This window comes from Periplaneta americana, chromosome 12, assembly GCF_040183065.1.
Source record: "Periplaneta americana isolate PAMFEO1 chromosome 12, P.americana_PAMFEO1_priV1, whole genome shotgun sequence".
Classification (NCBI taxonomy): Eukaryota; Metazoa; Arthropoda; class Insecta; order Blattodea; family Blattidae; genus Periplaneta; species Periplaneta americana.
In genome coordinates this window covers 39,951,916-40,024,004 of record NC_091128.1, presented here as the reverse complement: position 1 = coordinate 40,024,004, position 72,089 = coordinate 39,951,916, and positions in this window count along the sequence as shown.

Genomic DNA, 72,089 nt, shown 5'->3' with positions numbered 1-72,089 from the left:
CGTCAAATCGTACAAAATTATACAAATTTTGACCTTCATATTTCTGATTGCGTTTATATTTTTTTTTGCCACTCTATGGGTCTCATAAACCAACAAGTGTATTTTTATTTCCTCCTAAGTCCACATGTTTTTAAAATATTACATGTTAAAATTCGTTAAAAATGTCGCACAATGCAACATTTAAAGCGTCATATTTCTGACGATATTGATGTTAAATTTTTTTTGAAAATGCATTTAAAAGCTTAAAGTACTGTCTTTTATTAAATATTTACTAACTAATTTTAATATAATTATTTCAAATATTTTTTTTTATAATTCAATTTTTAAAACATATACATCAATGTGAAATAGCCCTATTAAAAGTCTAAAAAAAATGCCTACTAGGTGCACTGAAGTATTCTTAATAATTCCAGAAAAAATCAGAATGGGATCTCCAATAGTTTAATGGAAATTTAATTACTTATGACAGAATGTGTAGCGGTCGGCGCAGCAGCAGTGGACGGGAAGCGTTAAAGCGCGCTAAGAGGTTTATCGGCGCTGGATAATGGACTGAACGTTGCAACATTACACCCAGTACGATCAAGTTACTCGAGGAAACACTGCTAATTTACTTATTATGATATCTTCAAATAATTGTACATTATGCTTTTCAAATGTTTCTTTTCATTCACATTTTAAATTTTCATTCGCCTACCTTCCTTCTTGAAAGAAAATTGTTTTACTAAATCTTCAGCTTTTGACAACGGAATGAAAGAATATAATTTTAATGTACCATTTATTGGTTTTAGATTATGGTATCTGGCCTGCAAATTTTCAGTGTGGTTTTTGTACTTATTAAATGGACAAAATATAAATGACACGTTAGACATGTTTTTTGTGACTAATCAAACAGTTTTTTTTTGTGTTGTTATAGGATCTTGTATAGGCTAACTCTCGTGGCAAGTCTTTTAACAGTATCTCCAATGCCAACACATGGACCTTTACCATGCGACATTGCTAAGAAGTGTCATTCAGCACTAATTCCATAATCGTCTTCATGTAAGCAATTATTTTTAATTTTTTTTTTTTTTGTGAACTTGATCCTTTGGAAAAGTAGACGATTTTTTTCATATCGTTGAATTCTTGCTTTAAGAAATTGATTGCTTCGGATTGAAAAAAGTGAAAGGGATCGGTGTCATGTTTCATGGTTTCTGAGATGACATTACTTTTGTAACGAATTTCTGTATCTCCTTTGAAATATACTACGAAAGGATTTATTTATTTATTTATTTATTTATTTATTTATTTATTTATTTATTTATTTATTTATTTATTTATTTATTTATTTATTTATTTATTTATTTATTTATTTATTTATTTATTTATTTATTTATTTATTTATTTATTTATTTAAATATACAGAATAAAGAATATAATTACAAATAAGAGAAATAGAAATAAAATAATACAATCAATATAAAAAAAAGGAGATGCAGTAGTACTAACAAAATTTGAGACCGAATGAGCAGCGCTCGTGTTCGGTCACAGTTAAGATATAATATTAATAGGCCTATAAGAGAATATAAAGTAAAATAAAGTAGGAAGTAAAATTAAAATTGTACTGTATTGTGGCTTGGCATATGTTCCAATGCACACCTTGTATTGAATCTTGTATACAAATGAATAATTTTCAGAAAAGACTGCAATAACTATGTAATTTTCAGGTTGTACTTTCTTTGCATTCCGTCAAAAATAAAATATGGCTGACTTTTGAATAGATGATGATGCATCTTCTACATGAAAAACTTAACATGCTAGGGAGCCTTTTACTTTTGAAACTTTTCACGGGGGTATCGTTTTGTTGTATCTTTCTTTTCTTGATAGGGATTCTATTGAAACAAAACTCTTGTTTATTTCCTCAATATTACTGATTTCTAGCACTGTATCCATAGAACTGCTAGAAGAAATACTGGGATAATCACTTTCTCTGTCCGCACTTTCATTTGATTCATGTTTATTAATATCACAATAACTACCGGCTTCACACATAATTTCACCTGACCTATGCGGAAATTGATTGATTTTTACGGAACAAATCACATATTTGCACACTCAAAGACTCCTTTAATTTGAGCTTTATCAATAAATCGCGACTTACGCGTCTTAGTGTACTTTTCTTTTTAAAAGCGTGATTAGGAAGGTAAATGGATTTAAACACTTGTTATATATTACGCGATCTTTACCATCACTGATGTTGTATAGAAGTCACGTCACTGCGCGAAATTCAAACCCAAACTGATTATTTTTCTCTCATGTCATCTGTTTACTGCCATAAAGTTTACTGCCTTACCCAGTCTTGCTATCATCAAACACTTGGCTATATTACAGTATACACTGTGAAGGGCTTCCCCCTGAGCTGACAATAATAAAATAATTTTAGATAAGATATTTACTGTTCTTTAAGGTATTAATCATTTGATGATTAGTATGGTGACATCAGATGCAACGGGAAATTTCCACGGGCAGCCTTCTAGCCTATGGCTGCAAGCAGTTCATTAGCTGGGCATCGCGAGCGCGTGCATGCCTCCGGAAAATAAATTGTTACAAATGTATGGGTGCCGATCCCATATTTATAAATGCAGTAGTTTACAGACAATACATCAGCGAACTAGTCTATATTTTTTTTTTTCAGATTTTTAACTTGGCTATTTAATACAGTAATTTTGCTTTGAAAAAGAAATTATTAAAAAAATAGGCCAAATTTTAAATTTATTTGTGATAGGCCTAAAGTAATAAAACGTGTTGTATTTCGTCTTTCAAATGCGCCAAACCGCAAATCTCAATTATATGTAGACACAAAGTTCCAAGCGAGTTTATGTAACAGGGCGCGCATAATTTGCGTAACTTCAAATATTCATAACTACACAAATAATTAATAATTGTGAAAATAAAAAAAATACGGGTCTCCTTATTTGATGTCTGGAATTCATGAAAAAAAATTCGACCATTTCCGAGAAGGTCGTGTTTTATTGCTGTGCGATTTGACGTGGAATGACTCGTCTCAAGTTCCCAATCTCAGAATGCTCTGTAGAACATCCCCTATTTCCTGTTTGATTTTTGCACGCTTTCACTCAATTACTTTGTATACTTTAGTTTTGTTTTTTCATGATTACTTACATTTATATTGAAAGCAATACCAAACGAATAATGAAAATAATATTTATTTCTAACTTTATAGTAATTCATACAACAAATTAATGAACAAAACTAACCAATCATATAATACAATCGCTTCAAAAGTTGCTCAGACATACCAACTTCTGCAGTGAACATCTCACATACCAACTTCTGCAGTGAACATCTCACTTCTCTCAGTGAATTTCCCACACAGTACAGCTTGATTAAAACAATATTTTCTGTGTGGTATATTAATCTAGTCCTTCTCATGCTTTAGAATGATAAAAGTGGAAAATGCTCTTTTAGTGTAATTAAGGATGGCTATAATGGTGAGATATTCTATTGTTTTCCTAAGTCTATTAGTTTCATAAAAATATGACTCACGACACCTTTAAAATAATAATTTATATAGGCTATATAGATTTTAAATGCCAATATTAAAACCGGTGTAGCTCAGGCGGTAGCTCGTTTGCTTGCTGGTCCGGAGCGTCGCTCGGGCATGGGTTCGATTCCCTCTTAGGCTGATTACCTAGTTGGGTTTTTTCCTAGATTTTCCCAACTTTAAGACAAATGTTGGTAATCCCTTGGTGAACTCTTGGTCTCAAGGAGAATAGGCCTAAGATAAACAAGGAAACATAATTATGAAAGCAAGTTGAAGGTCAGGGGAACGTGGGGGAAGACAAGGAGCATAAGGAGAACACAAAGAGAATAAGGGGAATACAAGAGAACAAGACGAAGACAAGGAGAATAGAGAGAAGACAAAGAGAACAAAGAAGAGCAAGGGGAATAGAAAGAGAACTAAGGGACAAGGAGAACAAGATGAAAACGAACAAGAGAAAGACAAAGAGAGCAAGGAGAATACAAGGAAACTAGTGAGGAGATATGTGATAGTATTGTGACAGCCACGTGAGATTCGATTTCGCGACCGACAGAAGGAGGGCGCGCGTGGAAGGATCGGGCGACGCGGCAAATGAAGTTGCGCACGACTCTACTTCCTAGGGCATGTGCTGTGCGAGGAAAAGGGGGGAGCTGGAAGCCAGGCGAACTGATTGTTGTAACGACGAGAATGATCCCGAAATCGTGGTTTCTGGAAAGTATGGCTTAACTTATAAAAAGCGAGCAGCCTTCGAAGAGAGCAGTTGATGTTGCAGTCGTTGCCAGTTTTGGACAGCAAGCAGTGTGTAGCAGTGAAGCCAGCTTCGAGACCGGAATTCGACTTGAGTGTGTCCGCAGCTGTGTGAGCGTCCTGGCCATTGGACTGTCGCCGGAAGTCCCGAATTCGAGTGTAATGGACCGCAATTGGGGGACCTGAGTTGGAAGTTCTGGACTGTCTCTGAAGGTCTTGGGTTCGAGATACTGTGAACTTGAGTGACTGAGCTAGAAGAACTAGCCAAGGCAAATGAACTGTGAACTGAGAACTGACAGTTTTGTGTTGTAAATAGTGCTCTGTGAACATTAGTTAAGATTAGCAGTACATTGTTGTTCTCAATAATCCAAGTAAATTGTCATTGTCGTCTGTGGAGTGCAATAACGAATACTGTGTTACTGTGTGGAGTGGAAATCCCATTGTTGACTGGAGTGTTTACATTAAATTATAGAAAGTGATTATTGTTGTAACAATAAAGATACATTATTGTTTGAATAAAAAGTTACAATATGCAAAATAGATGAATGCGTACAGAAGGAGGTAAAAAAACTAGAGGCTAATAACTCATTATTAGGCCTATCCATTCACTGTAAGAGTGCCGTTCAAAAAAGAGTGAGTCTGTCTTTATTTAGGACTGAGAAATAAAAGACGACTTTTTCATGCAGACCGACGTCTTGTCCATTCATACATTCCATTCTGAGCTAGTAGAACGGTTTCGTAGATCCTAGCGTGTTTCTTTAGGTCGAAATTAGCAGCTGGAAACTGAACAATAATTTGAGTGTACGTGTGGTGAGGTGCAGACGTATTCCATGAAGATGTCTGGTACTTGTAACCCTACACTCTGTTAGGCAATGTTAACAAACCGCTTCACGCACGTCACTCCGTCCCAGTGATTCCACAATCACGAGGGCCGGTAGCACTGCTTCAGGTGCCCTGTATCAGAGACCCTCAAACATCTGAGCTGTGGCCCTCTGAAGAGAAAACAAACTTAATATTGTTTCCTGCAATTAAAACGTCGAATTTAATTATGGGTGTGGTGGTAACTCTATCCCCCTGCCTTCGGGTCGCACCGTCAGCTTCCGGGACAGAAATGAATGTGCGTAGAGTTCCATTCTCTTTATGGAACAAGCGTCATCAGAAAACTGGGGGCGTGAGTGTGCTTGGATCAAACCATCACATCTCATCTTTTTGTGTACTACAGTATTGTTATTGTTATTATTATTATTATTATTATTATTATTATTATTATTCACAAAATATCCGGTAGAAGGCACATTGAACTTCGTCAGCAGACACATCCAGAGAGTGTGGCTTTGTTGTTGAACATTTATGGAGGTTTTCCACTTGAGCAACTTTCAACTGCAAATTGGATCGAAATTAAGTTGAAGTTGCAGCTTAGTTGCGCTGAAGATTCATGTTTGTTTGGACCCGAGCAACTTTTAGTTTACTGACCCAAATTCACTTTTAGCTTGTGCATACGTCACTTTGTACATAATGTTGCTTAGTTTCCTCGTCCTTTAATTTCAGAATATTGAATCTACTAATATCAACTTGTTGCTCTACTCGCTTGGCTATTCATAGTATTTCTCTTAATTCTCCAATTACCAAATAATGGTCAGAATTACAGTTTGCCCCCCTGAAAGTTCGAACGTCTACTATTCTAGTATGTCTCCGTTTTTCTATCAAGATGTGATCTATTTGGTGGTGTGTTATTTCGTCTGGAGAAGTCCAAGTATATTTATGTAACGTATATCCTTATGGGGGAATATTGTACTTTTGACAATTACATTTTTTGATGTCGCAAAGTTGACTAACCTAACTCCATTGTCACTACTAGTTACGTGTCGGCTCTCTTTTCCAATAGTTGGTTTAAAAATATCCTCCCGTCCTACCTTAGCGTTGAAATCTCCCATTAAAATTTTCATGTGATATCTAGATAAATGATCAAAAGTGTGTTCCAATTCCTCATAGAAGCTATGCTTTATATTGTCGTCTTTCTCTTCCGTAGGGGCGTGAGCATTCATAACTATGATATCGCACCATCTACTATTAAGTACTAAATACGATAACCTGTCACTAATAAATTCGAACTTTTTACTGCTGATATTATTCTTTTATGAACAAAGAATCCTGTTCCTAATTGGTGATTATTGTTTCCTCCCCCATAATACAACAAGTTATCTCCTATCTGTGATATGCCATTCCCATCTAACCTAACCTCCTGTACTCCCACAAAGTCCATTCTATATCTAGCTAGTTCTTTTGCTACTAATGTTACCCCTCCTGTACTATAAAGACTAGTTACGTTTCCACGTACCAAATCTCATAACCTTATTTCTTTCCTTTGGTCGTGCCAAAGAATCAGTCCCATTTCGAGGCTTATTGTATGGCTTCGTAACAAACTGTTTTTTACGGTGATGGGTTGTTAGCCCTTCGCCCAACCCCCAAGCTGGAGGACCACCCCTTTTTGTTCACGACTGCTTAGTCAATATATTCGCGGCTACCCTCCATATCTGGAGGCTGTCTCCTCTATCCTCAACATGAGGACGCGCCATGCCGTGGTGATAGGGACCCAAAATACATGGACCCACAAATATGTAGCAAAAATAATTACAGGTTATTTAATTACTACTGTATTAGTAATATAGCAAGCCAATAGCTCTCATTATACCTATATTACACTTCAAATGATAAGAATGTTGCATATCCAGATTCAGCGTTTCAAGTGTGGTAGAATATTAGTACTGTGACACTGTATACCTGAACGATGCAAACATATTATTGATATTCTGTATTAAATAATATAAAGTAACATCACAAATAATTTCGTTTTGCCTAAATTACATTGGAACAATTCAAATTTGCTATCCTTAGCAGCCACATTACAAAGACCAGTGTCCTTACACTTTTAAGCTCTGGTAGAATTCTCTATACTGAGGTTCCAAATAGTCACCCATGACCATCAGATCAGCCTTTTAGTGATTGGAAGAATATCTTCTTCTGCAGGACGGAGTTGCTCGGCTGAAACGATTTGGAGTTCATATGTAGGATATCACCTTTCCCCCTTTACATTTAATTGTATCAAACACACTCCAGTGTTCTAGTACGTTGAGTCCCTTTCGTAGTCGAAAGGACAATAGGGTTATATGTAGATATCTGGAGCCATATTCCTGATGTAATTTTGCAATCTGCATTTTTCTTCAGATTTTGCTCCAGAAACGAAAAATCTAGAAAATGTGTTCCACCCATTTCCTTATTAACAAATGGCTTACCTTGGCTTGCTGACTCGATAACATGTTTTCAATGTTGAGGAACATATACAGGGCATACTTTCTATCTTTTTTTAATCAGTGCGAAATTTCTGTCACGTGGCAGGAAAATAGAACACTTATTTTTAAAACAAACACCCCACAATGCCAGAAGACACATTAGATATTCAAAGTTACGAAAGGTAATGAAAACAAGTCAACAATTAATAAAATTGCATAACTTATAAAATACCATGTTGTATATGCAACATTTATACACTTGCTTCATTCAAAGGCTTCTTCTCAGGTACTATAATGTTATTTCCTGTTTTATGTTCCTTCCCAATGTTCCTCAGTATTTTGATTTCACATCCCTCCACTTCTGTACGTTTACCGTCCGACATTTTCCTTTATTAAAACGATTTAATGAGCTGCTCGGTAGAGAAATTCTGTTTACGCGCGCCATGTTTCTCATCATATGCAACATTATTTTATGGACTGCCAATTTCAAACCCTTATAATATCTTCCACAATTAATAATTCAGTATTCTAACAGGGATAAAATATGCAACATTTTTTATCTTTAACTCATATTCGTTAAAAATGGATTATGCAACATTACTTACCTTTTGATAGACCTTAATGAATGAAAGACTCATTATTAAAAGTCATTCATTTATTCATTTATTCATAGTTTTCTGCCCATGAGTAAGTAATTCACTGTAAATCCAGCGTTCTCCAATCATCCCTATATTCCGCCTTCCTCTCTGTCTCCGTATATGATCCATATATCTTAATAGGCCTACTGTCTATCATCTGATACCTTCTTCCGCCCCGAACTTTTCTCCCGTTCACCATTCCTTCCAGTGCATCCTTCAGTAGGGAGTTTCTTCTTAACCAGTGACTCAGCCAATTTTCCTTTCCCTTTCTGATCAGTTTCAGCATTATTCCTCCTTCATCCACTCTCTCGTATAGCTTCATTGCTTATTATTTCTGTCTATTTCACACGCTCCATTCTTTATCGTATCCACATTTGAAATGCTTTTAGTCGCTTTTCTTCACTTCGTCGTAATGTCCATGTTTCTGTCTTACACAAAGTACGTCACTAGTCTCTTCCTTAGTTATTTTTCCAGAGATCCGCAGAAGATGCTCCTTTTCTATTAAAAGCTTCCTTGCTGCATTGACTTCGTGGTAGCAGCTCATGTTACTGCTTATACAGGGACATCATTTTATTTTTACTAACATTTTTAATATTAACCTGGCTATACCTTTCTATTAACGATTGAAACAGAAAACACCGTTTGTTACCACTTCCACGACTGGAGTTCGATGATACTGGCGTAAAATACAAATCACTTTACTAGGTATAGGAGGGAAGAAAAGTAGTTCATCCATTTATGTAAACTAGGAAATATCTCAATTTTGAGTTCGATAATTTTCATTAGGTTTTTGTTTAATCAAAATACAGTACTGTATTAACACTTACTGTTTTTACTCACGAATTGAGCTATCCATATCCATTCGGACGTATTAATTATGCAGTGTGTATTGTACTGTTACAGTATATTAGCGTACAATATAGAGAATGAAGTTAAATTGAAAAATAATCATAATATGGATATTTAAACACATTTTTGAAAATGGTGGCCGTTCATTTCGATACAGGCTTCAGTTCTTTTGTGCATATTATCGCACTATAGACTATTGTACCTAATTCCAATTACCAGTTTCGTCCTTCGTACGAGTAACTCATGTTGAAATAAATTCTGTACCTATTCTATAAAAGAGTACCTTACGTACTGTAAATTCAATCTTCACTTCTGCCCGATCCGAAAAGATAAAATTACTCAGAAATGCTATCTACTGTCCGTTGAAGTGGTTTTGTCGCAGGGTCGTAGAAAGGGGGGGGGGATCACGTGACAGTTAATTACTTAACGAGGCCATTTTATTTAAGTTATTTTAAACACTTGTATTATATTACGTAGACGTCCAATTCCTAACAGAAATTAATGTTTTCAGAAAAGAGCTAAGATAGCCCAGCTACTAGACTTAACAGAGCGGCGAACAGAAGCAGGTGGGGGAAACCGGGATGCGACGTAGGCAAATGGACGACAGTACCTGTACGAAAATATGAGTCAATATTTAAAGCTCTTTCGTCACTGGAAAACGCGAACATATTTCTGCAACGTACTATACTCACAAACTCAGTACTGCTTACGCGCCCTCGGCTCTGTGTCGTGAACGGTTGGAAGTTTACTAGTAGAAAGGATGGGAGTGAAGTACATTCCAAAACTCAGGTACAATAAAAATTGAAGTAAAAATAAAATGATGTCCCTGTAGTACACTGCAAGTAGCCTATTGGAAGATGTCGCCTTGTTCTGCGGCATCATTTCGGATTCGTACATTTACTTACTTACTTACAAATGGCTTTTAAGGAACCCGAAGGTTCATTGCCGCCCTCACATAAGCCCGCCATCGGTCCTTATCCTGTGCAAGATTAATCCCGTCTCTATCAACATATCCCACCTCCCTCAAATCCATTTTAATATTATCCTCCCATCTACGTCTCGGCCTCCCCAAAGGTCTTTTTCCCTCCGGTCTCCCAACTAACACTCTTCTTTTATGAACAAAGAATCCTGTTCCTAATTGGTGATTATTGTTTCCTTCCCCATAATACAACAAGTAATCTCCTATTTGTGATATGCCATTCCCATCTAACCTAACCTCTTGTACTCCCACGAAATCTATTCTATATCTAGCTAGTTCTTTAGCTACTAATGTTACCCCTCCTGTTCTATAAAGACTAGTTACGTTCCACGTGCCAAATCTCAAAACCTTATTCCTTTGCTGTGGCCGTGCCAGAGAATCAGTCCTATTCCGAGGCTTATTGTAGGGATTCGTAACAAGCTGTTTTTTTTACGGTGATGGGTTGTTAGCCCTTCGCCCAACCCCCAAGCTGGAGGACCACCCCTTATCGGCTGTCCACGACTGCTTATTCAATATGGGTATATTCGCAGCTACCCTCCATATCTGGAGGCCGTCTCCTCTATCCGCAACCTGAAGACGCGTCATGCCGTGGTGATAGGGACCCACCATACATTTACTTTCTTTATTTTCTTTTTCGCGAAACCCATGGTCTTCGTCTTGTTTGCATTTATCTTCATCCCATATTACTCACACCTATCATTTAACTCCAGTAGCAGGACTAAAAAAATATGGTTTTGTTGTCGCATTCTGCATAAACTGCTTCTGATTTAAGGAAGGAATTAGCATCCATTGTAGTACGGAGTACGGAATATCTTCCAGCGCATAGTTGTGGAGACCCTAGTGTAAAGATATCCGGTATAGTGTACTGTTTGTTGACATTACGGCACTGGCGTATCGTGGGAAGTGTGCTGCCACACACGTAAACTCGTGCTTTGAAATGATACTCAAATCCCAACAGGAGTATAATATGATTCGTGACAAGTGACAAGCAACTTGCAGTTCTGTCACGAAATGTACTTATATGCCTACAGGAATCCCGCGTACATGTCACAATCAAGTACACAGACCTAGCATGACCCCATGCATCATGCAAGTGCTAGTCATCACACAACGAGGGCTACGAAGCTTAGGAAATACCATTGGGATATAGGCGGACTTCCCTCCTCTCTGCCATACAACTAAAATAAGTTATTTACGTAGGCCTACTTCCTAACGTGCCTATAAAAATAACAGAAGTAAACCTAAATGCATTAAGGGATTTGAGAATAAGGTTCTTAGGAAAATATTTGGGGCTAAGAGGGATGAAGTGACAGGAGAATGGAGAAAGTTACACAACGGAGAGCTTCACGCGTTGTATTCTTCACCTGACATAATTAGGAACATAAAATCCAGACGTTTGAGATGGGCAGGACATGTAGCACGTATGGGCGAATCCAGAAATGCATATAGAATGTTAGTTGGGAGGCCGGAGGGAAAAAGACCTTTGGGGAGGCCGAGACGTAGGTGAGAAGATAATATTAAAATGGTGGGATATGATGGTAGAGACTGGGTTAATCTTGCTCAGGATAGGGACCAATGGCGGGCTTATGTGAGGGCAGCAATGAACCTCCGGGTTCCTTAAAAGCCAGTAAGTTAGTAAGTAAACCTAAATGCTGTAACTAAACATTATTTCAAATATAAATGCTTTACAACACTGGTTCTCAAAGTGGGGTCCACGGACCTCCGGGCGTCCCCGAAACTCGTAGGCCTATTAGGAGTCCTCGAATATTCTAGATAGGAATTTTTTTTTCTCCTTCAAAAGAATTTTTTTTTATGTGGCAATAATGTCAGAAGTACATTGGCCTTTGTTATTGTTGGTACTAACTTACTAATAGCACAGTCTACTATATACAGTCGCGAAGCTCAATATGTAGTAAAAATGCAAACATGGGTAGTTGCCCACCACTAGGATGGCTACTATCGCCTCATCATCGCAGATCTCTCTCCTATAGCAGACGACAAAATATGTTACACTTTCGTTGTCGTGTTCTTTTGGAAAAATTAACACCTTCCTTCCATTATTGAAATATTAAATGCATAAAGTTAATTTATTATTTCAATGAAGTATATTAAATTCCACCATAAACTCGAAGATACCTGCATGAAATAAGTTAATATAATTTTTGTTTGTGCAAAACGAACTGAAATTTACTATAATAGCTTCACTCATTCAAGATTATAGCGATAATTAACTATGAAACGAATAAATATTAATTTGCATTTCCCTTTACAACAATAATAATGGAAATAGGAATTAATGGAGTAACTTAGTATACCGGTACTTGTAGTGTAGGCTTACGTAGTTAACAAAGTGGGATGACGTGAATTGGAAATAAAACGTGATCAATAAATTTTCTTGTAACAGACTTTTTCTACGTAACTAGTAAAGTAACAAATAAAAATAACAACAAAATTAACAGCTATAATTAAAAACATGTCCTTTGAAAAAAAAATAGGCCTAAGCAATAATAATCCCACCAGAATTGAAAATAAAACGTGATCAATACATTTCATTAAAACAAACTTAATTTTTCTACGTCTTTAGTAAAATAACACATAAAAATAATAACAAAATTAATAGCTACAATTAAAAATATATCCTCTGAAAAAAAAGTAGACCTAACCTTTATTTCTCTGGAAATTTAGCAGCCTAAGTGACAGAACTTTAACCGGTATCTAATGTCCTTTCGGTTAGACTGAAACATTTCATTGTGAAATTTAAGGATATAATGTATTCTAACAGTCACAAGGAACTTCAAAATTAAGAGTTTTGTTTCTGCATAGCATTCTTGTGGAAACCCAGGAACCTTTCTGAATCTTTCGGAAATCGGAAAAAGGATAACTCTGGCCTCTTTCTCTTACTGATGCTACAATTTATAGCACTACAAACGTCTCCTCCTTGTCCATATTATTATTCAAATTATTATATTTTAGCCATTCACATTTTCATTACAACCAATAACGAACATTTCACAAGCATCAATGTGAAATACGCAACGAGTTAGCACTCGATAGAAATACGACACAGTCCAAAGTCGACCATGGACAGTCTATTGTTTCTAGTTTCTAACCTCTTGGAGCGCTTTATCACGAGATTTGCAAAAAAACACCTCAAGCTTCGCAACTGTATATAGTAGACTGTGCTAATAGATTCGTTAAATTGATGTGACAGCCTTCGTATTTTTTTTTCTGGCTGTTATTTATACTCGCTTTAACATCTCTGGTCATATCGCGAGTTAATCTTTGGTTCAAACCCGAAGGTCTGTGTACTATTGTTGAGGCTGGTTCTATTGTTGTGAATTGGATGATGCCTGTATAATATATGTATTACTGATTTGTTATGAATATGATTTTGGTGATGAATGAGGCCGGTGATATTCAGGGATGTTTTGGCCCGAATTTCTTAGCATTTGCCTTACGGTTGAGGAAAAGGTAATTGTGAATTACAGGAACGCCACTTTTTATATTTTTCAAAATCGCTGAAATAAACTATAAAATGAAAGTACTGATTAGTACAAATAGATGTGATCACTTGGAGAGCTGTGGGCCCACCCAACCCGCCCTAAATAGGTACTTTACTTACATACAAAAGTTATAGTCTGTGAATGAAGAATGCAGCCATATTTCGTTAATTTCATAGTGGGTTTCAGTGTCGCCAACATAATAATAATAATAATAATAATAATAATAATAATAATAATAATAATAATAATAATAATAATAATAATACACACCTAATAAAACCTAACCTAACCTTCCACCTGTAGCAACATTCTTCACGTTTGGTATCATTTCGTTTGCATGTATTGGCAACCAGCTACTCGTGTCGGGGAACCATCTAGTGGAAGTAGATCGTACTGCCAGGAAGAAGAACAGTCTCCAATATTCGTTCAGTGGCCAGTAATAATATACTCCATCTTGGCGTGCCCAAGCTTCACAATTAATGAGGAAAAACCCTGAAAACCTCAACCAGGAAATTCAACCCGACCGGGAATCGAACCCGGGCCCTCTGCGTAAGAGACCAGCATGCTGACCCCTCCACCACAGAGGTGGTCAAGTATGTTATTAAAGTTATTAAACACTGTAAGACTGTATAAATTTAAACACAATAATCACAAACATGTTATAGCCTAAGTTTTGTCTATAATGGATCCTTGGCTTAAACGTCATCATAATTTGGATGAACTCAGATATTACTTTTCGGTTCCCAATTCTAACATTATGTGGATTCATATTCCCTTTATCAGTATGGAGACTCACAATCTCACCGAAAAGAAGAAAGATCAGCTTGTTGAGTTATAGAAGAGCCATCTTCAGTTTTAGCCGAAACATTGCTACGTTTGGCAACGGCGGAAGTGAGGTAGAGCACAAGGTTTGACATTATAGTGCTTTGGTTTCGTTGTCACGTAGCCTATACATTTTCCACATTAATTGATATACAAGAAAGTGGATTATGATCAAGATTCAGAGTATTGATGTAATTTATTACGGCATCCGAAATAATGTTTTATTTCAGTTTCAGAATACCGCGTAAGTACTTTTATACAAAGACTGTGTCCTTTAAAATAATTTATTATACAGGGACATCATTTTATTTTTACTAACATTTTAAATAATAACTTGGCTATACCTTTGGATTAAAGGTTGAGAACACCCTTTGCTACCCCCTCTCAACGACTGGAGTTTGATGATAGAGTACTGGCGTAAAATACAAACAAATCACTTTACTAGGTATAGGAGGGAAGAAAAGTAGTTCATTCATTTACGTAAACTAGGAAATATCGTGATTTTGAATTTTATAATTTTCATTACGTTTTTTTTAATCAAAATACAGTACTGTATTAACAATAACTGTTTTTACTCATGAACTGAGTTATCCATGCGAACGTATTCATTATTCAGCGTATATTATACTGTCTACAGCACATTAGCGTACAATATAGAGAATGAAGTTAAATTGAAAAATAATCATAATATGAATATTTAAACACATTTTTGAAAATGGTGGCCGTTCATTTCGATATAGACTTCAGTTCTTTTGTGCATATTATCGCACTATAGACTATTGCATCTAATTCCAATTACCAGTTTCGTCCTTTGTACTAGTAACTCATGTTGAAATAATTCTGTACCTACTCTATAAAAGAGTAGGCCTACCTTACGTACTGTAAACTCAATCCTCATTTCTGCCCAACCCGCACAGATAAAATTATTCAGACATGCTATCTACTGTCCGTCCAAGTGGTTTTGTCGCAGAATCGTAGAAAGGGGAGAAATCACGTGACAGTTAATTACTTAACGAGGCCCTTTCATTTAATGTTTTTAAAACAGTTGTATAATATTACGTAGACGTCCAATTCCTAACAGAAATTAATGTTTTCAGAAAAGAGCTAAGACTGCCCAGCCACTAGCCTTTACAGAGGTGAGCAGAAGCAGGTGGGGGAGGTGGGGGAAATCGGGATGCGACGTAGGCAAACGGGCGACAGTACCTGTGCGAAAATATGATTCAATATTAAAAACTCTTTCGTCACTGGAAAACGCGAACATATTTCTGGAACGTACTATACTCACTAACTCAGTCTACTGTTTACTATATGTGGCCTTGGTTCTGTGTGGATGACAGTTGGAACTTCATTAGTAGAAAGGGTGGGATTGAAGTACATTCAAAAACGCAGGTACAATAAAAATTGAAGTAAAAATAAAATGATGTTCCTGTATAACGAATGTATTTAAATTAGAGTCTTGTTTTGAGTTACTATTTTTAATGTCAACTCTGCTGTAACATATTGTTGAAGACCTTCTACTTTTTTCAAGACAGTATTGTATTATTTACGGATTGTTTCATTCAAATTTTAGGCCTAGAGTTAATGTAGATTCGATTTTGGAAAATGTAACAGAAATATCAGTATACATATTCACTTAATATTAGAGTCTAACCCCAAAATATAACCTACCCATCATTCCACTGACGACTTTGAAGGGTCCGCGAAAATACTGATCTGTGGAGAGGGGGCCCGCAGTGCTAATAAGTTTGAGAACCATTGTTTTATAAAAACTTATAGGCCTATATTAGTTTATTTGTATTTCCAATAACCGAATAAATGGAATGGATCTATTTTTGTTATTTTACATAGGGACGTTACAAAATGCGTAAAAACTTATTTTAAATATTACAAAGAGGGAAGATGTCCTCTAAGAAGACGCCTATGTACCCAATGCATAGTGAGCCAAAACGCAAATCTAGCGGGACAATATTAATAATTTCTCTCGTAGCCAACAGTTTTTTTATGAAACTTGATACAGTAGAGTTACATGTACAGGTGGCGTATGTTTTTTGTGTACAGTCTCTAGTTACGTGTGTACAAGAGCAACTAACTTTTACAGGAGTGCATTTACACAAAAATTAATAACTTCTCTCCTATCCAACAGATTTTTATGAAACTTGTACAGAAGTTAAAGGTAGCATAGGCAATATTTTCCGTGTGAAAGCTCTAGTTCGTGTGTACGATAGGAACTACTCCTTTACTAGAATGTATTTAGACAAAATTAATCGTGAAACTTTTTACAGAAATTACAGAATACCGGTAACCTTGCTTTAGTCTGGTTTCTTAAATTTTTATGTCTATAAATGTAAGATTTATTTATTTTTTAAGTTTATTTATATACGCTTTAAGATCTAGATCATATAGCGTGTGTAGGATATTTCGGTATATCAGTAGGCCGTGGACTATTATGATTATGTTTCTAGTCGTGTGTTACACGTTCATTTGAACTGATTTCAATTTTATTAGTGATTATGATAATGGTGATTTAGGGTAGGTACACGTTGGAGTAACGATAAACGATAAAAGAAATGACCTAGCGACGCTTTGGTATTATCAAAAAATCAAGTGTTCATATCGGAGCAACGAGGACGCGGGAAGCGAACATTTGATTTAGCAGTAGAAGATATTCTATACATCCACTTAATGAAAGAAGATATATAGGAAATATTAGCTGCTAGGTTCAAGTTTAATATAACTTAAATACGTACAAAAGTGAACCCGTTTCTCATCCCAAAGGTAGTATAAATTCATTGTGCTGTGATTGGTTATTGTGATCACATAATGTATCACGAATAATTACACAACTGATCAATTTTCCAATATCTACAATAATTAATTTAATATGCCGAAATAATAATAAGTCGATAAATATTCGGATATATTGATAACCACCCGTCATTATACAGAGTAATATTATCTTAATCAGAGATCATATGAACGACAAGAGCGAAGAAAATGGAACTTTTCTGTTTCGCCGCTTTTATCGTGTATCTTCGCTTTTATCGTTACTCCAATATGCACACCTCAATGACAATGCATGGTTCAATTCTCTCTGATATAGCATCGGTGCTTCTTTTATCGTTTATCGTCGCTCCAACGTGTACGTACCCTAAGGCGTTGATGAATTGTGGTAGGCAAATATAAATTTCCCTATCCTGCATTTGACTTTGTGCAAAACTATGAAAAACCTGAGTCATATTGGCTAGCCACGGGATTTGAACTCGGGATTTTAAGTTTTAGGCATATTTAAATTTATACCATTAGCTCTATATTGAAAAGAATCTTTGCTGTTGATTTGGATCTACTTACATTAATTTCGCTTGTTTATTCCATATATTTCTTTAGTTGCTGTATTTTGTCATTGGAATGCAATTAGGCCCACATACTGCCACTACTCCGAACGTCAGTTTCCCCCCTTACGAGAGGAGCCTGGCCTCGTGCACGGCCGGCCGTACATATTGACTGTACAGCGCGAATACCAACTGTTTCCTTTCATCAGAAATCAACTTTTTCAATATAATCTGTGCACTTTATATTGACGGCGGAAACGGAAGCGAATAGTGGGGCCCCCCCTCCTTGTTGTTGTGACTCCGGGGCATGCGCATTGCTGTTGAGACTAGATACAATATCCGGTACCTTCCTTCCCCTTCCCAACGCGCGCTCTAGCGCTAGTGGCAATAGAAGCAACGTCTGAGCGCACATAACCTCATATCACATCGCTGTGAAGGCGGGCGGATTAGCTAATCGACGCGTCCATAAACGGTGTGTGGTTCGGGACTCCGTCAAGCGTCCAAAATCAGCAGCCAGGAAACTATCTCGGCTTACTGTAGCCAACCTCAGATCGCATACTCTTCGTTTATACGGAATGTAAAATCTTGTGAATTAATTTCGGGTCATTTCTTACGTTTGATCGTATCAACGTTTCTTTTTTTTTTTTTTTTTAATCTGAACTATTTGCTGATATATTTGCAATTTCAATATGTATAACAAAAAAATATTGAAGAATGCTGGGTTTGCAGTGAAAGACCTGCCCTTGAGCAGAAAACTATGAATGAATTAATTACTATTATTATTTTAATTATTTCATACTTTATTGTCGTTGTAAGCCTCCTCTTAGAACTAGACTACATGTCTCTAATGACTAGATATGGGAGGCAGTGGTGAAGCTCTTAAGAGGTTTCTGAGGCTTAGCGTATCCAGAAACGTTGAGTTATTATACGCTACCTAGTGGCAGTAGGCCTATAAGTTGTAATAACGATTTTTCGTAACACTTTGTTTCACTCCGTTCCTTCCACATATTAAATTCACTTTTTACAGTCATTCCAGTATGTAGAGTTCAGTGCGAGGCTTGTAGCAGAAGCCTCTAAAGGCATGAACGCGGCTAGCCTCAACAATGATACGTTGCGCTATATTGGTATTCTGCGTTGTTGAGTGTTGGTTTATTCAAACGTGCATGAGTGTGTGTATTACATATTAATTTTGTGTAAAATAACTCATATTGAGAGAATATTGAGGTCATTATTTGTAGAATTAAAAGAGAAACGGTTTTCAAGTTGGACATATGAAACAAAATGTGCTTACAAAGATAGGAGATCGACACCACATTTGCATATTAAATAGCGGTTAGAGGAAGACAAAATAGAAATTTTTAAGTTTCATGGTATAAGAAATATCCTTGGCTAACAGGGTGCTCTGACACAAATAAGTTATATTGTTAAACCTGCATTCTGTTTGGGGGTGAAAATGAGTGGTGATCGTATTGTGGAATCTGTGTCACAAAAAATATTGATAGAAAACTGATAAACATTTGCTGTATAAAAAGTACAAGGAAAGCAGATTTGTTAGTCTACCCAGGGTACACATTATCTTCGCCACTGATGGGAAGTAACTTGAGAATTAAACTTGTCCTTGTTGTGTACCGCTTATTTCCCTTGTACTACCCTTATGTTTTAATTGTTTTTCTTGTCATCTTGTTCTCTTCTACTTTGCCTCGTTCTCCTTAACAATGACTCAATATAGACCTATTACTTATTGTGATAACTAGTTTCATGTAGTGCTAGTCCTCACATTTCTGTATGAGGTTCATTTACGTTCACATTAATGGCTGTACGACAACTTCATTACTTATTTGTCATATTTCATCTCTACCCTCTTATCTTCTAGTTAACCTAATTTTACCCCTACTATCTATTAAGATTCTCTATTCTCTATCATTAGTTAACGTCTCGTAATATTTCCCTTCAATTTAGTCAGTTATTTCTTTGTTTTACTTATGTCCCTTCACTTCAGTCCTTACCTGCCCTCTATTTAAACACTTTTCTTGGTAAGAAGAATACACACCCTTCTTTACAATAAGTCCTTAGGGTTGATCGGGCCATATTTTATCTCACAATCAATTGGCTAGTCTCCTAAATAGGGATATCCTGAACTAGCACCAACAGATAGCGCACGTGTACTCTTGTTGAGGCAGCTCATCCTGCCTGTTGTTTCCCGTGGATTTCCTAAGGCACTAAGACAAATGTCGGGATGAGCTAGGCCACAGACTTGAATCTCTCCCCACACAAATTTCGGCATTTTCCAAATTAAAGCCTTGGCCTTCGCATAACACTGCTCCAGGCATAGCGAAGGTCTCATGCGAGGACGGCGGTGCCCCGCTGCTCTGACTTTTAACATCTTCGGCCACCCTGCTCTGTTGCTGTTCTGTACCGCTCCTCTTGTGGTACCTGTAAAGTTATTTTTATTTTCGGCTTGCTCAGTCAAAATTCTCTAATGTTTCTGCAAATCCAACGGCGAAACTCGGAGTGAGAGAAGTGGTCAACAGGCTTGGCCATGGGTGGGCAACTCGTGCTCTCGAAGTGTGAACACAACCTCAGTGCAGGTAGAACGGACTAATTTATTCCTCTGGCGTATTTCAATAGCGTTCACGGTTTTTGTGTAAATTTAACTTAAACAACCCCTAAATTCAAGCCATTGCACGAAGCGAGCGAATGGCAACGTCTTGGCAGAGAGCAGCTTACGTACGGAGACTCGCCGAGTTCGTTGACCTCTTATATCTGTATCACGAGTAGAGTGTGTTAGCGGCGATGTTGCCGGACTGCTCAAACTTCAAACTTAATTTTCTAATTAACCGTGCATTTAATCATAAAACGTAATATAGGTTTTCTATTCATTTACGTGTACCCTATAATCCCTTTCAATCTGCAGGGTTATTTCACTTTCACCCTGTATATGCCCTGTAGGCCTACAGGGTGAACCTTAAGTAACGTCATTAATTTCAGGGGAATATTCTTTTAGATATTCCAAACAGAAAAGTTTAATACAATTTTTCTCGTTTTTTGCTTCCTTTTCCAGATAAACATGTTTTATATTAAACTTTTCATAGCATGCTTTGGGAAAAATATTAATTGAATTCCCAATATGCTGAATCAATTTAAGAGAGCAACGTGAGGAAAACGGAAAATAGGAAAGATTGGAGAAAGCTGGGTTTGCAGTGAAAGACCTGTCCTTGGGCAGAACACTATGAATGAATGAATGAATTATGATAAACATTATAGAAATAATTTTAGTTTTGTTCTTTAAGTGTGCAGAATTTTGATCTGAACAAATGTAACTTTTCGTTCTGCAAAAAAATTTTTAAAATTTACATTTGTTCGGATCAAATTTCTGCACATTTAAAAGACAAAACTAAAATTCTTTGAATCATTTATTATCATAATACACTGCTCTCTTAAAGTGACTGAGCATATTGGGAATTAAGGGGACACTGAACTTAAAAATTGGAGAATAAGTGTCATAGAAATGAAAAATTAAATTTCTACACTAATTTACGTGACAGAACTAAATCAATAAGCAGAATTCTTCCCCTATTCATTGAGAAGTCACAGTCAAATGCACAAAGCCAAAAAATAAAAAATGATAGTTAAAAGTGATAATTCAATTAATAATTGATTAAAAATTTAAAAATTTTTTATTTTGAAAAGTATTGGATCTAATGAGCTGAGATTTTGCATGTTACTTTCCATGTGTATATTAAACTTTTTCTCCAAGCAACTATATTTTGGAAATTATTTGACCAATTTCCTTTTTCAAATTTGGAGAAAAATCTCAGCTCATTAGATCCAATACTTTTCAAAATAAAAAATACTTCAATTTTTAATCAATCATTAATTGAAATATCACTTTTAATTATCATTTTTTATTTTTTGGCTTTGTGCATTTGACTGTGACTTCTCAATGAATAGGGGAAGAATTCTGCTTATTGATTTAGTTCTGTCACGTAAATTAGTGTAGAAATTTAATTTTTCGTTTCTATGACACTTTTTCTCCAATTTTTAAGTTGAGTGTCCCCTTAAATCAATGGCTTTCCCGAAATGCGCTATGAAATGTTTCATATAAAACAATTTTTATCTCGAAAACGAAGCAAAAAAAGAGCAAAATCGTATTCAACGTTTATACGCCTAAATTGAAAACAGATGAAGTGTATGTCTTAGCGGAATTCGAACTCAGGATCGTAGAACCAAGCAGTGTCGAGACTGGGCGTGAGCAGTTGTGTGGGTACAGCAGAATCGTCGTGTGTACTGTTGGACTTGATAAAAGATGTACCTCAGTTGTTCTCTATTTTCTAACAGTTTCCCTGTTGCAGATTCAATAATAGTTCTCCAAGGTACACACGTTCATAGATACTTCATAATCCCCGACACTCTCCCATTCCAGTCAACATGCCGTAGTAAGGTACACAATAAAGAGTCCAGAATAAAAACGTTTCATAAAAGACAGAGAAAACTTAGTTGCTAGTATAGCTCTTCTCTCAATATTTGTCCCACCTCCCCTCCACTCTTCCAACAACCTCCCCTCCCTCTCTCTCTCTATATATATTTTAAATTGATTCGAAAGAGGGAAACCCCTGATGTACATGGAAGTCAAATATGGCATCCTCTTTTAATAGTGATTTTTAGACGAGACAATGACTTACAAAACGAGCCTGCGTCCAATGTCACAATACCTTGAATTCGTTCACAAAACTCTGCCTTTTTCTGTTGAAGGAACTTTACAAAATAAGCCACAGTAATTTAATTTGAAAAGTTATGTTGTTCACTGCGTTTTGAGGCAGATTAAAACTCAGCGTGCAATATAAATTAGACTACACATAATTTTTCGTATTCTATATATTTTAGGGAGAATGTTTCAGTAATAGAGTCAAGAAATTTAATTTTTATTTTAAACAATTCTTAATTATTTGTTCTTTTTTGTATGCAGTATGTAAATTTTAGACTTACAAATTACTCTATATTCATTTTTCACTTATACTTTTCTACCCAATGTTAGGTCCTTCATTACAAACCCTGCATTCTCCAATCTTCCCTCATTTCTGCCTTCCCCTTAGTCTCTTCATACGATCTACATATCTTAATGTTGTCTGTCATCTGATATAGGTATTCTTCTATTCCGAACTTTTCTCCCATTCACCATCCCTTCCAGTGCATTCTTCAGTGGATTGTTTCTTCACAGTCAGTGATCCAGCCAACTGTTCTATAAACGGAGAATAATTATGTAAATATACAGTGTTTCTTTTAGTGACATCGACTCTTTGTTTATCATTTTGTATTAAAACTGCTTCAGAACAATATCGCCAAAGCAGAATTATCAATGTCCAGTAATATGGAAAAAGAAATTAGAAAAGAGAAGAGATCAAGAAAAAGGCATAACAAGGATGAGACAGAAGATCAAACTTATGGTTATGAGGAACATTAGGAAATGTCAGTCTAAACTGTGTGCGAATCTTTAATTAGACTACAGATTTCTCGATGATGCATTTTTCAAAATCAAGGTACACATTACTCTGAACCTATCCTTGCCTAAGTGATGAAATTTTCAGAAAATATTGTGGCACCCGTCTGGAACGTTCTGGACGCGTCTGGTTGCCTCGGGAGTGTGCGAGCGCATCCAACGAGAAGGAAGGCGTGGGGAAACGAAACTCGAGTTTCGGTAAGCGCTGTAGCGCGGCACGGAGCGAGGAGGAAGAACTGCGGTCCCGGCGCGGAGCGGAGAGAGCGGAAGTAAGAAAGCACTTGGAAGCGGATTGTTGTGGAGGCCCAGAGACTTCGCTACGCAGAACATACTAGATAATCGTGGTAAATAAGTAACACTGTGAGTTGCCGACGAGAGTCAGTCAGCTGCGAGAGAGTTAGTCTTCAGTCAGCCTTCAAGTCTTGGAGCAAGGTGAACCTGAGTTCGACGTGCAGTGAACTTGAGTGAGTTGGTAACTGTAGCAGTATCCAGGCGAGTGCAACGTATCCGGAGGTCTTGAGTTCTACGTGCAAGGAACCGCATCTGGAGGGCTGGGTTCGACGTGCAAGGAACCGCATCTGGAGGGCTGGGTTCGACGTGCAGGGAACTGCATCTGTAAAGCTTGGGTTCGATGTGTAGTGAACTGTATCTAGCAGGCTTGGGTTCGATGTGTAGTGAACTGTATCTAGCAGGCTTGGGTTCGAAGTGCAGTGAACTGTATCTGGAAGGCTTGGGTTCGACGTACAATGAACTTGAGTAAGTGAGCTAGAAGAACTAGCCAAGGCGAACGAACTGTGAACTGAGAACTGACAGTTTTGTTCTGCACGTAGTTCTTCGAGAACATTAATTGAAATTAGGAGTACATTGTTGTTCTTCTCAATAATACACTGTATTGTCATTGTCGTCGTGTGGAGTGCAATAACGACTATTGTGTTGCTATGTTAAGTGGAGTATCCATTGTTGTAGGGTAAATTGTTAAGAATAAAAGTCACATTGTTGACAGGTGTGGTGGTTAAAAGTATAAATAAAACGTTATAATATTCACAAAATTACATTGAAAAAGAACGAGGTATTGGTGTGATATTGCAAGATTACCCTTTGTATGAATATAAGTGAAAACTCTTTATTATCTTTTTTTTTTTTCTATAAACGAAAATTCTAAATTTCATACACGTACAATTATTAGTTTAATTATAATCATCCTCCGTTTATTACCAGTATAGTCTAAATGCTTTGCTCTTTTTTTTACGTTCCAACTGCTTAATTTCTAGAACAACGCGTTTGCAAAAATACAATATCAAATAAATGATGACACTAGCATTTTTTTATTTAATGGATGTTATCGAGGTCATTTTAAGGTCAACTAGTTGTTTTTTGTCATGCGAAGTCCATTTCTTTTCATGAGAGTCTGATTTTACACACAAAACAACTGACTGTGTGAAACATTTTGTTATCACACCCTTTTCGTGGTCGGTCGAACTCACTGACATTTTTCATGGTTTCCATCAGTCACAATCGCAAATGTTCTATTGGAAATTAACATACTTGATCCATCACCACCTTGATTACCAATATCATAATCATTAATACAATAATTCAAATGATTAAAACGATTACAAGCCAACATATGGTAATAGTAACAGAATCACAATAGTCCACGGCCTACTGATACATCCACACGCGGTATGACCTGATGTTGAAGCGTGTATAGCCTATAAATAAAGTCAACAAATGGCTGTTAAATACCCATGTAATGTTAATGTTATGTTTTATTTAACGACGCTCACAACTGTCGAGTTTATATCAGTGTCCCCGGTGTACCGGAATTTTATCCCGCAGGAGTTCTTTTACATGCCAATAAATCTACTGACATGAGCCTGTCGCATTTAAGCACACTTAAATGTCATCGATCTGGTCCAGGATCGAACCCCCAACCTCGGGCATAGAAGGCCAGCGCTATACCAACTGCGCCAACCAGGCCGACAAATACCCATGCACAATCTATTGTCCTGCCGCACTTACTTAAAAGTGGAGGTGAACAAAGAGCATGTGATAACTAATGTACTCCTCCGCAACGTTTCGTTTTATATTGGCTTGACGTGGTTTAATTTTCTTGTTTCTTGGAACCCTTTTCGAGCCTTAAAAATTTCTGAAACTGAAACACTAGTAAATTCACAAGCAACTCTTGTGATATAATTAATCGTGACTTCCGGGTATTTCTCAGCAGACTTACAAGACATGTTTAGTATATTTCTTTTCTCATCACATGGTAAAGCTTTCCTTGGCGATGTTTCTAATAGAAAGCAACAAATTTGCGAGACAACAATTTCCACCTACCTAGTTGAATTTTTATACGAAACTCATGTTTCAGGTAAAATACGGACACATATTCATTTCGAAGTGCTGATGGCTAATTCAGATTACATATTTAATATTAAATTGTTCATTAATATTATCTGGGTTTAAATAAACTTACAGGGATGCTGAAGATTATCAGTATGGATTGGAAAGAGAAGAGAGTACTCAGTAATCTTAATTTGGAACGAGTCAAGGTCACGATAGAACAAATGTCAGAGGGAAGTGGAATAGGGAGAGGAATACAATAATCACCTACCCTGGTGAGCATTTTTTAAAGGTTTTAGTAAAGATCTATTTTCAGAACTTGGTAGGATCAGCAGAGGCGCTTTCTTTCCGATCCGGAGTTGTGCTCGGGCGTCGGTTCGATTTCCTCTTGGACTGATTACCTCATTCAGTTTTTTCCGACGTTTTCTCAAACTGTAAGACGAATGTCAGGTAACTTCTGACGAATCCTCGGTCTCATCACGCCAAATACCATCTCGCTATCACCAACCCCATCGACGCTAAATGACCGAATAGTTGATACAGCGTCGTTAAATAATCAACCAAAAAACATGGAACAGGTGATAGTAAGAGAAAGAAAAATAAATTGCATCAGATTTGCTGATGATGATGGTTTTCTTAGCAGAAGAGGGATATTCCACTGGAGCTACAAGCAGTATTTAATGGAGATAAATATGCAAACAACACGAAAACTATGGTTATCGGAAGAAAACTAAAGAAAGTAAACGTGTGAATTCTAAATGAGGCAGTAGAACAAGTGGACAGCTTCAGATAGGCTACTTGGAGTGTAGCCCACTCTAGTTGCAACATGAGCTGCTGCCAGGAAGTCAACAGTAGGATAGCAATGGCAAAGGAAACTTTTAATAGAGAAAGAAATATCTTCTGCGGACCTCTGGAAAAAAACTAAGGAAGAGACTAGTAAAGAGCTTTGTGTGGAGTGTGGCATTTAATGAAGCAGAAACATGGGCATTGCGACGTGGTGAAGAGAAACAAACTGGAAGCATTTGAAATGCGGATATTGAGAAGAATGAAAAGTGTGAAATGAGCAGACGGAATAAGAAATGAAGCTGTGCTAGAAAGAGTGGGTGAAGCAAGAATAATGCTGAATCTGATTAGGAAGAGGAGAAGCAATTGGCTGAGAAGAAACGGCCTACTGAAGGACGCACTGCACTGGAAAGAATGGTGAACGGGAAAAAATTTCAGGGCAAAAGAAGATATCGGATGATGGACGATGGATGATCGTAGGCAGAGACTAAGAGGAAGGCGGAAAAGAGGAAAGATTGAATAAATGAGAGTATCTTATTTGTTTTTCCGTAAAGTGTTAAATATTTGACTATTAAAATTCGTGTAATAAATTTCACAATTTAGTAAAACTTTAAACAATAAATCTGTTTTTGCTTGACATCTGAAAGTAAATCAAAAGCTATAGAAGAATATTAATAGGAGAGCATTCACTGTTTGTACATATTAAAATCCAATTTCAACCATAAATCATATAGCATTAAATTACTATAAAATTATTATGAGGTCTACATTATGGTTCCGCTAGTAGTATTACGTCATCGGTAACCAATGGGAGAGTTTGGTATCTGTTACAGAAGAATAGTTACACCGCACAATATACAAGTAAGTGAAGTCAAATATCTTAGTGTTTCGGTTAAACAGGAAGCCTTTTATGTGTAAATTTGGAAAAAAATTCATCTTATTTTCATATGTGTGTGTGCGTGCTTGCTTGCGTGCGTGCGTGCGTGCGTGCGTGTGTGTGTGTGTGTGTGAGACTGTTGTACCTTGAAACACTTTTCACATTTTATTTTACTTTTTTAATTTTAGGAAATGAAATTTTTTTAATTAAAAAATGCTTGAAGTAATTATTGAAGATTCCTTTACAACTCCCTGTACGTATTTTTCTGTTTTACAGAGTTATTAAGGATGCAAAAAATAAAAGGAAGGGATATATAATGTGCAAATCTAATCTTTCAGATAAAGCTTCCTGTAAAGCAGATTTGAATAATTTCAAGGGAAAAATTGTTCCGGCTCCGGGTATCGATCCCGGAACCTCTGGTTGAACGTACCATAAAGGGAAAAGTTGAGACGGTGTCGGGTGGAGTTCCCGGGTAGCTCAGTTGGCAGAGCGCTGGTACGTTCAACCAGAGGTCCCGGGATCGATACCCGGCCCCGGAACAATTTTTCCCTTGAAATTATTCGATATATAATGTGTTAGAAGGTACAACAGGTTTATGTACCTTAGAACATACCCTCTGCTACCTCGGAATACAGGGAATGTATGTGGGAATATAGCTGCAAAACTGACAATCATATTTAAAATGTATTTGCCATCATAAACCAGAGCAGGCCTCTCTGATTTAGATTTTATTTCTTGGAGGAACAATAACTGTTTCAGCAGCTTTCTTCAAGGCATCCGGATCAATTGGGGGCCTCTTAACTCCAGACTTACTTCGTGACATGATCTTAAAATAAAACAAAAACAAAAACCGATAGTATCGTGTATTTTGGAACATGTTCCATGGTACAAGATGTTTTGTGTTCAAAGGTACAAGAGGGTGCACGTTTAAACAAATATGGCTCTCAAAGCTAGAGATTCGAATAAATCATGGAAATTAAAATATGTTATTACTGGCCAGATGATAGGGAACACATCGTACTTGATTCATAGTAACAAATGCAATTTGGTTTTGTGTTAGAAAACATATCTCATCTCACTACATCTCGCCAAAATATCGTAAAAAAATTGTAAAAAATTGTAAAAATTGTAACTGTAATTGTAATATTGTAAAATTTTCACTTGTTCACATCTTAAAGCTTCATTCCTAGTGTAAGATCTATGGAATATAATAAATGAAATGAAAAAAAAATGAAAATGGAATAGGTCTATATCAATGAACAAAATATTTACTTTTGGCACTAAAAAAATTGTTTTGTTCCCAGAACTCACACTTTGCAATAAATCAAACCGAAACTACGACTAGAGCTACTTAGCGGCTTTCTCTACAATCTACTTGAGTTTGAGTCCTCTAGGTAGCAGCAAAAATTAAAAAAAACAAAAATGTTCAAAGGTACACTATGCTAAAGGTACAACAGTTCCCCTATGCTTTTCAATAACAGATAAGAATAAACAGTAATCAACAATATCACCCCCACAATGATAATAAAAACTAAATTATTACCAAACATTTAATGAGAAAGCATGTGTCATCTGTGTGAGTCTTCAGGTCCATTCAGATTCAAAATTAAGCATAAACGCAATGATTCACATAAACAATGACATTAACATTACCGTTAGACGTTAACGTGAAGTTTGCAAACCCCAAACTTTCATGTCTATGCTTACGTGATTTGAAAACAATACAAAATCATACAGCGCTGAAGTACACAACAGAATATAACGAAATGACGTCGTTGTTATGTTTCCATGGCTACCAAGTATCTTTGCAGTAACTTTATGTTCCCATCGTGAATGGTGATATGACTTTTTTATTTTACGGTAGCGTTTACATTCTTAAAATAACACTTATTATGTTTAATTTATATTGTGAATGGGCCTTCAGATTTATACTGTATAAAAACCCGTGACGACATCAAGTTGACTGCACTGGCAACATAGATCACTGATCTATATTTTTGATTTGTAAAGAGACGCTAGGGCAGACTGTTTGCACTTTTTATTACAGTGCAACAATGAGGCTCGAGAGAGGGAGCGAGAGAGAGAGAGATAGAGTGAGAGTGAGCGGGAGGGAGAGAGGGAGACGCCATCTCATCTATAAGCGGCAGGTTTGTTTGCCCTGGCGGATCTGCAGAGACTCGCAAAGCTCCCTAGGGCTCGTAATATTCGCTCCGTCCCCCTCCCACCCTTCCCGTCCACTTGATGGCGATGAATCCATCAGAGTCCCTCTCACAGCGCCAGGACTGATAGTAGTTCAGACTCTGCAAGCTACTTCATATAAGTGTATTACGTAACAAACCTGTTCTGATTCATAACTCTGTGGAAACTCATTTGTTTTGTCTCACCAAGATGGCGACCTGCCACTGTAAAAATTGCTACTTGACACTTGAGTTCTACATTCTACAATTTTTTTCTTAATACTAAAACATCATTACAGACTTGTGCTCAATAATGTTAATATGTTTACTGTTTGCCAAGTGCGTAATGATTTGAAGTGAAAGTACATATATAATAAAATTAATAATATTCCGACACGATGATGTAACTTATTTTATGCTCGACCATGCCGAAATGTAGTAATTATACACCTGGTAGTAGTCCTTTAATGCATGTCATTAAAGTACACCTATTCATTAAAGTTCAGGTTTTCGATTATTCTCGGATATGCAATCGAAAGACAACTAGCAAAACGTCACGCAGGCTGGAAATCCAATACTGTCGCAGAAGGTTATGTTCTGTTACTATAATAATTAGCGTTAATTGTAAGTAATATTCAAATAAATTCAATTTGTCATCTCGTTTTTGAATGTCGAATTCAATTTCGAGGTTATATCAAGTTTACTCTCTAGGTTATATCAAGGTCGTCGACATCCGTTGCCCGGAAAAAATCAATACTTTCGCGTCTGCGCACATCTCAAATTTACGAGATTGCACAAGGTCAGTTCACTCCCCAGTCACAAAAGAATAAAATGAATACTTATGAATAATTTCAAGTTAGAAATATGGTCGAGCATAAAAAGTCGTATGAAACTTGCTATAATGGTAATTAAGACGCGAGGATGTTTATGAAACGAGCGCAAACAGGGTGTAGTGAAATGAATGCAAAAGTTAGATAGCCAATTGTTCCCGCGGTGTAATCTAAAGTATTAATGTGAGCTGCTGGCAAGAAGTCAAAATGGGGATAGCAATGGAAAAGGAAACTTTTAATAGAAAAAGGAGCATCTTCTGCGGACTTCTGGAGAAAGAACTAAGGAAGAGACTAGTGAAGAACTTTATGTAGAGTGTGGCATTGTATGGGGCAGAAACATGGACATTACGACCAAGTGGAAAGAAACGATGGGAAGCATTTGAAATATAGTCTATGGCACACCTGCAGAACTGTAGCTCCTGGGAGCGACTGCCTTCGTACCCCTTCTACCCCACCCACCTTTTCTACTAGTGTGGTCATGGCGTTCTAGATGCGCTCGGCTGTATCAACATTCATCCTAGTGGCGGCAGGTACACAATACGCGGACTGCAGTTTGAAGAGAATCGAATCATGGCAAAATCTAAACCCGTCAAGAAATACTACTTCCGAAGGAAATGGGACTATGATTATTTTGTTGCTGAAGAAGATGAAAGAATATGGTTTGTTTACTGTGTCCCATCCAATTTATTTCTACTCGTCATTTCAATATTAAACGACATTTCAACAAAGTCCATATTAAGAATTATGGACTAGACATACTTCCGAGTAAGTTCATTACTACTAACTGTATATTGAATACTTACTTACTTATGGCTTTTAAGGAACCCAGAGGTTCATTGGCGCCCTCACATAAGCCCGACATCGGTCCCTATCCTGTACAAGATTAATCCAGTCTCTACCATCATGTCCCACTTCCCTCAAATCCATTTTAATATTATCCTTCCATCCACGTCTCGGCCTTCTCAAAGGTATTTTTCCCTCCGGCCTCCCAACTAACACTCTATATGCATTTCTGGTTTCGCCCATACGTGCTACATGCTCTGCCCATCTCAAACGTCTGGATTTAATGTTGCTGATTTTGTAATTTGAAGAATACAATGCGTGCAGTTCTGCGTGTATAACTTTCTCCATTCTCCTGTAACTTCATCCCTCTTATCCCCAAATAATTTCATAAGCACCTTATTCTCAAACACTCTTAACCTCTCTTCCTCTCTTAAAGTGAGAGTCTAAGTTTCACAACCATACAGAACAACCGGTAATATAACTGTTTTATAAATTCTAACTTTCAGATTTTTTTGAGAGAAGGCTAGGTGACAGAAGCTTCTCAGGATAAGTTTTCAATTTTTATAATGTCGTTTAATATTGAAATGACGAGTAGAAATAAATTGGATGGGACACAGTAAACAAACAATGTTCTTTCGTTTTCTTCAACAACAAAATAATCATAGTCCCATTTCCTTGGGAAGTAGTATTTCTTGACGGGTTTAGATTTTGCCTTGTTCCAGTCACCTTCAAACTGTAGTACGCATGTTGTTACAGTAAACGGGGAGCTCTACTACAGCATGTTACAGAACTTTGTCATCCCTAGACTGAGGAATCACGATATCTAAAACATATTCTTCATGCAAGATGGCGCTCCACACCACATCTTTATCCCTGCAAAACAATTAATTACGCAGATGTTTGGCGTTCGTGTCATCAGTAGGCACTTTCCAACAATGTGGCCTCCGCGATCTTCATATTTGAATCCGGCCTACTTTTGGTTGTGGGGTTACCTTAAAGAACGAGTTTTCCTGACACATCCAACAACCCTACTGCAACTGAACGATGCCATCTCGCAAGAAATTGCCAATATTCCAAGACATTATATTCAAAATGCTGTGCATGGTGTCGCAGACAGAATACTGTACGTTGAACAACAGAACGGCGGACATCTTCCCAATGTTTTGTAAACTCTGATGTTTGCCCAACACTGTGATGTTTTTGTTTTTTTTCCCTATTTCAAATATTAAGATATTTATAGCGGTTTAATGTTTGAACTGAGTTTTGAAATACCCATAAGTTACATGTAGTTAAATTTCCATACTGAATTTTGAAAAATGATTGTGTTTATATTAAAATGGATAGTTATTTTATTCTGTTGTTTTTCTCTTGTGTAGTTAGAGAGTTACCACCAAATCAGTCCACTACTGTGGAGTAACGGTTAGTAGCCTACGTCTGACCGTGAAACGAGTGGGTCCGGGTTCAAATCCTGGTTGAGGTTTTTCCGCGGTTTTCTCTCAATGCAATAAGAGGAAATGGTGGGTAACTCTGGGCGCTGGATCTTGGACACATTTCGCTGGCATTATCGCCTTCAACTCACTCAAACGCTAGATTCATTCATTCATTCATTCATTCATTCATTCATTCATTCATTCATTCATTCATTCATTCATTCATTCATTCATTCATTCATTCATTTATTTTATTCCATAGATCTTACATGAGCAATGAAGCTTTAAGATGTGGAACATGTCAACATTTTACAATATTACAATTACAATTTTTACAAATTTTTATAGTTTTACAATTTAGTAATTTTCTACAATTTTTACAATTTTATACAATTTTTTTTACATTTTTTTACATTTTGGCGAGATGTAGTGAGATGAGATGAGGTCCGAGGATTCGCCAAAATATTACCCGGCATTTGCCTTTTCGGTGGGGGAAACCTCGGAAAAACCCAACCAGGTAATCAAATCAAAGGGGGTAATCAAATCAAAGGGGTTGATGCCAAGGACTCGCCATAGACCATCCGGCTTCAGTCCCACGGCTGGGGAAAACCTCCGAAGAAACCAAAGTCCAAAGGGGGATCCAACCCAAGCCCGAACGCAGCTCCGGATCAGCAGCCCAGCGAGTCTGTCGACTGAGCTACATCGATGGCTCTACTAAAAGTATACAATACATAGCCAATCAGATTATTAAATTTACAAACGCAAACGATCATTCATAAGTTGAGCTATATTATAATACAAAACAATTTAATTAAATTTAAGGCATAAACAATTCAACCAGTTGTGATATACAGAAATTGATAATACATATCATGCAAACTACTTCAAATTACAAACACAAACAATTTATCAGTAGAGCTATATAGATTACTATTCAATTTAAAGCATATACAATTCATCGGCCAAAACTATACAAATATATACAATACAAAGTAGCATAGGCCTACTTTCATTCAGCTATACAAATTTGTGCAATTAATATCAAGTAGATTAATTCAATTTATAATCATAAACAATTCATCAGTTGAGCTATACATATTACCATTCAATTTACAGTAGGTCTATATACAATTCATCAGTAGAGCTACACAGACTAGTAATCATTTTAAGAACATATACAGTTCATCAGCCAAACTATACAAACATATACAATCAAATTAGTTCAATTTATAAACTTATTTTCGTTAAGCTATACAATTCATATGAAGTAGATTAATTCAATTTATAAGCTTAAACAATTCATCAGTTGACCTATACAGTATACTATTCAATTTACAGTACATACAATTCATCAGTTATGCTAAACAAAAAATACAATACATAGTAAACAGATTAAGTCAATATAGAAACATATTTTAGTTGAGCTATATAAAATTGTACATGTCATTTAAGTAGAATAATTCAATTCACAAGCATAAACAATTCATAAATTGTGTAGAAGGTATGAGTATGTAGAAATTTGGTTAATTCTTTTCTGAACCTTTTCTCGTTGTTCTTCAAATCTTTAAGATAATTAGGCAGTGCATTGAAGACTGTTATACATGAATAGCGAACTCCTTTTTTAAAACAGCTTAGACTAACAGAGGGTAGATGAAGATCTGATTTATGTCTTGTATTAAAATTATGAATGTCTTGATAGCCATAGCTGCTACTAAAGTGTCCTAAAATAACCAACTAAAAAGACCACTATGTCAATTAATCGGAATTAGAAATAAACAGTTTTCATTCTTTCTTTTCAAATGCGAATGCAATGAGATGCAATATAAGTAAATAGTAGGCGTATGTGTTATTATCTTTATTTTATTATTTATTTTCTTGTTTCTTTGGTAGTTTATTTATTTATTTATTTATTTATTTATTTATTTATTTATTTATTTATTTATTTATTTATTTATTTATTTATTTATTTATTTATTTATTTATTTATTTTGTTCGTTCGTGCGTTCGTTCGTTTCTTTGTTTCTATGTTTGTTTGTTATCCCATTCGCGAAACAGGAGGTTTTCATTACCATTGATTAAATTCTCACTCTCTCATTGCTTCCATGATTTTATCAACAAAATGGAAAACTCTTATGATATTACCTACGAAAGTCTCAAAATCAATTTTTTAACAGTGCATATACCACAATAGACCTACTTTACATCTATACGAGACTTAATGAACAAAATAAAAAATAATAGCAATCGGATTTCTGTAGCAGATTTGTTTTTCTTTGACTTACTGCTCCCCACGTTGTGGAATTTTCAGCCTACAGCAATCCCCTGAGGTTGCTGAAAGCGCAAAACGGATTGATTGTTATTATGAAGCACGACGCAAAATGTCTGATTTCCATTACTAGCGACCTTTGTTTTTTGTTTCTCAAAGGGTGGTAACACTGTTGTGCGTAGCAACGATAGAGCCAAGCACGTGCAATCTCCGGGCCGGGAACCCTCTTCCCCTTTCGACCCCCACGGCTGAATTCTGTTGGTCCATGAGACCCCGACCAGCCCCAGAGACGCACTCCAAATACACGGAGCACATTTCAACCTTTTATGGGGAAAGCATTTCACGTATATTATCAAATAGATATTCAGGCAAGACAAAGTGACGGCGTGAAATAATGTACCCAAATTAAATCACACTGCTGCAGCTCGAAATATTGTTAGGACTGTAATAACATTATATATCGAAATGACCTAAAACTAATAGACGATTGAGAAGAGAGTACAAATCACAGATTTCGTTGTATGCCTATCTAAAGATTTTAATTCTATTACGTCTACTTGTATTACAAATACAGCTGTCACTTGCAGTTTTAATTACTTACTACTGTTACTTCTGTCATTACACTCGGATTTTAGGTAAAAACGTATTTGGTTTCTGAAGAGAGGAACTCTACTTACTGTAGTTGCATTGCCACGTTTCGTAGATTGTTATAAGTAGGGCTTAATAGTGCTAATTTTATAGCTCCTAAAACGCCTAATTTGACGTTAAACATTAGAATCTATATTAACTTATTTCATTTTTAATAACCATAATAATAATAATAATAATAATAATAATAATAATAATAGTAATAATAATAATATAATAATAATACTTACGATTTTTAAGGAACCCGTAGGTTCATTGCCGCCCTCACATAAGCCCGCCATCGCTCCCTATCCTGTGCAAGATTAATCCAGTCTCTATCATCATATTTCACCTCCCTCAAATCCATTATATTACTTGTATTATCTTCCCATCTACGTCTCGGCCTCCCCAAAGGTCTTTTTCCCTCCGGCCTCCCAACTAACACTCTATATAAATTTCTGGATTCACCCATATGTGCTACATGCCCTGCCCATTTCAGACGTCTGGCTTTAATGTTCCTAATTATATCAGGTGAAGAATACAATGCGTGCAGTTCTGCGTTCTGTAACTTCCTCCATTCTGCTATAACTTCATCCCTCTTAGCCCCAAATATTTTTTTTAAGAACCTTATTCTCAAACACCCTTAATCTCTGTTCCTCTCAAAGTGAGAGTCCATACAGAAGAACCGGTAATATAACTGTTTTATAAATTCTAACTTTCAGATTTTTTGACAGCAGACTGGACGACAAAAGCTTCTCAACCGAATAATAACAGGCATTTCCCATATTGCGTTTAATTTCCTTCCGTCCCGAATGTCATTTATATTTGTTACTGTTGCTCCAAGATATTTGAATTTTTCCACCTCTTCGAAGGATAAGTTTGCAATTTTTATAATAATAATAATAATAATAGTAATAATAATAATAATAATAACAATAATAGTAATAATAATAATAATTTTCTGTTTCCAATTGTTTTACAATTATTGAAATTAATTCTCTTCATCTTGACGAAGTGGTTGGCATTATCTCTTAATCTTGACGAAGCGGTTGGCATTCTCTCTTCATCTTGACGAAGCGGTTGGCATTCTCTCTTCATCTTGACAAAGCGGTTGGCATTCTCTCTTCATCTTGACGAAGCGGTTGGCATTCTCTCTTCATCTTGACGAAGCGGTTGGCATTCTCTCTTCATCTTGACGAAGCGGTTGGCATTCTCTCTTCATCTTGATGAAGTAGTTGGCATTATTTTCTCTTTGGAAGATGAGGAAACTTGTAACTCCTGTTAAGTTATTCTAAAGCGTATCTTCAATCGAGGTGGCTTACATCAGGTCACATTTTACATTCTTGGTTACAGTGATTGTTTCTTTGGAAACTGCAAGGGAATCAATTTATGAGGAATTTAACTTTCTAGATCAGCGATTCTCAACCTATGGTACACGTACCACCGGTGGTACGTGAACCACGTACTTAAAACGTAAAATAAAAATATAAATTATAATAAAATATAAATATATATTTAGCTGTTTTCTGTATATTTTATGGAACACTTCATTAAATAAATTAAAATAATAACTATTTTAAGTTAAACACGCCTAAATAAAGCAATCAATTAGGCCTATTGGCATTAGAACATAGGAACGTTTATTATGACCCTGGGAGCTAATGTCCAAAAATAAAAATAGTCGTAGGTACGTCATTGAAAAAGGTTCAGAACCGCTGTTCTAGATCATGTCACGGAAAAATTTAGTTCAGTACCTGGTCCACTTGGAGAAAAAATACGAGAAAAACTAGAAAATGTTTTTCAGAAGATTTCTGATCTTACCGACCTCAGTGCAGTGATTGTGGAACTGTAACATTTTGGGAAAATATGACTTTACTGTATAAATAATTCTAAAATTGAAGCAATGCTCCAGTGACATCTAAAGACATTAAGCGTTCGTTTTTCTCCCAGGTGATTATGCTAAGAGATAAAAAGTGTAGGCCTACATTGTCTTCCAAAGATTTGGAGAAGTTACTGGTTGTGTACTGCGAGTGCAATAAAATTATGGAAAGTACACGTGGCTAAAATGAATGAATCTTGATGTAAATTTAGGGAATATAATAATGCTTGAACTTTCCAACATCATTGCGTAGGTCTACTAGCTACTTCCATTCCATTGTAATATAGGTACCCTTACACAGACGGTAGAAAAATTCACTATTGTTTAAGACGATTACATTTATAAAAAACAGGATTTTTACAAGACGCTTAATACGCAGCTAATAATAGCAGGTGTAAGAGATATTTATTAATTTTGAGTAAGATATGGTGAGAAGTCATTTTAATATGATTTTTACAGCCTATTTCCAATTTTTAGCCTATTTCATAGATTTATTGAGCCTGTTTTGGGCACCTAAAATATAAATTGTAGATATCAAAATCGGTTTTTTTTATTTTCATTTATTGTATTCCATAGATTTTACATTATCATTGAACCTTTAAGATGTGGAACAAGTCAAGAGTTACACAGTTTCTTGACGAGATGAGGTGAGGTGGAGGATTCGCTATAGATTACCCGATATTCGCCTTATGGTTGGGGAAAACCTCGATAGAAACACAATCAGGTAAGCGGGAAACTAACCCAAGCCCGTGTGCAGCTCCGGATCAACAGGCAAGCGAGTTTGCGAACTGAGCTACCCTGATGGCTGTACAAGAATAGGCACAATACATAACAAATAGTTGAATTACACAAAAGAACATACACTATATATCAAGCAGATGAACTTTACAAAAGAATAATATAGCCTCCTGTACATAGCAAGCAATTGAAATATACAAAAATATACAATACACAGCAAACAGATTAATTTAATTTATAATAATCCGTGGCGCTACACCACACATGCCGAAGCAGAGGTGGACGATCATCCAACCATAATGGAGGTATCGTGTGGTTAGCACGATGAGCACCCCAGCCATTATAGCTGGTTTGCGTAACCGGATTTCGCTACCTATCGTAACTCCCCAAGTGCATCACGATGCTGGGTGGGCACCGTTCCAATACGCTGACCGAAATTTCATGAGAACATTTCTTCCCCCATGAGGAATGGAACCAGCGCGCATTCCGTAACGCGAGCCCTAGGCAGATACCTTAGACCACGACGCCACGACGCGGGACAATTTAATTTATAAACCTAAACATCTCATCAGTTCAGCTATACAAAATTATTCAATACATAGAAAGCAGGTTAGTTCATTGTACAAGCATAAAACAGTTCAACCAGTTGAATTCAATTTTACACAAGCATAAACAATTCATCGCTATACAAAAATACGGAGTATGTATTTTACAAGCCTGTACAACTTATGAGTTGATCTATACAATACACAGCAATCAGATTAATTTAATTTACGGGTGTAAACGACTTATTATTTGAGCTATACATAAAATATGCAATACAGGCCTATACCAGATTAATTCAATTTATTTCATCATTTACAATTCATCTGTTGAGCTATGCAAACTTGTGCAATACATAGCAAGTAGATTGATTCAATTTACAACCATAAACAATTCATCAGTTGTGTAGAAGGTATGAATTAGTATGTAAAACTTTTATTAATTCTGTTCTGACGTTATTCTCATGGACCTTCAAATTTTTAAGATAATTAGGCAATGCATTGAAGATAGTAGAACAAGAGTAGCGAACTCCCTTTTTATAATAGCTAACTAGCAGAGGGGATGGGGCTCTGATTTGTGTCTTGCAACAAAATTATCAATGTTTTGATTAGTACTCAATATATCTTGGTTTTTAATATAAAACATCATTGTGAAGAAGATATTGAAAAGTTTTGAGTACTGACAGAAAAGTAAGAGTATTTGTAGTATGTTCATAGGTATTAAAATCTAAATCCAAATGCAAGTAAGGAATATTCAAACTATAGAAATGTTCGATTGTTGCATATCCTATACGTGGCATTAAAAAGTTACATTTTTCATAGTCCTTGAAAGCAGTATAGCCTTTAGTAAGAGTAAAGTTTTTTTTTTAATAGCCTAGTAATAGTAGGGCTATATCTAATTTGTATCTGAAGTCTGATTACTGTAAGATGTCTGCCATGTATGCAATAGAGGTGGAAAGGAACTAGCCACCCTACCTCATTATCTCCTGGGGCCTGTTTCTCAAACTCACGGACTAGTAATACTAGTCTGTACAGTAGTAATATTAGTTTATTTTACAAGTGTATGTTTATAGAAACTACAAGGGTAAAGTAGTAGTTGCCAAGTTCATAGACTAGTAATATTGGTCGATTTCACCAGTTCATAAGTGATTATGTTTCTCAAAATGCCAATCTAGTTGATTATACTAGTATTCATCAGGAATATTGCTACAAGACTCTAAAAACTGGTGATTTCTGTATTATCATTTACCAGTGACAATCTTTCTCAGATAATCAAAACAAAATATTGTAGTTATTTTTTATATATGGTTTAATGATTCCGATTCAAGTGATAAAGAAGTTGTTGTGAGAAGAGCTAAAACTATATCGAAAAAGAACAATTATTCCTTTATGGGAGCATTGTTTAAATATAATGATCGGTTTAGATAAGGTGCTGAAAAGCTTGAAGAGTTGTTAAATATAATGGGACCTGCCATAACAAGACAAAGAAATAGAAGTCATGCATTATCAGGAAAGCTTCAAATACGAATTGCTCTATAAATTGGGATGTTGATTATTTTTAACCGTCATCAGGTCTTTCTATCCTAGACCAGCAACACTTGCAGAATTTTTTCCTAATAATCTACTACCAATTCATCAATTGTAGTGAATTTTGCTGGCTTTCCTCCTCCACTCCCAGTTCTTCTGACATTGTCAACTGTAATCTACAAATTAAATATAAAATTACAATAATTGAATCCATGCCCGGAAAAACAATATATCTGATAAAAAAATGAGATACTAATATTTTAATGGAAAAACATGATATATGCTTCAAGGTGTCTACTTCTGTCATTTATCTAAAATTTCTTACACTCGTGTACCATTGTGACGCTGGCAAATAATCGATTTCCTGGAACAACAGTGTATCTCTAAGCAAGATGGCAGGTCTTGGAAGAACGCAAATCTCACTGTCCGACGCAAAGAAGTGCAATAGGTGTCGAAAACGTAAATGTAATCCATCAGAAGAAAGAGACAATAAAGCAAAGAGATTACGGGATGCTGTGGAACCATATACATCAAGAAGAGGAGCCCATAGAACTGCAGTCAATCCACCAGAACAGATTAGGCAAAGAACAATGTATCTGCAAGAATATTCCTAGTCCTAGAGTCTTTTTAACAGCTTTATAATATAACGTTACTTTCAAACAGATATCTTTGTCCTAGTAGTAAATGTGTTAAAAACTAACAAGTAAATTGTAGAAAGTATTAATATTAATAAATTACACTATTATGGATGAAATGCAAAATTGAAACAAAAAATTAGCGAATTTTTCATCAAGTCATAAGTGACACTCATGTCGGCAGTAGACCGACTAGCTACATCATCTGTTACTGGCATGGCTCAGTCGGTTAAGGCCGGTCTGAAATTGGGCTCGGGAGCGGGTTCAATCCCCGCTTGGGCTGATTACCTGGTTTGGATTTTTCCGAGGTTTCCCCCAACTGTAAGGTGAATGCCAGGTAATCTATGGCGAATCCTCGGCCTCATCTCGCCAAATACCATCTCGCTATCATCAATCTCATCGACACTAAATAACCTAGTAGTTGATACAGCGTCGTTAAATAACCAACTAAAAAAAAACATCATATGTTCATATTATGATACTAACTGTGAACTTGAATTGGTACGGCCTACTTACCAAAGTTGCTTTCTTAATGTTGGGCCAGTAAGTGTCCCTAAAGTATGCATAATTTTGTTCTGAGGTATCACTTCCACAGCCTCAAACATTACAACATTTTTTGTCCATTCGCTTAATTTATCATTTTTTTGGTAATATGCTTTTCTTTAGTAGGTCACTTTACGAGTACATTACTGCTACAACGAGTAAGTTATTACTGTTACTACGAGTACGTTATTACTGCTACTACGAGTACGTTATTACTATTACTACGAGTACGTTATTACCGCTACTACGAGTACGTTATTACTGATACTACGAGTACGTTATTACTGTTACTACGAGTACGTTATTACTGCTACTACGAGTACGTTATTACTGTTACTACAAGTACGTTATTACTGATACTACGAGTACGTTATTACTGATACGAGTACGTTATTACTGATACTACGAGTACGTTATTACTGTTACTACGAGTACGATATTACTACTACTACGAGTACGTTATTACTGTTACTATGAGTACGTTATTACTGCTACTACGAGTACGTTATTGCTGTTACTACGAGTACGTTATTACTGATACTACGAGTACGTTATTATGATACTACGAGTACGTTATTACTGTTACTACAAGTACGATATTACTGCTACTACGAATACGTTATTACTGTTACTACGAGTACGATATTACTGCTACTACGAGTACGTAATTACTGTTACTACCAGTACGTTATTACTGATATTACGAGTACGTTATTACTGTTACTACGAGTACGTTATTACTGCTACTACGAGTATGTTATTACTGTTACTACGAGAACGTTATTACTGATACTACGAGCACGTTATTACTGCTACAACGAGTACGTTATTACTGATACGAGTACGTTATTACTGCTACTACGAGTACGTTATTACTGATATTACGAGTACGTTATTACTGCTACTACGAGTACGTTATTACTGTTACTACGAGTACGTTATTACTGTTAGTACGAGTACGTTATTACTGTTAGTACGAGTACGTTATTACTGATACTACGAGTACGTTATTACTGTTACTACGAGCACGTTATTACTGCTACTACGAGTACGTTATTACTGTTAGTACGAGTACGTTATTACTGATACTACGAGTACGTTATTACTTTACTACGAGTACGTTATTACTTTACTACGAGTACGTTATTACTGCTACTACGAGTACGTTATTACTGTTACTACGAGTACGTTATTACTGTTACTACGAGTACGTTATTACTGCTACTACGAGTACGTTATTACTGCTACTACGAGTACGTTATTACTGTTACTACGAGTACGTTATTACTGATATTACGAGTACGTTATTACTGTTACTACGAGTACGTTATTACTGCTACTACGAGTACGTTATTACTGTTACTACGAGTACGTTATTACTGATACTACGAGTACGTTATTACTGCTACTACGAGTACGTTATTACTGTTACTACGAGTACGTTATTGTAGCTACTACGAGTACGTTATTACTGCTACTACGAGTACGTTATTACTGTTACTACAAGTACGTTATTACTGATACTACGAGTACGTTATTACTGTTACTACGAGTACGTTATTACTGCTACTACGAGTACGTTATTACTGCTACTACGAGTACGTTATTACTGTTACTACGAGTACGTTATTGCTGCTACTACGAGTACGTTATTACTGCTACTACGAGTGCGTTATTACTGTTACTACTAGTACGTTATTACTGATACTACGAGTACGTTATTACTGTTACTACGAGTACGTTATTACTGCTACTACGAGTACGTTATTACTGTTACTACGAGAACGTTATTACTGATACTACGAGCACGTTACTACTGCTACTACGAGTACGTTATTACTGATACGAGTACGTTATTACTGCTACTACGAGTACGTTATTACTGCTACTACGAGTACGTTATTACAGCTACTGCGAGTACGTTATTACAGCTACTACGAGTACGTTATTACTGATATTACGAGTACGTATTACTGCTACTACGAGTACGTTATTACTGCTACTATGAGTACGGTATTACTGTTTTTGCTAGTCTATTATTGTTATTACTGCTACTACGGATACGTTGTTACTGCTTTTGCTACTCTACTATTGTTATTACTGCTACTACGGATACGTTGTTACTGCTTTTGCTACTCTACTATTATTATTACTGCTACTACGGATACGTTGTTACTGCTTTTGCTATTCTACTGTTGTTATTACTGTTACTATGAGTACGGTATTACTTTTTTGCTAGTCTATTATTGTTATTACTGCTACTACGGATACGTTGTTACGGCTTATACTACTCTACTACTGTTATTACTGCTACTACGGATACGTTGTTACTGCTTTTGCTACTCTACTATTGTTATTACTGCTACTACGGATACGTTGTTACTGCTTTTGCTATTCTACTGTTGTTATTACTGTTACTATGAGTACGGTATTACTTTTTTGCTAGTCTATTATTGTTATTACTGCTACTACGGATACGTTGTTACTGCTTTTGCTACTCTACTATTGTTATTACTGCTACTAAGAGTACGTTACTACTGCTTTTGCTACTCTACTATATATATATATATATATATATATATATATATATATATATATATTGTTTTAATGTACCGAAGTACATATGACATTTCCATGCAGCAATTCTGCGTCATCATACGATGATACCACCCGGTGTGGCTTAGTGGATAATGCATCAGTTCGTAGAGCTGAAAACCCAGGTTCAAATCCTGGCGCCGGAGACAATTTTTCTCCGTTCCTTTACTCTTACATCTTATGATGACGCAGAATATCTGCATGGAAATATCATATGTACTTCGGTACATTAAAATAATATATATGATATGCGTAAATCACTTCGTGATTTAAGACGGCGCTTATTCCGTCGGATCCCGGCCAACTAGTCACTCATAACGAGTGCACCTCAGCACATGTGTGGGCTTCGGTCCTACGTTCATAGACATCTATGACGTAGTGCAGAGGGCGGCCACTAGAGGGAACCCAAGAGTTGGAGCTCAATCTGAGACGATTCTGTCCGACGCCGGGGTGGTATCCGGTGTGGCTTTGTGGATAAAGCATCAGCACGTAGAGCTGAAAACCCGGGTTGAAATCCCGGCGCCGGAGAGAATTTTTCTCCGTTCCATTACTCTTACATCGTACTCTACTATTGTTATTACTGCTACTATGAGTACGTTATTACTGCTTTTACTACTACTACTGTTGTTTAACTGCTAGTAAGTGTACGTAATTACTTCTTTTGCTACTACTGTTATTTTTGCTGCTGATAATTATCTTGATTGAATTTGTTTTTTGTAAAGAACACAAAAATGCATTCATTACAATCCGAAGATTAAAATAATGACTTCATTTCTAAATTGAACAGTTTAAGAAGGTACAGTGGGCTCTTTTTTAATTTGAAAGAAGTTCGAAATGTGCAATGTTCGAATTAGCTTACAAATTATTTTATTAAAATTGTCATATTGAAGGAAATAATTATACATTCGTATACAGAGTAGTGAATATGCACTGCTTTTTAGCCTAATTGTTGACATGTTTTATACGTGTTGGCACAAATCTTAGACTACATAAGCAGAAAATATTTGAGCTTTCTTCTCTAACGTTAAACTTGTGTAGATGTGCTTCATGCTTCGACGTTGGGCATGCAAAAGAGCCAGTAACATACTGTGACTTTCAATTCAACACAATAATGTTACTTTTATTGCAACAAAAATGACTTTGTATAATTGAATTTAAAAACACTCCCGTCAACAATGGGTATTTCACTCCACACAACAACACAGTATTCGTTATTGCACTCCACAGACGGCAATGACAATTCACTTGGATTATTGAGAACAACAATGTACTCCTAATCTCAACTAATGTTCACAAAGCTTACTTTACTTACTTACTTACAAATGGCTTTTAAGGAACCCGAAGGTTCATTTCCGCCCTCACATAAGCCCGCCATCGGTCCCTATCCTGAGCAAGATTAATCCAGTCTCTATCAACATATCCCAACTCCCTCATATCCATTTTAATATTATCCTCCCATCTACGTCTCGGCCTCCCTAAAGGTATTTTTCCCTCCGGTCTCCCAACTAACACTCTATATGCATTTCTGGATTCGCCCATACGTGCTACATGCTCTGCCCATCTCAAACGTCTGGATTTAATGTTCCTAATTATGTCAGGTGAAGAATACAATGCGTGCAGTTCTGCATTGTGTAACTTTCTCCATTCTCCTGTAACTTCATCCCTCTTAGCCCCAAATATTTTCCTAAGAACCTTATTCTCAAACACCCTTAACCTATGTTCCTCTCTCGGAGTGAGAGTCCAAGTTTCACAACCATACAGAACAACCGGTAATATAACTGTTTTGTAAAGTCTAACTTTCAGATTTTTGGACAGCAGACCGGATGATAAGAGTTTCTCAACCGAATAATAACACGCATTTCCCATATTTATTCTGAGTTTAATTTCCTCCCTAGTGCCATTTATATTTGTTACTGTTGCTCCAAGATATTTGAATTTTTCCACCTCTTCGAAGGATAAATCTCCAATATGTTCACAAAGCACTATTTACAAAACAAAACTTTCAGTTCTCAGTTCACAGTTCGTTTGCTTTGGCTAGTTCTTCTAGCTCATTCACTCAAGTTCACAGTATATCGAACCCAAGACTTCCAGAGACAGTCCACTGCACTCGAACTCAAGACTTCCGGAGACAGTCCACTGCACTCGAACTCGAGACTTCCGGCCGCGTTGCTTCCGCCTGGACGCTCACTGCTGCAACACAAACTCACTCAAGTCGAACCCCGGTCTAGAAGGCTGCTTTACAAAGACTGACTGGCTTGCTGTCCAAACTAAACCTGGCTTAGGCCTTCTTCGCGTCTTCTATTTATTACGAAATCACACTTTCTCGTTCCTTCGATGCTCGAAATTTCTATAGATGCCGAGAGGATGGCGCTTCTCGAGATTTCTCCGGATTTCTCCCCTCAGTCGCAGTTGCTTTACTTCCCCCTCTCTGCCGCGGCCGAACGTGCCGTCGTCTCCCCTCTCCTCTCTACATCGCGCTTAGTGCCACGCGGAGCTCGCCTCGTCCCTCGCGCCCCCCACGGGCCCACCCCTTCGCCGGACGCGCGCTCGAACCCCGAGGCAACGAGAAGTTTCTAGCAGGGTTGCCACAATACTAACTTAAGTAGAGCGTCTCGTTTAGGCACAGTGAAAACGTAAACAAAGTGCAGGTAACATGTGGGTGAAGGACGAGCCGAATGATAAACACGAGAGATGCACAAGGTTTTAGTTACAACATTTATGGCGAAGCATTAATTGAAATTACATTTCCCAAGAACACACAAAATAAAAGAACACAAATTGCATAACGTTATCATATACACATTTTAGCAAAGAAGCAATTGTAACTTGAAATACAATAATTCAATATAACAAATCAAATTTTCCTACTTACATGATGTTGTTTGCAAGCAGCATTTTTTACGGTCATGAATTTCATTCTCTGTATGATTAGCATAGTATCACCGTCTTCTGTGACAGAATTAACAAAACTACAGTATATTGGTCTGAAGTGACAACACTATTGCCTAAACATAATTATCCCTTCTCAAAGTTAAATTTACCCAGGTAGACCAATATACTATATTTATTTTTTGTGTATGTATATCCGATCTGTAAGATCCCAAGTTATTCTAGTCATTGAAGTGCCATTTTCGTCGCTCTATTTTCGTAATGGTGAAGGTTTCGTTAGCTTTGAAAATTAATTCGTATAAAGGCCTTTAACATGGGGATGTTTTGACTAAAAAAGTTTTCAATTTGGAGTAAACGCTGGAACAAAAAAATATAGGCCTCTATTATTTTATTTAAGAAAATTATTCTTCTAATAAATAGCTAGTAAACATTTATTCTAAAAGTAGCAAATACTGATATTTTCTCATTGATGTTCTATGTAAGATAAACTCATAAGAAATAAGGAAATTCGTAATATAATTACAATATATAAAAACGATATTCATGACCTATTGGCACCCCCCTAACGAGTTTTACAGAAAGATTTGCGAAGAATAACTTTGTACCCTTAGAAATACAATAATTTTTATGATAAATAATAATCAATTAGGGCATATTCCAAACTGCTCCGACAAATGTATCAACTCTCAAAAGTAGTGTTTTTTACTCTACAAATTATTATTATTATTATTATTATTATTATTATTATTATTATTATTATTATTATTATTATTATTTAGATTGTAGTTATTTTTCTATGGACTATATAAAATAAATCTATATTGATACAGAATAAATTCAAAGTAACTTGTCCATTTCAGTTCTCAACTAGATTACTGAGATCAGTTTTTGGTTTGCGTATCCTCTCAGTGGCAGAAGAATCACTTCCCCGTTGACTTTTCTTAGAAAACTATTAACAAATAATATTGATTCCACTGAAATACTTAAACTGATTCAGTTTTATATCCTTGCAGTTACATTTAGAAAAATGTTATTTAAAACCCCTAGATCAAGGAACGTATTCTATATGAACTGTAATTAAAATGACTTGAGGAAATTGATTCATTTACCGGAACAGAAAAATTATTCAGGCATGTAAATAATCAACAATAAATAATAAATTAAATTGTTCATTTATAAGTTATTTATGTGAAGAAAATCTTTCAATGGGCATAGCCTGTGAACTTGTTTATAGATAATAATAGCTAAATAAATGTATATCTAAGTTATAGGCTAAATAAACTTAATAACTCTAATTATTATTATTATTATTATTATTATTATTATTATTATTATTATTATTATTATTATTATTATCATCGTAGTCATCACGATAATCATCATGCGGATAATTGTCCCATCACATAATTTTCCAGCCTTGTTATTTCAGCCGCGTGTTTACTGAACTTACAAAGCACAATTATGATGTAACCCGTGATTTATAAAAGCCCAGAGATGCTCAGAGCGCTTTCCTGTGGCGTTATTTGGCTTTTATACAAATTAGTTTTTTACATATACTTTGTGATGTCTCCATTAACTATTAATTAACCACAATGCAGTCCATTGCAATATTTATACTACGTTAATACGAAGAACATTTCAGTTAATTACATGGACAAAATTAATTCGGAACTTACGGAAGCTCATCCTTCACAGCGCTATCATGAATATGAACTGACGTCGTCTTGACAGCTCACAACTTTTTTAATAAAATAATACTTGCGCCTTAATAACATCCAGCTCTGAAGTATCCAGCTTATATTTTTCATAACCTACAAGACAGATAAGGTCCCTGCGGTAACTACGTGGTCTAGCTAAAGTGCTAGACCAGCGGTCATCAGCACATTACACTCTCGGGCAAGCGTCTCTTACCCGCGGATAAGACATTGCACTATCGTGCATCCGTGGCTGCTGGCGGGTATTCTTTCTCTCTCTATCTCTCTCTCCCTTCTGAACGACGGTGCATATTCCGAGACACTCCTTACCCTTGACCCATTTCAGCGCATGCTGATGACCACTGTCAGACAGACGGTCTGGAGTAGGTCTGGGCTTTTTGACGTAAAGTGTATCTTTCCCCGACCGAGTTTAGGGACCAGTTCCGGGTTCCGTGGTGAAACAAAAATGACAGAATTTTAAATGTTTACTGTAACAATATTACGAGCCACAGACGAATGCTAATGTTATTAGTAGTTAGGCCATGAACCAAAGTAACTTGTGACCACGCCGAAAGTGCCACAACACCTCGCTACGTGCATGAGCGTGCTGGAGTTTCGTATAAAATGAAATTCGCTATGTCACTCGGACTCTTTCAGTTATATTTGTAATCGCGAGTTCTAAACTGTTTCGCTCATGCAATGATTGGCCAATTCCGTATAAGAATTTGATTAGCTTGAAACAGTCACGGTTATTTATCGCTGTTATAAAGGGACATAATTTTATTTTACTTCAATTTTTATTGTACCTGAGTTTTTGAATGTACTTCACTCCCACCCCTTCTACTAATGAAGTTCAACCGTCCTCCACACAGATCCAAGACCGCATATACAATTATAGTAGCCTTACGGTCATAGTAAACAGTACGTTCCAAAAATAAGTTCGCGTTTTCAAGTGACGAAAGAGCTTTCAATATTGAATCATTTTCCATTTGTCTACGTCGCATCCCGGTTTCCCCCACCTGCTTCTATGCGCCTCTCTGTAAATGCTAGTGGCTGGGCTGTCTTAGCTCTTTTCTGAGAACATTAATTTCTGTTAGGAATTGAACGTCTACGTAATATTATACCCATACAACTGTTCAAAATAACTTAAATAAAAGGCCCTCGTTAAGTAATTAACTGTCACGTGATTTCCTCCCTTTCTACGATCCTGCGACATAACCACTTGTACGGACAATAGATAGTATGTCTGAGTAATTTTATCTTTTCGGATCGGGCAGAAGTGAAGATTGAATATACAGTACGTAAGGTACTCTTTTATAGAGTAGGTACAGAATTATTTCAACAAGAGTTACTGATACGAAGTACGAACCTGGTAATTGGAATTACGTACAGTAGTCTATAGTGCGATAATATGCACAAAAAAACTGAAGACTGTATCGAAATAAACGTCCACCATTTTAAAAAATGTGTTTAAATATCCATATTATGATTATTTTTAAATTTAACTTCATTCTCTATAGTGTACGCAAATGTGCTGTAGAAAGTATAATATACACTTTATAATGAATACGTCCACATGGAAAGCTCAGTTCGTGAGTAAAAACACTTATTGTTAATACTGTACTGTATTTTGATTAAACAAAATCCTAATGAAAATTATCAAACTCAGAATCGTGATATTTCCTAATTTACGTAAATGGATGAACTACTTTTCTTCCCTCCTATACATAGTAAAGTGATTTGTTTGTGTATTACGCCAGTATCATCGAACTCCAGTCGTGGAAGGGGGTAGAAAACGGTGTTTCCAGTTCTTAATCGTTGATCCAAGGGTATATCAGGTTAATAAAATGATGTCCCTGTATTTGTCGAAATAATCTTGTTGCATCTGATTCGCAATTGTTCCCAGTTAGTAGAGAAATATTTGGAAGGTAGTTACAGATCATTCTCACTGAAACCCTATGTACAGATTAACGAGGGACATCATAAACAAACTACGAAGCAACCAATTAATATTCTCATCACAAAATATAAAGGATTTCAATTCCATAATTGCACTTTGAATTAGAAGAAGTATGTGTTAAGCTAAATAACATAAAGTTTCAAACTTTTCTTTAGAATTAACATAGGTCAAATGACAACTTTCATTGTATTTAGATAACATTAAGATGAATAAACTTCAATACTTCACATTACTTCACTGTTCACTTATTCACTTATAGATGAGATTCTTAACATTAGATGTCAAGTAGAACTAAAGCAAATACAGGTTGTCTCTAAAGTCCCTATCCATTTCACTGAAGGAAGACCGTGATCGAAAAATTAATGTTATCGTGAAGTTTCATACTCACTCTACTTCCTTTCTACATGACCGTCATTTATGTTCGAACATACACTCCATCTTTCAGTAGTGGAACGAAATGTAGACCGTAACATGTCAACCGTAGCAAGGCCGATTGCTTCCCTGGTACGATTCCGTAAATCAGGTAGACCATTCACCTAGCTAGTGTACACCTTGGACTTTATATAGTCCCATGCAAAAAAATCTAATGGGGTAAGATCCGGTGAACGGGAAGCCCACATCCCAGGTGATCCTTTACCTATCCATCTTCCTGGAAAGGTTATGTTCAGGTAGTCACGGCAATGGAGCAGCAGCGTCTTGCTGGAACACAAATGTATCCCGTATGCCATCCTGTAGAAGCTGCGGTTCTAGGAATAGTTCTAACATGTTGAGGTAGATGTTACCCGTTATTGAGTTCTCGGCAGAAAAATGGGTCATATAGTTTTTTGATTTTGTCATACCCAACCAAACATTCGCCTTTGGTGTATCACGTTCCCCCTCCGATGTCTCGTGTGGCTGTCCATATACCCGTATTCGTCTGTTGTGTCTGTGCACTTTCCCACAAACATGGAAAGTAGCTTCGTCGGAGAATAAAATGTTGCCCATTATATTGTCGTTCTGTACAGCCTCCAGGAGGTCATAATACATGCCCAACAACAGGCGAAATCTTCATCGTAAAGATGAAGCAAAACTTGGATGTTATAAGCACGTTTTCGTAGAGTGAAACGTAGAATTTTCCACACTGTGTTGCGAGGGACATTCAGCCCCCTACTGAGGCGTCGAGTTGATGCCTTTGGACTCCCATCACTGCAATTTGAACATGCTGTATAGTGTCTCCGATATGCGTGGTCGTTCATGACCTTCCTCATCACACACTGCCGGTACGCTTAATTTGTTTACAAACAGACGAATGTGTGCCCTTGTTGGGGCTGGTTTATGGAATGTACGGGTAAATTCGGCTCTTGCGTCTTCATATGACAATCCACTTACCCGTGCACAAACAATGGCAACCCGTTCTTCCGTGGTAAACATCATCCACTACGCCAGTGGTACTCACTGGAAATTACAAGAGAGCCGACTATAAGAAACAGTATCTGCCGGAGAGCCGTACCAAATTCCACAGTACTCTAACTTGGTAACACGCAGCCTATTACAATTATGGATAAACACATTCATTACTGATTACTGTCATTGATTTTTATATTAATAGTTAACTGTTTATATTATTATTATTATTATTATTATTATTATTATTATTATTATTACTTACCAATGTTTATTATTGTCTCACTAAAATTACTTATCTAACTTTCATTATTCACGTTCATGTTTTATGGTCTAGATATTAATGTAATAACTATGTAACCAATTGTATTCAATTAGAATTAGAGTGTGGCTGGGCGGAAGAGAAGGCCTACTGGCCTTAGCTCTGCCAGATTAAGTAAATAAATAAATAAATAAATATTATATTGTTATTATTATTTTAAATAAATTATTATAATTTTAAGATAACTTACAGTTATGTAGACTACTGCTGTGAAGTTGAAGGTCGAACTACAGTCTAGTATATACAGTCACGAAGCTCAATACGTAGTAAATATCCATACATAGATAGTTGCTAACCACTAGGATCGCTACTATCGCCTCATTACAGACGATGCGAAATAGTACCTGCACTGTCTATTGTTTCTAGTACCCTCATAAACTCAAGCCTTTTAAATGCATCAGTGAAAATATAATAAATTTTCGTCATTTTTTTATCCTTAGAATACTTTTCGCTTTATTATTTTTTGTGTTAATAGAAACTTTTAACGCTAGATGTAAGTATCACTAAAGACGACAATTAGGGGCTTTCATATTAAAATGCTATGTTAATTATTTTATTAATCCTACTGCTTTGCATTCTATTGCCTAAGGAACATTCAGCAAATATGGTGACGGTTAAATAATTGGAAATAATTAATTTGCAAAATGTGCTACAGGGAATATGATTATTATTCATTCATTCATTATTAGCACTACAGCCCATGAAGGGCCTGGGATTCCTTAATCAGTAGAAACCATTCATCTCTATCTTGAGCCCGTTGTCTCCATCTCTTGCATCCAACTCTCCGCAGATCATCCTCCACATCCTGAAGCCACCTCAACCTTGGTCTTCCTCTCTTCCTTAATCCTCCTGGGTGTCCATATAATGCCCGTTTAGGTAGTCGGCCTTCTGGCATACGTTCAAAATGTCCCAACCATCTAAGTCTGCCTTTCTTAATGAAGGAAACTATACTCGGTTCTCCATACAGTTCCATTAGTTCTTTATTTGTTCTACTTCTAAACTGACCATTTTCAAAATGAGGACCATATATCTTTCTCAGGACTTTTCTTTCCCAAACTGCTAGCATATTTTCATTATTTATTGTTAAAACCCAAGCTTCGCTAGCATATGTAACCACTGGTCTTAGAATAGTTTTATAAATTATTTTCTTTGCAGATCTGGATAATGAACTGAGTTTAAATAGTTTTCCAAGCCCAAACAGGCACCTATTACCGGCCATTATTCTTGTCTTTATTTCTGAGGATATATCATTATTGTTTGTAATCATTGTATCTAAATATTTAAAACTTGTACAATTTTCAAAATTATGGTGATGAAAGACCACATTATCCTGCTTCTGTACCTCTCTTCTGGATGTTTTCATATACTTGGTTTTTCTTTCATTTATTTCCAAACCAAGCTTTCTCGCTTCTTCCCCAAATTCTTGTAGTGACCCTGATAGTGCTGCCTTTGTTCTTGCAATTATGGCCACATCATCTGCATATGCCAGATGTTGGGTTAAGCGATTATATGATTATTATACTAACCTGAATCCCTGATCATTAGGACCTAAACGTAGGCCTAGTAATTGTAAACAATAAGAAAAACCATAATTCTGATGACAAAATATATCCTCATTTCCTGGAATTGTAACCACAAATTTTGTAATTATCTGTAAGTAACATCAATTAACATAAGCAAAATTTGATTATATTACACTTAAAGGAATTGTAAAAAATAAAAGAAAGGACAAAACAAAACATTCTCTACGGAGATTCGAAGCATGCTGTGGAGGTAGCCCAAATCAGCGCCTTGTATTATGGAGTTAACTAAAGCGGCGCACGGAGGTTTACGGTAGTGAACTGCGCGCTCACCCGAAGGGACTTAGAAAATTTCGCTGCTCAAGAGATCGGCCACTTTCATTTTGACCAAGTCTACAGCTAATACAAACTATTGCATTATTATACAAATCTAGTGTATCTTTTAAGTAAAGGTCCCTGTAAAGCAGACTCAATAATTTCAAGGGAAAAATTGTTCTGGAATCGATACCTGGCCCTGAACAATATTTACCTTGAAATTATTGAATTAATAATAATAATAATAATAATAATAATAATAATAATAATAATAATAATAATAAGCTGCTGTAATATGACGCAGTGGCGACTCCTTCCTATTTCTTAAGAGGAGGAAAGAAAGTAACAGGACGAAATGACACCTTCTTGAATAAAACATGCTACAAATTAGCCTACATGCATACATGTAAGACCAGGTAGAGTTGTGGTTGGCCTTCCCTTCTGTATAGCAATAATCTGTTCTTGTAAACTGAGTTTCCTAAATTTTCCAAAATATATGTTTTCATTTCCATTCATTGTTGAATAATTGCACAAATTAATATTACAAATAAATCACCTCGCAGCATTTTTCGAGCACACTACAGCATCACACGTGTTGGAAGAGACTGTAGCTACTAATACGTAATCGGAACCACGGAAATGGGAATGGGAAATAATCTGAGGAAAGCGAGAACACTGCACCCACCCACGTGGTCTGTGTTGCCACATGTACATTTTACAAGATCAGTAACACATGCTTTTGAAGAATGTCAGTTCTTGTAAAGTCATACTACCATTATTGTTCAAAGTTGCCGGTGGCCAATGTTTTATGTTAGAAACAATGTAGTTTGGGGTACCTATTTTCAATTTCAAATATATTTGTACAAAAGTGACAACTTGGCTGTTGCCCTGTCTAGTACACAATGAATGGAAGTAAATTACAGGGGCCAAAAAGATCTGCGATATTAACGTAGAAGTACTTCCTCTTTGTTTTATATAAACCCGACTTTAACTTTCAAATATCCTTGAAAGTTTCTAATCATGAATAGTAGCCTGTATAAAGTGCAATGAATAATATTTTTTATTCATAATTAAAAAAAAAAGTTTATATGGTGTCTTTCATAGCGTTGCGTTAAAACTGTTTTTATTGTGCCTCCTCCTAGATGTGTGTTAGTCTGGTTGAATGCAAGATCGTTAGATGGCAGCGGTAGCGAGCTTGCTGCACGACCAGTTGGTTTCTATTTCCCGCCCATGCGCTGATTCAGAGGAGGATCTCCTCCCTCTCCCTTTACTTGGTTTAAAGTCTACTTCTTTCTCTGGCCGCTAGTGCGCTGTTGTCTATGTGTATATAATCAAGAATTATTAATAATTGGTATAACTATTATATTACTGACAATAATTCAATGATGACGAGATATTGTACGAGAAGGTACTTATCAGGGATTATATTACATTAACTGCAGTAAAGGAGGAATGGATTGACTTTCCTCCACACAAACAATCTCGCATCTTTTTCACAGTTTTCTAGCAGCACGTGAGCGCGCATCGTTTAAAACTCGATCAACTGAGGTTTTCTTATAGCTGTGAACTTAAATATTATCGAATCTTCCTTGAATTTCAAGGCACATATTTTATTTGGTATTTACTTTCAAAAGAAGAAAAATGTGAGGAGGACGTTCCTCCCTTCCCTCCCCCGAGGAACCGCCACTGATAGGACTACATAAGTGAAAATCAAGGTACAGGATATCAGAGAACTGCACAACGGCCCAGCCCATGGACTGCTTCCGCACTGCACCGCACTGGGCTTCACATTCTCTCAGTTAGTTATTAATTGAATTTGCGCGGGCTTCTTGTGCTTGCGTGTGCGGTTCGATCAACGATCAGCTATTGTTTCAAAACGTTGTTTTTATGTAGTTTTTTATTTATTTGTTTTTCGAGATGAGTCCAGATAATGGTGCATCGCAAAGAAAATAGTCTCTGTGATGAAAGTTTTCTGAGCTGAGATGCCGTGGTCTACCGGTAGACTGGTAGACCACAGCAACTCAGCCCGGAAAACGTTCGTCATAAACACCGGTCGTGAAAGCACATATTCTAAAATACAGTCTCTCTAGAGAAAAAGTAGTAAGGATAAAATCTCTGCTAGAGAGTTTAAAACAACAGATCTGGATGGAAATTTAAAAAGTACTATTAAATCTGTGTTCGACAGCAGTGGAAAATAATTCAATTTTCTATGTTGTCTGTCCAGTAGGCGGGGAACTGTATGCTCATGCCACACGCGAAGCGAAAGCACAACCAATGTGCGCAAGTGGAAAAACTGTAGAATGGAACCAACTGGTGGGTTGATGCCAGTGTTGTGCTGAGCAGTGCGGTGGGATTCGAAGTCCAATGCGATGGGCTAGGAAGCGGCTGCGTCAGGCAATGTTCGTCTTGGGTGGGCTGGGCTGCTGACGCGTACGGACTGGCAGTGCTGAGCTGTGGGCTACTGTTCATTACTCTGCTGGACATACAGAATTAATATAGGAAATCAGATTTTCTCAAATACACTCGCCAATATTCATTTCAGGGAAAATTAAGTGATTTTTTTAAAGAATTAAAACAAATCAATCATATTGCAACAATAACAAATTTATGTTTTATTTGATTAAAAATGACAAGCTTACCGTTTTATTTATTTCACACCATTATTATTGATGTGAGACATGTTGCATAATAATGTAAAAAGTCTTACAACAAATGAGAGACAAGAAAAAGAAAACTTTTGTGTTCTTTTCATCCTTAAATTTGCTTCATAACTTGTCTTCCAGTAGTTCTTATAAATTCATTATTCTCTATGTGTCCAGTTTTCCTTGTTGTATTCCCCCTTTCCTCCTTGCATTCCCCTTGTCCTCCTTGCATTTTCCTTTGTACTTCCTGTATTCAACTTATCCTCCCTGTTATCCCCTTGTCCTTTTTGTATTCCCCTTGCCCTCCATGTATTTCCCTTGTTCTCCCTGTATCCCCCTTATCCTTCTGGTGTTCCCCTTTTCCTCCCTGCATTCCCCTTGTTCTCCTTACTTCTTGTAATCCCCTTAATCTTGTTCTTGTATTCCCCTTGTTCATCTTGTTCTCCTTCTACTCCCTTGTTTTCTTCGTCTTCCCTTTGTTCTGTTTCTTTCCCCTTTGTTCTCTGTCTTCCCATTGTCCTATATTCTCTCTTTCTTCTACATCTTCCCTTGTTCTCCTTGTGTTCTCTTTGTATTCCCCCTCTTCTTTTGTGCTTCCCTTGTTCTCTTGTGTATCACTTGTTCTCTTCTGGTCTCCTTACGATTCCCTGTTCTCCATTTCTTTCTCCTTGTGTTCCCCCTTTAGTCCTTGCGTTCCTCTTGTTCTCTTTACGTTTGCCTTGTACTCTCTGCGTTCCCTTTGTTCTCTTTGGATTCCTTTGTTCTCTTTGCGTTCCCCTTGTCCCCTTTGCGTTGCCCTTCCCCTGTCTGCGTTTCCCTTGTTCTTTTTGCGTTTTTCTTGTTTTCTTTATATTTTTCTCGTGTTCCCTTTGTTATCCTTGTCTTCTCCTATCCTTCATGTTTTCTTGTTGTTACTTTCGTGTTCTCCTTATCATTCTATAGTTCTCCTTATCTTTTCCTTGTTCTCCTTTTCTTTTCCTTGTTCTCCTTATCTTTTTCTTGCTCTCCTTATGTTTTCCTTGTTCTTATCTTTTCCTTGTTCTCCTTATCTTTTCCTTGTTCTCCTTATCTTTTCCTTTTTATCCTTTTCTTTTCCTTGTTCTCCTTATCTTTTCCTTGCTCTCCTTATCTTTTCCTTGCTCTCCTTATCTTTTCCTTGCTCTCCTTTCCTTTTCCTTGCTCTCCTTTTCTTTTCCTTGCTCTCCATATCTTTTCCTTGTTCTCCTTTTCTTTTCCTTGTTCTCCTTTTCTTTTCCGTGCTCTCCTTTTCTTTTCCTTGCTCTCATCTTTTCCTTGTTCTCCTTATCTTTTCCTTGTTCTCCTTTTCTTTCCCTTGCCCTCCTTATCTTTTCCTTGTTCTCCTTTTCCTTCCTTTGCCCTCCTTATATTTTCCTTGTTCTCCTTATCTTTTCCTTGTTCTCCTTATTTCTTCCTTGTTCTCATTATCTTTTCCTTGTTCTCCTTATCATTCTCTGGCTCTCCTTATCTTTTCCTTGTTCTCCTTATCTTTTCCTTGTTCTACTTTTCTTTCCCTTGCCCTCCTTATCTTTTCTTTGTTCTCCTTATCTTTTCCTTGCCCTCCTTATCTTTTCCTTGTTCTCCTTATCTTTTCCTTGTTCTTCTTATCTTTTCATTGTTCTCCTTATCTTTTCCTTGTTCTCCTTATCTTTTCCTTGTTTTCCTTATCTTTTCCTTGTTCTCCTTATCATTCTCTAGCTCTCCTTATCTTTTTCTTGTTCTTCTTATCTTTTCCTTGTTCTCCTTATCATTCTCCAGCTCTCCTTATCTTTTCCTTGTTCTCCTTATCTTTTCCTTGTTCTCCTTATCATTCTCTAGCTCTCCTTATCTTTTCCTTGTTCTCCTTATCTTTTCCTTGTTCTCCTTTTCTTTCCCTTGGCCTCCTTATCTTTTCCTTGTTCTCCATTTCTTTCCCTTGGCCTCTTTATCTTTTCCTTGTTCTCCTTATCTTTTCCTTGTTCTTCTTATCTTTTCCTTGTTCTTCTTATCTTTTCATTGTTCTCCTTATCTTTTCCTTGTTCTCCTTATCTTTTCCTTGTTCTCCTTATCTTTTCCTTGTTCTCCTTATCATTCTCTAGCTCTCCTTATCTTTTCCTTATTCTCGTTATCTTTTCCTTGTTCTCCTTTTCTTTCCCTTGGCCTCCTTATCTTTTCCTTGTTCTCCTTATCTTTTCCTTGTTCTCCTTATCTTTTCCTTGTTCTCCCTATCTTACCCACTTCTCCTTATTGTTCCCTGATTCCCTTATAGTTCCCTAGTTTTCCTTGTCCTACTCTTGTTCTCCTTGTTCTCTAGCTCTCATTGTCGTCACCTAGTTCATCTTGTTTCCTAGTTCTCATTCTAGTTCCTAGTTCTCCTTTTTTTCTAGTTCTCCTTGTTCTCTGGTTCTCTATTTCACTAGCTCTCTCTTTCACTAGTTGTCTTTCTAGTTCTTCCTGTTCCCTAGTTCTCCTTCATGTCCACTAGTTCCTCTTCTAATTCCCTATCTCTCTTTCTAGCTCCCTAGCTTTCGTCCTATTTCTCTAGTTATCCTCCAAGTTCCCTAGTTTTGCTTCTAGTTCCAAAGTTATTTTCTTTCCCTAGTTCTTGTAGTTCTTTAGTTCCCCTTGTAGTTCTTCTCGTAGTTCCCCACTTCTCCTTGTAGTCCCTTAGTTCTTCTCGTAGTTCCTTAGTTCTCCTTGTCACCGCTAGCTCTCCTTGTGCTCGCCAGTTCTTGTCTCCGAAGTTCTCTTTGTCTTTGCCAATCCTCCTTGTCTTCGCCAGTTCTCCTTGTCGTCGCCCGTTCTTCTTGTCTTTCCCAGTTCTCCTTGTCTTCCTCAGTTCTCCTTGCCTTACCCGTTCTCCTTCTCTTCTCTCAGCTTTCCTTGAATTTTTTCCAGTTTTTCTTGTCTTCCCTAGTTCTCCTTATCTTCCCCTAGTTCTCCTTATCTTCTCTCAGTCCTTCTTGTCTTTCACCAGTTCTCCTTGTCTTTCCCCGGTCCTTCTTGTCTACCCCGTTCTTCTTGTCTCTCCCAGTTCTCCTTGTCTTCTCCCAGTTCTCCTTGTCTTCCCACAGTCCTCTTTGTCTTCCCTCAGTTCTCCTTGTCTTCTCCCAGTTCTCCTTGTCTTACCACAGTTCTCCTTGTCTTTCCCCAGTCCTCTTTGTCTTCCCACAGTTCTCCTTGTCTTCCCACAGTTCTCCTTGTCTTTCCCAGTTCTCCTTGTCTTTCCCAGTTCTCATTGTCTTCTCCTAGTTCTCCTTATCTTACCACAGTTCTCCTTGTCTTCCCACAGTTCTCCTTGTCTTTCCCAGTTCTCCTTGTCTTCTCCCAGTTATCCTTATCTTACCACAGTTCTCCTTCTCTTCCCACAGTTCTCCTGGTATTTCCCAGTTCTCCTTGTCTTCTCCCAGTTCACCTTATCTTCCCACAGTTCTCCTTGTCTTCCCACAGTTCTCCTTGTCTTTCCCAGTTCTCCTTGTCTTCTCCCAGTTCTCCTTATCTTACCACAGTTCTCCTTGTCTTTCCCCAGTCCTCTTTGTCTTCCCACAGTTCTCCTTGTCTTCCCACAGTTCTCCTTGTCTTTCCCAGTTCTCCTTGACTTCTCCCAGTTCTCCTTGTCTTCCCACAGTTCTCCTTGTCTTTCCCCAGTCCTCTTTGTCTTCCTTCAGTTCTCCTTGTTCTCTCCCAGTTCTCCTTGTCTTAGCACAGTTCTCCTTGTCTTTCCCCAGTCCTCTTTGTCTTCCCACAGTTCTTCTTGTCTTACCACCGTTCTTCTTGTCTTTCCCAGTTCTCCTTGCCTTCCCACAGTTCTCCTTGTCTTTGCCCAGTCCTCTTCGTCTTCCCTCAGTTCTCCTTGTCTTCTCCCAGTTCTCCTTGTCTTCCCACAGTTCTCCTTGTCTTTCCCCAGTCCTCTTTGTCTTCCCTCAGTTCTCCTTGTCTTCTCTCAGTTCTCCTTGTCTTACCACAGTTCTCCTTGTCTTTCCCCAGTCCTCTTTGTCTTCCCACAGTTCTCCTTGTCTTACCACAGTTCTCCTTGTCTTCCCACAGTTCTCCTTGTCTTCTCCCAGTTCTCCTTGTCTTCCCACAGTTCTCCTTGTCTTTCCCAGTTCTCCTTGTCTTACCACAGTTCTCCTTGTCTTTCCCCAGTCCTCTTTGTCTTCCTTCAGTTCTCCTTGTCTTCTCCCAGTTCTCCTTGTCTTCCCACAGTTTTCCTTGTCTTTCCCCAGTCCGCTTTGTCTTTCCCAGTCTTCCTTGTCTTTCCCCAGTCCTTCTTGTCCTTCCCCAGTCCTTCTTGTCTTTTCCCAGTCCTCATTGTCTTTCCCAAGTCTTCCTGGTCTTTTCCTAGTTCTCCTTGTTTTCCTCTAATTCTCCTTATATTTCCCTGGTTCTCTCTGTGTTCCCCTAGTTCCCTCTGGCTTTCCCCAGTTTTCAATAGCTTTCTCTAGTTCTCTGTCTTTCCCCCTAGTTCTTTCTTCTTTCCATAGTTCTCCTTGTCTACCTATGGTTCTCATTTTTCCCTTGTTCTTCTTATTTTGTTTTTTTCATGTATTCCCCTTTTGTACCATTTATTCTCCTTGTTCCCCTTCTTCTTGTCTTCTTTTTTCCCGTCTTCATTTTATTCTTTTTATATTCCCCTTGTTTCTGCTTGGTTTTTCCTTAGTTGGTCTCCTTGTGTTCTTCTTGTTTCATTTCTCTCACCTCCCACATGTAGTTCTATGTAAAGATACTGAGCATAATGGACCTATGGTAGTCGCATGCACACATAGTTCTACATTACACAGCATAGTGAAGCCTGTCGATTTTTTTCCATCCCGTATCTCCGAATTTCGTACGTCTTACCCTAAAGCCATAATATTTTGTTAAAGTTGTGATGTGGTCTGAAACGAAAAGTAGGATGAAATGGAGTGTGTTGGTGGAATTATTCTTTGTTGAAAATAATATTGGAGAGCACCGGGAAAAAGACGGTCATCTTCCGACCTTGTCCACGCGCTAACACTGAGGTGGTGGGGAGGGGGGGAGGCTTGACAGTATTTAAGAAGTGTAAGACGTGCCGGTGCAAGTGCATCCTGGCGCGCGCTCATTTGAGGCAGCGCGGGAATTGATCCGCCGGCCGGGCCGCCGCTAAACTAAGCCGTCTCCTGCTCGTGCCAATCTTCCGCCCATCACTCCGCTCACTGCTCTATTTTCCTTGTGTGCTTTTAATTTCCAGCGTGCAAACCACCTCACGCGGGCAAATATTTGCTCTCCCTATATTTGCCTGCTCCATAATTCAAACAGATACGATATTTGCCGAAGAGCAATCATTTTAATATTGTACAATCCTTACCCCAAACACGGCGCCGTCACTCACCTACAGCTCCCTCTTTACCTCTCCTGCGCGCTACAAAACAAGCGAAAAATAGATCATTTTCCTAGTTTTCAATTTTTCACGCACAAAAAAATGAAATTTCTTTGTATTCTTTCCTCTGAGCGTGGCATCGCACTGCAATTGTTTCGTTCCTGTTGCCCGTTTTTCCATTAATGCTTAATTATTTTTGCATCCATTTCCCGTGTAGCGACCGAGCAGTTTTCCCAGGGCAGATTTTTGTATTTGGGCTCGTAACGAGAGGGCGTTTCGAGTAATGTGGGGTATTGGGGAATTCTTGGAAGTGCCGGAACCAGTTCACTTAATGGCCGTCGTGGTACACAGAGAGTCGAAAGGCTCTGCACAGCAGAAACTTCAGTTCGAACTCCAGCGAGACGAGTGGGATAATTTGTGATGGTATTGGATAGGTTCCCTCCTGACATTCCAGTTTCTTCTTAAGATTTGATGTTACACAGAGAAACACAATGAATTAGGCATGGTGAGAATTGAAACTATAGAGTAAGCTATATGAATATAATTTATTGAATATAATAACGTAATTTTGCAACAAATGACAGAAAGAAACTCGAACACATTCTTTAAGTGAATGGTCGCCACGCCGTCCAACTTCCAGTAGATAGAGAGCTTGTAAGTAAATCATGATTTATGTGATGTCTAAATATCAAAACATAGGAATATACAGGGACATCATTTTATTTTTACTTCAATTTTTATTGTACCCGAGTTTTTCAATGTACTTCACTCCCACCCCTCCTACTAGTAAACTTGCACCCGTCCTCCACACAGAAGCAAGACCGCATATAGAGTCGTCTTAAGGTCATAGTAAACAGTACTGTGTGATTGAATGTAGTACGTTCCAGAAATATGATCGCGTTCTCCAGTGAAAAAAGAATATTGAATATTGAATCATATTTTCGCACAGGTATTGTGCGTCCTTTTGGTTACGTCGCACCTCGGTTTCCCCCACCCGATTCTGCTGGCCCCTTTGTATAGGCTAGTGGCTGGGCTGTCTTAGTTCTTTTATGAAAATATTTGCTGTTAGGAATTCGACAATATATACACAATATTATACAACTGTTTAAAATGACTTCAATACAAGGGCCTCGTTATGTAATCAACTGTCACGTGATTTCTACGACCCTGCTACATAACCACTTGAACTTATGGAAGATAGCAATCTGATTAAATTTATCGTGCAAAACGGGAAGAAGTGAAGATTGAATTTACAGTATGTAAGGTAGGCCTACTCTGTTATAGAATAAGTACAGAATTATTTCAACATGAATTACTGTTTTTAGGTACGATTATGATTATTTTTCAATTTAAATGCACTCTCTATATTGCATGCTAACGTTCTGTAGACAGTATAATATACACTGCATAATGAATACTCAAAATCGTGATATTTCCTACTTTATGTAAATGGGTTAACTACTTTTCTTCCCTCCTAAACCTACATGTGATTTGTTTGTATTTTATACTAGTACCATCAAGCTCCGATCGTGGAAGGGGGTAACAAATAGTGTTTCCGGTTCCCAACCGTTAATCCAAAGGTATAGCCAAGTTAACATTAGAAATTTTAGTGAAAATAAAATGATGTCCTGGTATTTGCTTTCAGACTTTAGATTTCACCTTGTACAGAATTACCGTATTGTACATTGCTAGGTGTGACCTATGGGTAATGTAGCATTTTATTTATCACCATCTTCAACTGCAGAGGTTACACTCAATATCGGCATTACAAAATTTAGAAGGCAGTGATTTATTTTCCGTACATTAAAATTTCCTTGAACTGAACAAGTGCAACATAGGTCTAACAATTAAATATTCAAACCATTCAATACATAATGAACGTCTGAAAGTGTATATGGATTGATGAATGCAGGCTGTTAAAAATTCTATGCCCGAACTTCTAGGAATCGTGGGGAAGACCAAAACAAATATTTTTTGTTAAATATCATGGATCGGAAACTGTCATTGAGTGAGTACTGGGCATGCGCAGAGAATGGAGAAGATTATTGGGTGTGACTGAGAATAAAACTATGTTACGTTTCTTGCATTAATTGAGTGTTCAGTTGATTACAAAAATGTTCAAAGTGACCACCATCAGCCTCATTGCTCAACAGGAGGCGACGAATGGTTTCGTGTTCGAGGTGTGTGCTTATGATTGTGACCGCTGCAAGAATCCGTGCAACAAGTACTATCTCCAGGTTAAGAAGGGAAGAACACACCATGGTTTTCATGTAGCTCCACAGAAGTCTAATGAGGAGGGGTCCGGGTAACCTGCAGGCCAATTTATAGGTCCTCCCCTACCGATCCACCGATTGTCGAAAGTGTTGGTTATTACTTCACGAACTGGCTCTGCAAAGTGAGCTGGATACCATCTCTCATTCGATCGCGGATTGCAAAAAAATGTGCGATAATGAGGACATATTCATTCAGGGAAAAATTCGCGGTACATTCTCTGGGCCCTTCGACCACTGCCTTCAGCAGAAGTGCTTACGTTTGCTATTTGCATTGGCTGGCATCCTTTACCTAAGTAGTCTATATTCTCTGTTCACTGAAATTCCAGCCAATCAGAATTTCCTGAGATAACTGATACAGACCCTATAATAAAAAAGAAGAAAAAAAAGGCCAGCGCAAGTTTGTCTCGGTGCATACGAAAATCTAAAACTGTTTTCTAACGGGACATTTAATCTTCTTCAACACGTGGGCAAAAAACAAACATTTATCACAATCCCATACCTGTGATGGTTGTTACGAGACAGGCGCTTGTTAGGACTCTAGCCTAGTCTAGGAAGTGCCGTCAGTAAAGCAGGAGTGAACAACACGCTCATTTAATTAGTCTAACATATGCATTTCAGGAATTGTGTTGAGAAAAGTGGACAAAATAAATTCGTTGAATCGCTCATATTTTATGAATGAATTTTTTTTTCCGATTCAGAGGAAATCATACATTATTTTAAAACAAGAAATATAAATTAAAGAAATGAGGTGAGTGCAGAACAAAGATAGAGGATCGATGGCAAAAATGTGAAGAAAAAAAAAAGAAGAAATGGCTTTGTTGTGAAAAACTTAATAAAGTTATTAAATCTGTTTTATACCGAATGTGTAAAAAGTTACGCCCAATTTTGAATAAAAAAGCATTACTTATTTTTTCAAACAATTACACATAGAATGACAGTAAAAAATTTAGGAGAATATTTAGATTCAAATTTAAATTTTCAAAGTCAAGTGACCTACATATGTGAGAAAACTTTTTTTCATAATTCATTCTCTCAGACACTTAACCAGCGTTTTACTTCTCAGCCTTAAAAAGAACCTGAACCAAACTTTAGTGATGCCCCACTTCGATTATTGCGATTCTCTATTCACGAATCTAAATACTGATCCTGTCCATAGACTACAGCGTGTTCACAATATCTGCTTTCGTTTCGTTTGTAACATTAGAAAATTCGATCATGTAACACCGTCACTAGAATTGTTATCTTGGAGTCCACTTAAAGAAAGAAGATTCTTCAACTCCCTCTTATTACTATTTAAAATCATCCACACCTCCACACCCTCTTACCTAGCATCTCGTTTTGTTTACCTTTCACTACCTCGAACCCGGAAAATGTACCTTCTCTCTATTCCTCTGCACAGAACATCCTTCTACTCATCATCTTTCAGCATATCTATTCCACGCCTCTGGAATTCTCTCCCTGACCATGTCACAGACTGTCGGACAATATCAAAATTCAAATTTAAATTAAAAAATTATATTCTAGTTCATGGAATTGCTTGTTGAATACCTGTCAGGTTGTGTAACTTCGGCTTAACTCATGACATATAGTAAATATTGTAACTATGATGTTGTAAAATTGACAATTAATATGTAATTCATTTATTATTATTATTATTATTATTATTATTATTATTATTATTATTATTATTATTATTATTATTATTATTATTACTAAATTCACTGTCACTAACCTGGTCACATATCTAAATCAAATTGTACCAATAATTGAAACGCAGGGACAAACTGATTCAATATATTTTGATTTCAGCAAAGCTTTTGATGTAGTTCCGCACTATATCCTTCTTCATAAGTTAGGAAATATTGGCCTTTCTGTAAGCTACGTAAAGTGGTTCGAAAATTATTTAAGTAATAGAGTTTCATGTGTAAGACTGTTTAATATACACTCTTATTCTTATAATATAAATTGAGGAGTCCCGCAGGGATCTACTTTAGGACCTCTCCTATTTATTATATTCATAGATGATATATGCAAAAGAATAAGTTCTGACTGTTTATTATTTGCAGACGATTTAAAAAATTTTCGTACAATCAAAAGTAGTACTGACTGTCAATCACTTCAATGTGGCATTAATTCAGTCGCTAAATGGTCGGAAGACAATGGTATGACAATTAACGTATCCAAAACTAATGTAATAACCTTTTCTAAAAAAACTTCTTCACTGAAATTTAATTATTATCTAAATAATGTACTAATTAACAGAACGGATTGCGTAAAAGACTTGGGAATATTCCTTGACAGTAAATTGTATTTTCATAGTCACGTTGATTACATTTACAATCACGCAATCAGAATGCTAGGAATAATACTGTCAATAACTTATTCTTTTTCCACGCCCGATTCTCTTTTAATGCTATGCTATACTATATATTGGTGCGATCGAAACTCGAATATGCATCTGTAGTTTGGAACTCGATTACAACTACGGACTCGGCTAAATTAGAAAATATACAAAGAAAATTTATATCCTTATGTTCATTCAGATTTCTGCCCATTAATTCCGGGTATAGTTATGAGAGAAAATGTGAATATTTTAATTGTCAAAATCTATATGCTAGACGCCATGAGCTAGATTATCTGTTCTTTTGTAAAGTCCTCAAAGGTGATATATCCTGTGACTCTTTCTTAAACAGTATTACCTTACGTATTCCAACAAAAGATATGAGAGCCCACAAACTTTTCTATATTAGAAATTCGAAATTTCTTTCACCAGTCTCCAGATGCATTAAAAATGCCAACATGCATGGCTGCGAATTCGATCCCTTCAATGTATAGACTTTGTTTGCTCTTGGCAACGATTTATCATTTATGTATTCTTTTAGACATTATACTCAATTAACATTGTCTCATAGTATTCTTAGTTATCCATTCATCGTCATTATTGTAATTATAATTATATTTATGTGTAATAATTATTTTTGTTTTATGTTTTTGTTATATTTGTGCTGAACTGTAATTGGCCACTGACTGTTGTACAGCACATTAAATAAATAAATAAATAAATAAAATAAAATTATTATTATTATTATTAGGCCTATTATTATTATCAGTTATCACTATCATCATTGCTATCCACTGGCGGCTCGTGGGTATTGAATTAAGGGGGGCTGCATACAAAAATAAACCAAGCAACTTACTTTATTTAAAGATTAGTTCCATGCGCCTTGTCTTGTAGGTTGCAAACTTTTAAATCATCATCTTATTAAAATCCGATATGTCGTTTAACATAGTCTTTACAATGGAAAACATAGCTAATGCGTCAGTCTCTCTTCTCTCATCGTATTTCTAAAATAGGAATTTACTCTCTTCAAATGCGAAAAGCAACGTTCTGGTTCGGAAGTTGTCATTGGTATGGTCACAGTTTAGCATATACAGTTGCGAAGCTTGGGATGATTTTTTGAAAATCTCGCAATAGTTGCTAGACGCTTGGAGCGCTGTGAGTACTAGGAACAATAGACTGTGTCACTGCGATCGTGATCTAATACAGGCCGTAAGGCAGACCATGTAACTGGCTTAACCTGATCACGAAGGGCGGCGTTTCAACCATATAAATTAGTTGGAATGCATAAAGAGTAACATATATTTCTGTAAAATGTAGTGTGATTGCATTAATAAAATTTAAAACAATGACTATGAGACTCTTCAGACATAAATCACTTGCGAGTTAAGGTGTAATATTATTTTTGGTATGAAAATTACGTTGTTCGTATGTGTAATACCTGCCTTTATTTGGATTAAATATTGCAAAATTCTTGTACATTCATTTATGCATGATTCAATAATTTTCAGTTGCACCGCACGAATATTTAGATATGTTGAAATTATAGGTTATGTTTACTGTACCAGTTGCCTCTTTCTGTCTAATTTTAGTGGTCTCCAATGCCCTGCCATTCATATGGAAATATTATAGGTTATGTTTACTATATCTTATATTCCTAAATTCGCAATTATACATTATAATTAAGCATGATGTCATGTATGATACTCCGCACATTCAATTTGTCTGTATTTTAATACTACAATTGAGTATTGAATTATTGTATTTATCTTCTACCTAAGAGACGAAGCAACAATCGTACGTAGGCTACACTAATTTCATAGGAGTGGTATGATAAATTGTCTGTCCTTATTAAGGAAGGTAGATGTGCTATATTAAATCACAATATAAATTATTTTTTATTAAACCTCAAAATAGCTTCCATTCTAAACTTAAAATGTTAATGCGAAAAGATCATGTTAACAAAAAGTCCCTTGTGCAGACACTTGCATTTCCCTATTTCGACTATGCGGACATTTTATTGACTGACCTCTCCAGCGACAACAAAACGAAACTTCAACGTGCTCATAATTTGTGTGTACGTTTTGTAAGCAATGTTCGTAAATATGATCATATTACCCCATCCCTGGAAGCAATAGGTTGGCTTAAACTAGATAAGAAAAGAAATTTACATTCACTTCTCTTTCTCTTCGAAATTTTGAACTCTTCTATTCCTTCGTACCTGTCGTCTCGCTTCACTTACCTTTCTTCCCACCATAATCTCAACACACGCTCTCGTCATGAAACAATACTAACAGTACCATCCCATCGCACCTCCTCATACTCATCTTCTTTCACAATAGCCCTGCCAAGACTCTGGAATTCGCTACCTGCTAGCATCAGGGACTGTCGAAATAAAATTGAATTCAAACGAAAACTTACTAGGCACTTGGTCAGTAATTGATTACTTGTAAATAGTTTCTTTAATCTATCACAAAATATTTCAATATTCAGTAATTTCATCACTATACAATTTTGTTATTCTAGATTTAATTTGTAATTCAGTAAATATAAAATATTCTTTGTTTCTCTATGATAAATTATCTAGCTTTAATTATTCAGGTAATCTTTTCGTACTTTGATTTTATTGTAATTGTAAATTTAATACTAACTGTAATATTATTTGTAATTGTAATTGTAAATTTAATACTAATTGTAATTTTATTGTTGATATTGTAGTTGGAATCTCCTGGTAGAGGGGCAGAGAAGGCCTGACGGCCTTATCTCTACCAGGTTAAATAAATAAATAAATACTAAATAATACTAATAAATACAATTGTTTTCACATTAAAATAACACAGTTTTGTAATTATTTCTTCCACATATGCTATTATGTAACAAGAAGTAAAGGGAACTTATGGACACATCACACTAAATAAAACTTAGCTATGACATGCAATAAAGTTATAATGTAATAATTCACTGAGCTCCATACACTGAAATAGAAAACCCAAACATATATTACGGCCTGGTCTAGATCGAAAAGGCATTGACCGTGCCGTATTTCGCATTGTTGTGAAAAGTTGTGTAAACTGTGAAATGTTCGTTATCGGTTGTAATAACTGTAAATGGCTAAAATACAATAATTTCAATAATAACATGGGACAAGGAGACGTTTGTAGCACTATAAATTCTAAGAAAAAGAGGTCAGGGTTATCCTTCTTCCGAAAGATCCAGGAAGGTGAGTTTATAGAATAGAATATAATATATACTTTATGAAAATAATATATAAACCTTACATATTTCGTATTTCAATAGTGGAAGGAAGGTGTTAACTTTTCAAAAGAACACGATATCAAAAGTACAATACATTTTATCGTCTGCTAGGAAAAGATTCTGTGATGAGGCGATAGTAGCGATCCTGGTGGTGAGCAACTATCTATGTTTGCATATCTAGTAAGTATTGAGCTTCGCAACTGTATATACTAAACTGTGGTATGGTGATAGCTATGCGTAGTAGTTCCACAACTTCTGAAAATGAGGCCTGCAAGTTCTCAGGTAGAAGAAACTGCAAGAGCTTGACTGCGTCACTGATATTTCTGAATTCTTGTCTCTGATACAACACAGTGAGTTCCATTTTTAGTTTGTCTTTATCGAGCACTGGGAAAAGCTTCACACATACATTTAGGTCATTTTCAGGAAATGAGCTTTTGTAGCATTCAAATTTTTCTTGACACAGAAGAGAAGATAATATCAGATGATCTATGAAGTGGTATCGGGTGTTAGCTTGTGTGATAATGAGGTCACACACTTCCTTGGCTGCCGCAACCCTTATCTGAATCCCTTCGACCTTACGACGCTTTTTAAGGTTTTCATTTTCACAGATCTCGCTGCTCAACTGTGCACTGTTCCGTATTGTCTGTATGGCATTAACAAAGCTTGATATGCAGAGTCGGCCTCGGTAGCATATTCGGTTGCGGGTTCGATCCCGGCCCAGGTCGATGGCATTTAAGTGTGTTTAAATGAGAGAGGCTCATGTCAGTAGATTTACTGGCATTAAAAGAATCCTGCGGGGAAAAATTCCTTTACACCGGCGACGCTAATATAACCCCTGCAGTTGCAAGTGTCGTTAAATAAACCATAATTTAATTTTTTTATGTGCAGATTTGAACCTTAGAAATATCTGACGATGTTGTAGTTCGTTGTATAATATATCTACATGATACATCAATAAATGAAAAGAAACTGAGTCAGAAATTGAATTCAGGATTTTCAAGAGTATGCACCAGGTTGCTTGTCTCATTTATTGTGATGTTAGATGTTTGAGATTCCATTATGGTTTGAAGACATTCTAGCAATGGCTCCTTCTTCTCATGAAAAATATTTACTGTTCTTATTTAAAACTCCATCTTGTTGCCCCAGCTGATGGAATTGTCTTTGAAACACATTGATCTAATACAGACTGTATGGAGATAGAGAGAAGAAAGCAGGGATACTGGATAAATTAGCAAAAAATATGCGAGCCTTTATATTTTGTTTAGCGGCTCTTTCCATTATGAGATTCAACTGATGGGCACTTAAGTTCACATTTCTCCTGAATTGTTAAATATTGTACAGAATTAAACATTGTCGCACTTGTTCTACTCACAATATTAAAGAAAATGTATTTAAAACTGCGCGCTACTGACAAACGGCTGCAAATTTTGCAGCTCCTGGAAACTCTGGATTCGTAGCAAGGGACAGCAGGGGGAGGGGTAAAAATAACGCGCAAAGCTTCCGAGACGAACTGGCAGCTCCAGGGGAGGAAGTGGCTTCACCCTATAGTCCTTGTCTCTGGTTTCGCTCTGGCAGCACCAGGGGAGGAAGTGGCTTCACCCTATAGTCCTTGTATCTGGTTTCGTTCTGGCAGCACCAGGGGAGGAAGTGACTTCACTAACGATTGCGTGCATGTCAATGGGATCGAAATTAAAAAAAAAAAAAATCGAGCCGCTAAATAGAGACTGTATAATTAATGTATTTCACAACATAAAACGAGACAAGAGCCACAAATCTCCGGGGGTGCTGCAGCTCCGCAGCCCCCCTTCGAAAGCCGCCTCTGTTGCTATCTCTGTTTTCCTTTCCTTTTTTTTTTTTTTCTTGTATTAGCTCGATGAGAGCTCTGTAGTGTACTTTTTACCCTGTTGACCCTCTGTAGGGCTTTAATTTAATTTGTATTATTTTGATCAGTGTTTGTATTTATTTTTTGTATTTATATGTGCTATTTGGTAGGATGGAAGAGAAGGCCGTATGGCCTTAATCCTGTTAGATTAAATAAATAAATAAATAAATAAATAAATCCCTGTCTGAACGAATGTTCACCGCGGTGAAATAATTTACAAAGAATACAAAAAAACTGCCTTTACTTTCTGATTATAGTATCCACTCCTGTTTTTCATACTCCCCATTCGGTAGCGTAGTTTGTTTAGAGACGTATCTCGCTTCATCAGCGTGAACATGTTTCGAGTTTGAAAATGTAGTCTATTGATATCGCTCTGTACTAGCAAATTTTGTATTGTGTGGTCAATGTCATCTGAAGTTAAATTTAACCACAAAATAGGTTCACATAAATTTATTTTGAATTTCACATCAGTACCGATTTTAAAATGTGTGAGTTTATCATGGACACTATATATATA